Consider the following 55,024-nt stretch of genomic DNA (forward strand, 5'->3'; position numbering starts at 1 on the left):
GTACAATACTGGGAATATTAGAAACCCTAACTTTTATGTGTATTATTAAAAAAAAAAAAAAAGTACTAAGATGTCACTACGGAAGAGCAGTAGAGAAGGGCAAGTGATTATCTTGGTATAGTTGTTAAAGGTTAAAAGGTTAAGAACTTGGTGTTTTACAGCAGAGATTTTTAAGAATCTGATATTCCAGATCTTTATCCAGCATCAATTGCAGCAGAAACGCTCTCTGAATAATTTGCATAGCAACTGTTGCTAAGAAAAAAAAAAAAGAGAACTAAAACCAACAAACTGCAGCATAAACCAAAATTCTGATAAATTCAAATCCTATCAGCATTTCCAGCAGCTGGAGAATACTAAATATACATAGTTCAAATGGCTGGCTTCCTCCAGCAATGATATTTTTAGATGTTTGAAAGAAAAATAATGATTCAGAACATACAAATATTCTTGCTATATATAAGCTTGGGGGGAGGGGGAATGGCCATATGAAGGCAACAGAGCATCTAGGTTTCAGATGTGTTATCTGACTGTGGGCATAATTCATGTCTGAAGTTGGATACACCTGCTCAAGCAAAGTAACTGATGCTCAGAGGAAGTTTTTGCATCCCTCAGGCTCAAGCACCCTTCAAAGTGGTGAAATGAGGGTTTTGACAAAGGCCTCTGAATCAAAACATAAACTATCCCACATATATGAAGCTTGCCTTGTTGACAATTGATCCCAAGTCACAATGGAAGGCAATGGAGAATGTGTTTGCTCCTCACACACCGCTCCTAGTTGAATTTTGTTCACAAGTCCTTGAAGCAGTAGTGTATCTCTGCTAAAAATTTCCTCTGGTGGAATGTTTTTGGGAAAATGCATCTCCACATCATCTGGAATAAAATAATGAATGATTTAAGAGAAATTACAGAGACTTTCCTTTAGGAAAAGGGAGGAGAAAAAAAAAAACCAAACCAAAAACATAAATGAACATCATGTGCCATGCGTTGATAAAACTACATGTGTTGACTCAAAAGACTAGAGTGCTGTAATCTGCCAACAACTCTACTGAATGAGTCCAAACTGAAAAAATCTGAAATTATGACCTGTTTCAGCAAAGACTTTAAGTGTATGGCCCTTTGGTGGGACAAACATGTCATAAGCAAGGTCCAAGATTAGCCTGTAGGCTAGACTAGATAAGTTGATGACTGGATTGCCCAGCAGAAGGAACTAAATATCTGCACAGTAAGAATAAGGATATTCATATTTCATTCTCTAAAACAAACTCTTGTCAAGTAAACTCCTTCATCTGCTGCTGAAGGAAAAACACATTCTTTTTGTCAGTATCAGGCACAACTATGCTGTTTGCAGAAAATAGACAAAGCAGTAAGAAATGGCTAATAGGTCTTTTTCCTAGACAGAAAATAGTAATATCTTCTAAATGCATTAAATGATATTTTTGTGTAAATATAAGTCTACATATGTGTATGTATGTGTGACTGAACTCAAAGTGCTTTGCCAGTACACTATAGACTTATGTGGCTGAAAATTTTCTAATTATTTCTGTAGTTCTTTGAAAATTACGGCTTCAGCGTTATTTTTTAATTAAAAAAAAAAAAGGCCATTGTATTTATAAAGTTCCTGGGATCTGCCTGGAACATTACTAAAGCAGGCATGCTATAGCCATACCTGTTAACCAAACTCAAACTGCCTCAGGGCACATCTGCCCTGATGGCCCACTTTGTCCCATTTTCATGTGAAGTGGGTATAATGCTTTAAGAGGCACTAAAAGAAGCAGCAGCTGTGACTCCATTTTCAGATCACTTATAAAAGGGTATAACATTGCACTCTGCTCAAGATATCTTTTCAAAATGGATTCAGCCAGAGTATGTTTTTCTCTTAAAGTAGCTGGGACGATAATCTACAAGCTCAGAGGCTTTATGAAGTATCCAAATTTTGGAAACTTACTCAGTGAACTCTGTGTAGTGTATCTGCAAGTTTTCTAGTTCATCTTTGAATTGCCATTTGGCTAAATTTTCTCTAGTTGCTCCTTTTCAGGTTTAACTGTCTTCCTCCATCAAAAATAACCAAAAAAAACCCCAACAAACTTACTGACTCTTACCCTTCAGACGTTGCTGCAGAAGTCAGAAGGACATGTGTGTTACTAGTCCCCTCTTCAGTAACACTTTAAATACTGCAGCAGTTGAATAACATTTGCTTGGATGGGTCCAGTAGACTCTGCCTGAGCTGCAGGACACAACACTACTGTTTAGCTGGGCATAGGTGTCTCCAGATCATGGCAAAAATTGACATGTGAGTCCCTCCTAGCCAACCGTCCAGTCCTTTGTGCTGCAAGGCAGCAGGCTACACAAGAATGGAGATGAAGGTTGGAGTTCTCCTGAGATGATGGGGGAAGGCCAGTACTGTTAGCTGTGCTGCAAATCTCACCTCCTCTTCTGTTCAGATACAGCCAGGAGTCTCCAGCATTTGCTTACCCCTGCTATGCACCCAGCAGTCCTCAAAGGTGGTGTCTGTATGCTGTGAAGCGGTGTGTTTTGGATTTATCGCCCATTTTACATAAACTCAGACCTGCTGGCACAAGCTGACAGCCAGTGCAAAAAACTGCAAAAATTTTGGAACTTGTGTCTGTGCACATAAAGAACAGAAAGGATTTTTTTTTTTTCCTTTGAATGAAAATTTTATGATGTCCTACATGTCACTCGTGATTCTGTAGCATTGGCTATGTCTTATGAAAATGAAGTCACTTAATATTTTTTGACATTTTACAGTTGATTAGTGCATGATAGCCTTTCTAAGGTAAGGATCAGAGGAAGCAGCCTAGGCTCTCTACTTCCTCAGGGAAGAGGAGCTATCACAAATAGGTATGACAGCTGGCAGTTTGGACAAGGTGAAAACAGTCTAGAGAACAGCAAAGGCAACAAGCACAGAGAAAGAACAACATAGCAGGAATGAAAAGGGAAAATAGCTACAACAGAAAGTACAGACGCTGATGTGTATCTGTACTCCTCTGCAGATCTGCCACCAGCATGACTGCAGGTCGGACCCCATCCTCCCATCCCATCATCAGACATGCACTGCTTTCTGAGAATGGCTTTAGGTTTCTCCGATTTCTGTCCTCTGCCTTTCTGGATGAAAGGCCCATCCACTTCCCTGAAGACAGCTAATACTTGTTTTACAGATGAAACAATTGCATAGCCAGAGAATCTTGCGGGATATAAGTTGGATACTTACTTAAGTTTGATGCCAGAGATTGCTGACTCTTCAGTGTGCCGCATGTCCGAGTGATGTGTGCATCCCATTTAAAAGGAGTAGGACTAAGCCTGCCCCTGGGACTGGGCTGTGTGCATTCGTGGGCCTGTGGGGATTTTGCATTCCCCTCTAATTCAAGGGCTGCGAATGACCCAGCTGATTTTTGGCTGCATTTGTCTCTTCTCTCACAGATGTACTTCTGGGAATATTTTCATTAAGAGCAGCATAGTAATATATTAGAAAGAATACAAGCAAAAGAATAAGTAGAAAAATAAGAACATTATGACCAGCTATTGGAAGATTCTGCATCTCTAAGTTCTTGAAGAGATTGGACTGTGATTTAACAAGTACCATTTCCCAGCAAACAAGAGTTGTTCTTGGGTGCTTTTTGAAGGAGTAGATAACTCTGTATGAAAATAGGAGTCTTTAGCTATGGACTGCCATTAGATAATCTTTTTCCTGCCTTAAGGATTTTTTTTGTCCCCTTTTGAAGTAGAGTTTGGAGTGCTTAACCTAAGCACAAAACTATATATATATTTTTTTTTTTTTCCTTGCTGTGTTGTGAATGAATGCTTTCCAAACAGCCAGTCTAGAAGGTGGGTGTTTAGGGAAAATGTGCTGCATCCTGAACCTCAGTGAATTAGCAAATACCAGCAGTTATGTATTCATATGCAATAGCATGATTTATAGGGTTAAAGGATTTATGGTACTTTCTCAAAATATTTCTGGAGTTAAGTTTCCATTAGTAAAATGACCTTGGTGCATCAAAACAGCATTTACCCTGAACACCAAATGTTGAATGTGAGTGTGCACCCCCTGTCTCTTTCTTTGTTTTCCTGTTGGAGAAGTCAGGTTTGTCAGTATCCTATGCAGGATGAGGCACATGCTGAACTGATCCATTTGGGAATGCCGTCAGTTGCTGCTGTCATCGTTGGGAGCCGAAAGTGGCTTTGCTTTTTTTTTTTTTGGCCTTTCACTTCTGTCAAGCAAGCACCCCTGGTCCTGATTGTCTTAACTCAGCAGTTGGGAAGGGGAGGGCAGCAGGACAGCACGGGCTTTGGTTCTGACCTTTGCAAGCCAAAGCAAGTACTAACTAAGAGCTAGAGCTTTGCTCCTAGTTTATTCTTTCCTTTCAGTTGTCTTTGAGAGCAGTAAACAACATTACTTACATAAAACTTAGTGCTGAAGATCTGATGCTGTTGGATGAAAACAAGTGTATTTCTGCCTTATTATATTCATTCAATAATGAATGAATATAATAACATTAATGAATATAATAACATTCATTAATGAATATAATAACAGCAATATTCAGCTTTTTATAAAGCTGAAAATACAAGTAATAATTATATCCTGATCGATATAAATTCTTAGAGAATATGATAGCCTGTGTATTCCTCTAAAATGCAGTGCAATATTAACAAGAAGGACTGGCAGTATCTTAATACTGTTCTCTTAATACATGTTAATATTGTTCTCCTGAATCTTTTAAAAAAGAACCAACTACCCTTTCCCCCATAATAATTTATTTTCTTTTATATTACACCCATCTGGAAAAATTTGGGGAAGCTGAAATATAGCTAATAACCTCCTAAGATCTCAGCACTACATTTCCTGGGTATTCAAAATGCCAATGTTTTTGAAAAGGAATATTTTAATATTCTGCAATGCAAACAAGGTCATAATGTCATGCAAATTAACTTCCAGATTGGAGAGGTCTCCCATTCACACATTCGTTATGCTCCATTTTCATGGATGCTGATGACATCAAAGCATTTAGTTAAACCCAGTGTTTTATTGCAATAACAAGGCAGTGAAATGCTAGATGGGTAATATACCCCTATAATCGCATTGCTTACTGGCACATCAGCAAAACAGGTTTCTTAATATGTACATGACAGTTTATGCTTATTGAAATTAATGGTAAACTTGTGTTGGCTTGGTAGTCTGCAAGAAGTTTTCAACAGTGGATGTTACATTGAAATGTCTTTCTAAAATTAAACAGCACAGAATCATTGTAATACTGAGCAATAAAGTAGAAAGTGTCTTAAATTGTGAACTTTGTTAATGAAACCTTCAGGGAAAAAAAACCTTGAACATCAAACAAATTATGAGCTTTTTTTTCCCTAATACTGTATATGGCAGTGACTTTAAGAATGAGACAATAGTAGCTCTTGGTGAGGCTTCTTCAGAGGCTTTGGTTAAGTTTTGTGGTTTTTCTGAATCACCTGTTTACTAGAAGTCATAAAAATCACACTGCCACTCTGAAGAGTAAATGAAACTTCATCAATATGTGAGATGCCAGTGAGTTGTTTGAATTTGTGTAGGTCTCCTACAAATGAAGCAGAAAATCACTTAATGAACAAGCACAAAATGGTGATAATCCTCTGTAAAAATTTCTGCTCAGGGAAAGTAATTTTACAGCTTATTTTCTCACGTGCTACCTGAGCATTGTGGACTCGAGGTGTGTAGGGAGGTACTTTAGAAGATAAGTATGTTGTTTGAGAATAGGTCTTGTAATTGTTGTGTATTTATCTAGTCCCTGGTTTCTATCCTAGCTCTGCCTACTTAAAGACATTTGAATGCAGAAGCAGTACTGTTAATTGCTAAAAGAAATGTCGTTAGAGCCCTTCTCAGTCAAAGAGCCTATGATAGCTTAACTCTGGTTTAACTTGTTTGAAGAAAGTCTGTACAAATGAACAAGTCTTATAGTTTGGAGTTCTTTGTCCAGATTAATTGTATCTGCTCTGTTTCCCCAAACCCTGTAGTGACCACTTAGTTTGAAGTGGTACAAAGAAAAATTGCTTTGGAAAATAATTATTCTTATGGGAAAGCATCCCATAGTGTTCCAACATTGAATTAAAAAAAAAAAAAAAAATCAGACTTACGTACTGCACTGAAGGTGCTGTGTAATTATTTCTTGAAAGGGTATTTTTAAACTAATCGAATGCTTCTAGTATCAGGATACAATTCTTAAATTTTAGTAACAAATGCAAATATTAAACAACTACATATGTACATTTACTGCTTACTGTGTTTGGAAAATCAAATTGTTTTCACTCAGAGCTGCTGGAAGTGCTTGTATAGAACTGGGCATCAATTCTGCTGATTTAATTAGAGAAAAGGTTTCAAAGTTGTGGTTTTTTTCCTCCAAGTCTTAGCACTTGTTTTGAAATTCTGAGTAGGACTAGACAATATCAGCTTTGGGGAAAAAACAGTGTGAAGTCTATACTGTACAGAACAGAGTGTTTGCCCAATTTCACCACAAGAAGCGAGAACTGTGTTGTTCTGTTGAAAGAAATGGAACTTTTGTACAAATTATTTGTCTGCTAACTTCATCATACAATGTCATTAGACAAACCCAAATAGTTTGTATTTCTGATGGTATGAACAATCTCTCAGCTTTTTATTAATAAATCTTCATAGATATTGTAGTTGTCTAGTGTTAGACAAATGCTTTATTCCCTCTATACTAGATGCAGGATGGCAAAAAAAAGTCTAAAGGAGCGTGCTCTAGAAAAGTTATAATGAATGTTTTTGACATCAAGGGAATCTTTGATGATTCCACCACTAACCCAGTAGTGGGATATGAATGTTTTTAAGCTCAAATTATAAAAGTCTTAAATTTGGAGGTTAGCAGAAATTACTTCCTCCTTTGTATAAAATGAAGCTATTAAAGCAGAAGATCTTGTAGCATCAAAAGAGAGAGAATGCCAAGAATGCATAGAATTTACCTGGAGTTATAAGTTTGAAAATAAGCTTGAATAAGAAAAAATTTATGCCATTGAACCTCTCTGGTTTTAACATGGAATTATTGCAAGACTTCTTTGCCTGTCTCTTTCAAGTTGTTTTCTTGACACAGACTTTTAAAGGGACAGTTAGGGCATACATTCATCTGTTCTGATCGAAACAGAAGTTGTGTTAGGACAGTTCCCCCCTTTGAGTGCTCCAAAGCCTGGTGGAAAAGAGCTTATAAATTGTCTGTTGATCAAGCTTTGGAGTAGAAAAAACTATTTTTGAATACAGATGAAATATATTTAGAAAATAGATTAGAGTTTTGAAACAGATTACACTGTTGATGAAGTTTTGATCATGGAAGTTCTGCCTGTTCTGTGGCAGTAGGGCCTTTCCACTCATGGGTGATGCAGCTGGGGCGGTGGAGGGTGTGAGGCCAGGGATGCTCACAGCATCTCTAGCACAGACCCTTGCAGATGGCTTTGTTGGAGGGCAGCCTCCCTGGGGAAGCACCAGGTACACCCCTCTTCTCAATGGAGGAGCTGACTCTGAGGTAGCACCTCTTCAGAAGTGCCAAACTGAATTAACTCAGAGGAGAAGGCTCCAGCACCTTCCCTTAGGCACTTCATCTGGTCTGTGAATTAAATGCTTGATGGCAGGCTCTTAAGAGTGAAACCTGTTTGTTCTGGTAGATGGCAGAGATGAGAAGCTGCTCAGCAGTACATGCTCCACTCCTACGTTTTGCACTCCTGCAGGTCACCAAAACCCCTTCAGGTTTTTACAAATTTTAATTTCTAGGCACTTGTCCTGCAGAAGCTGAGTGATGGCTTAGGCTTACTGCTGCAGTCAGCCATAGGCTATGAGAGAAGGAAAGTTTCAAACTCCTTCAGTGTGACAAATGGAGCATGTTGTACTCTTTACAGCAAGTATGATGAGGTTTTGCCTCCCAAAAGTTTCTCTGCCAGCCTTAGTTTGCTCTCTTATTCCAAATCCTGTCCCCTTCTGATAGCCTTGTTCCCTCCAAAACTTAATTCAGGATCTAAACAAGGCAAGTGACTAATTTTATACTGACAAGGCAAGAAATTCTTGACATTGAGCCTATAACGTGTGCTGTGAATAGAACCCCAGCATGTATGCAGTTGCATGGGAATTGTATTTAGTCAGCAGTTTTCAGGGAAGGTTTCTACAATAGTAAGCACCAAGAAAACAATCAGTAGACCCTGGAACCTGCTGATGGGGCATTATTTCAGAATGAGCAGGGCTAGGTGTGAGATGATAAGGTTAAAAGAAGGTGGAGAGGCCAGGGAAGTTGAGCTGCAACCTAGTGTTCAGACTGGAGTATTAATGAGAGCCAGCATGGAAGGATGTTCAGAATATTATGAATAATGTGTTGTCTTTGGGTCTTACTTTTTGTCCTTCTGGATAATGCGACTTAATTCTCCTTCCCCCAAGTCTTTTTCACTATCTGAATTGAATCCTAAGTGTTACATTCAGAGGCTCTTTGCTTTTACTTACAATTCCTGAGAGGGAAGCATCTCTTGCCAGACAAGTTTCAATTCCTGCTAGAGTAGGCTGAGTTGTTTATCTGGTTTTTACTTTTCAAATGGTTAATGATAATGAACTGTAATTGAGAATTGCTTTGGGCTCATTAATATGCATGTTGTTATCCATTTATCTCCCTGTTTCCTTTGAAATCACCTTCTCAAGGCATTAGAATGATATTTGGTATTCATTTTTTTCCCTTCCTGCCTTCCTGTTAATATTTGCACGTTTTTATTTTATTCTTTTTTTAGAACTGCATTCTTCTAATACATTTTCTGAGTAAGTTTCTGATTCTCTCTTAAAATTTTCTGTTTCTGGAGGCATTGTGATTTCTAATCACTCTATTCTAGATTTTAAAAAGTATTTCCAGTGTATGAATAGGAGTAGAAAAACTTCTTAACCTAAAACTTTGTTATAGCTTGCTTAGGCTGTTGTTATTAATACATCTATTTTTGCTGGCTTAAGAGACTACTGAAAACAAGATGTCATACTTCTAACTTTTGTCTTGACCGAAGTCTTATTATGAAATAATAAATGATCTGCCTGACTGTTTGGGGTTTTTGTTTTGTTTTTGAGAGAGAGGGTTATTGCCGTGTACAGGTGAACCCCTGTAAATTTTTTTTCTTAGCCATTCTCTCTGCTTCTCAGCCTGTTGAAAGAGGTGGGTTCCCAGCTGAATTACTTAGGTGTAGCATGAACTTGTATTGCTCATCACCTCCCTGGTTCTGTATAAATTAAGGAGTGCTGTACACCTTTGAAAAACTAATCATTAGGTACTGCTGGAATGTTGCTGGGTGCAGGTAGCTCAGACTCCTTCCTCCATCATCCCACCCCAGCCTCCTTGCTTTACAAGGCGGCGGTGCATCCTGGGGATCATCCCTTGGACCTGCCCTGGATTCATTTCTAAAGCTTATTCCTCTTCTCTGCTTCCACTAATAGCAAATCTGCTTTCTGAAGCAATGCTCAAAGAAAGTGGGAAATGGGAGCTCAGCTCTGAAAGCCTCATTAGTGTGTTTCAATCTGAGTGATCCCACATGAAAGAGTAAGAGGACTGTATCATTAGTAAGAGAAACAAATTTTGGTCATGAGCATTCACAGTTAAATGGAGAGCTGAAAATAATAACAGATGAAAACTAATATGAAATTGTGTTTATTCTAGTTCTATTCATTCTAATTTTAGTCAGCCTTGTGAGGACATTTTTCAAACACTGGTTTTGGAAGATATTCCCATCTTTAAGAAAGCCAACAAAATAAACATAAAAGAACAACAAAACAATCCTGAATATCTGTAACTATTTTTATATGTTACATTGCTTGTTGTTTCCTGAAATAAAAGTTTAGTATTATGGTTTTAATAACTACTTCATTGTCAGCTGTCCTCCCTTGGAAATACAGCTCCAAACATCAACACTGAAAGCCTGAAAATCTGCTTCCAAGAGCTTTTGACAAGCTCAGCTCCAAAGACAAATTTGACTGTGGATAACCCTTGATCCAAAGGAGGGGTCATTCAGAAATATTAAGTCCTTATCTAATGATTTCCACCTCACTTTTTTTTTAACACGGATCCTTCCATTTTCTGTACATGTGCACATTGTTCAAGCTTTTGACCTACTGGCTATGAGCAGGACACTGGCAGAAAGAGCTAAGTGCCTTCCTTCTGTATTTTATTTGCCCAAGTTTGTCTCAAAAGTTTTCCTTTCCTTGAAAAAATACAACTTCTTTAGAACCTGTTTTTTTTAGATACTAGTAGGATGAATGGAGTAACTTATTACTGCATGACTGTTCTTAATAACACACAATTCTTGTGAATTTTATGAAGGCTTTTAGGAATGAACAACTGAGAGTTTTAGGATGCTATTCAGTGAGTCTGAATGCAGTTTTACAATTTATAAGGTTTGCTGAAGTGGCTCAGTCTCTGTCGCACCTTTCTATTTTATATTTCTTATAGAGAAGTATTTCAAGGTTCAAAACTGCAATAAGGGTTTCTCAGTGCCCTGTATTTTGGTGGAGAATACCCATGCTCCAAAGGCCAAAACCAGCTGTTACATGTTCTGCTTTGAGTACCCATTTGTGTACCCAGCCAGTGCCGTTATGCAGAAGCCAAGCTGTCAGGATTTAAGAGTACAACTGTGCAGAGCACCATGAAGCTTCTGTCCAGCTTTGTGGCCAATGAAGGCCACAAATGGGTGTATGTCCTGGGGCTGCTCTAGCATACCTCCAACAAGTAAATAAATAAAACTACCATTGGTTTACTGATTTATGAAATATACCTCTTCTGTGAAGTGTCTTAAAGAAAAATCGTGTAACTTCTGACTGCTGTGACTTGCAAAAGGTAAAATCTTTACGGATCATGGAATCTAGCCTTTGGCTTTAAATATTTCCTCATATAATTTCTTCTCTGTTACAGCACTATTAAGTTTCTTTGCATCAAATTATTAGACATCATAAGGCTTGTCATGATAGCAAGTAGAGGTTGATAATTATTTTGACTATTGTTTCTGTCCTGTAACGCAGACTCCAGTTTTAACCATGTGTGAGTTAATAAAGCAAAACTTCTAGTTGTGCCAGTTGGCTCTGTTTTCCCAAATGGAAAATAGGCAGGAGAGTGCAATTACATAATTAGAAAATAGACGTTTGTATCTCCCCCCACTGCTCTGAAAGCAGCTCACCACCATGACTCATGCAGGTGGACGAACAGATGTTTCGCAGTTGACATCCATCCTGTCCCTCAGCCAGCTGGCAGGAGAGGTCCGTCATTGCCTCCCACTTGAGTTCGCAGATGTCCCTTCTGAAAAGTGTCTTTACACAGAGGGTGGTCAAACTGTGCCAAACTTGGCACTGCCATTCAATACAACGGGGGAGTTATGTGTCTGTGAGCTTGTGTTGATGTGTTGATAAAAAAAAAAAAGAGAACTGTGTCTGGGGAGTCACATATAATGTGACAGAGACTCAAAGAAGCAGTTATATCAGTTGTGATTTATGGTGTAATTCCCATGGGGGACTGTTTTTTATTCACAAAACACAGAGAAGATAGTGCCAATGCAAACTCTTATGTTGCTGCAGGAGTGCTCCTCCTCAGCTCCTAACAGCCTTGTGCAGGCCAATATCCCATAGGGATCAGCTCCCTCCTATCTCAGCTGCCTTGGTTAAGGCCCCTGTTCAGCTTTGGAGGTGGAGTGGAAAGGAAGAGCAAAAGGTTTTTGAGAAATTTCAGGGGTAAAGACAATTTGTAATTACTTGCAATTCAAGGAGGCTATGCATCTTTCTCTGTTTATTTTTTTTCAGAAAGACACAGTGTTCAAAAGGGGAACAGATACAACAAATTCCTGAGAACAGCTTTTTTTTTCTATCCCTCTGTGTAAGCTGTAGATCAACAGTGTATTTGAAATGACAATGATTTCATTTTTCCAAGCATGAACACTTCTAATGCTGCTTTTCCTAGATGCCCTATGTAATGGTAGAATCATAGAATGGTTAGGATTGGAAAGGACCTTTACAGGCCATTCAGTCCAACCCCCCTGCAGTGAGCAGGGGCATCTCCAACCAGATCAAGTTGCTCAGAGCCCTGTCCAACCTGGCCTTGAATGTCTCCAGGGGTGGGGCATCCACCACATCTCTGGGCAACCTGAGCCAGTGTTCCACCACCCTCATAATGCCCAGTTTTATACAATTACCTAGTGTTCTGCTTTTTCTAGAATCACACTGAATGGTATTTGTAAACTGATAATACATCAGCATTCTGTGAAATACTTGTAAGCTAAGGAAATTTTCCATGGAAAATGTTCTATATGCTTACCTTGCCTACAGGCATACAGGCTAGAAAATGCCAGAAAACATTTATCTTCTGCAGTCTTCAACTGCAAAGCAGTGTGAAATCAAGCTAATTTATCAAGAATTATCATCAAGTATTATGTCATTGATTGCCAGAAATACTGGAAGTATTTTAAGAATAGAACTTAAGAAGAAAAGAATTCCTTTTAATAATAGAAGTTTTAGATATCTTATATTTTTATATCTCTTGCACTGTTTACTCCAACTGAAAAAAACAAGCAATGCAATTCAGGGTAGATGTTGCTTACCAAAGGCACTCTCCTGACTGGGACTATACTGTAACCCCTCTGTATCTGCCAGGAAAGCCTGTACCCAAATTCCTCAGTCCTCATCTTTCTGTGTTGTCTTGCTTTTTCTTCTTGTTGCACAGATGAAGAAAACCTTTCTTTTGACAGCAAATGTTAATTTCATATAGCACAAAGGGATTAGTCTAAAATAACTGCAAGTCATTTTTAAAACTAGCTGGGGAAAATTGGGAAGCTGTTGCATTTTATTTTTTTTCAGATTGTCAAAAGGGTTGCTGTTCTGGCCTCTTGTCTTACATGTACTCCAATAGTGAATTACAAAGCCTACCACGTCAGGGCAGAAAGCGGGCTGGCTTGGCATGGTTTTCCTTCATGGGACTTTAAAGGTAATCCCAGAGCGCCATTAAAGGCAATCAGCCACCAAGTGTTTGGAGGAGATGTGGGTCAATCAAAGATTATACCATCAAATCAAGAGGATCAATAATCATACTTTCTTTTTTAAGATGAAAGGATATTTCTTCTAGTTTTTTTCATAATTTTTTTAAATACTAAGGTAAAGAAAAGTATCTGCCATCTGGTTGAATGATGGTCAGTTGAACAATTGAAATAAGACTGAGGAAGGAGGCCAGGCTTGGAAAGATTTCTTCCAGTACAGGGAATAAAACTTAAGACAGCAAGCTAATTATGTCACTTTTATGTGAATTCATGTCTAAAGTAGCCATGTCATCTACACAAAAACTTACTTTTGATAACTAGTTCCTATTTTCAGCAGTGTCACTGTAAGGAGGTTCTTCAGTTGAGGCAGCAAGGTGAGCAAGAGTAAGAGTGAGGTTTTGCTTTGGCTGAGGAGCTATTACATCTCCTGCAACAGTACCAAATATTGCACTGTTTCAAGGTGGCACTGTTCTGTAGTTTCTCATGCCTCTTCTGAAATGAAGTCTGCGTTCATGTGGCTGGGAACAGAAAGGATTAAAAAACAAAATCCTTTTCACTAGCTATGACAGGGTGGAGGAATCCCAAAGCAACCCATTCTCCTTTCTTTTATCCCCTCCTGAGCTACTAAGCACTGCAATGATGTTTATCTAATAACTCCATTCTCCTTGAGGCATATTTTCTATTAATAGTAATTATCTATGACTTATAATTTGTCTTGAATTCTCCTTACTAGTGCAGCACTTGAACTGATTACGTACTCCCACTATTAGAATAAAAAATGATGTGACTGCATTCTTAATAACAGCTGCATGTAAGTGTGTGCATAAAAATATCGTATCTTCTGAAAGTGAGAGGTGTTTCTACCCGCAATGAGGTGGATGAATGCTCACCAATTGCAGAACAAGTGGCATGAAGAGGCTCCTGACATTCTCTTTAATGAGATAGAATGTCTCCTGTCATTGACTTGCATGATTTGGAAGACTCAAATTATTCTTAGTGTATTTATATAATGTGGAAACTCGGAGGATAATGATGGGTTTGGTACTTAATCGGGGATTTTTGCTGTAATAAGAGTGTAATAAGGCAGACCCTGATTTTGAAGAGTTTGCAATATATATAGAAAAGAGAGAAATCATTATTGTGTGGAGTTCCCAGTTTTAAATCCAGAGAGATCATGAACTTCTCGAGGTCGTATGTGAGATGCTTAACAGCATCAGGAAACAAATATTAAATACCCTCAATCCTGGTTTAGTGCATGTACTATAATGCCCTATATCTTACTAGTTTCCTTTTGGTAACTGACAATTGAGTCTAGATTTTTATACCTCTATCTGGATTGTGGTTGGAAACTACGTTAGCTCTTCACCACTTTGAAGGTTTGAGCAAATCCTACTATCAGGTAAGTAAGTGCTATCCTTTGCCTCTTCAAAACAGGAATTCAGATTTTGCTGAATATACAAAAGTAGGTTGGAAAATTCCAGCCAAAAGAAGAGCACATGGACTTTGTCTCTGCAAAATGTATTATTTTGCAATTGTACAGCACTTAACGATAAACATACAAGGAACTCCAGTCTATTGGTAATTACAAAACATGCTACAGAGGAGGAAACATGAATTCTCATTTTTGTTCTATCATGACTCATCTCACCTTGGAAAGTTGCATTGATATGTTTAAAAGCAGTCTGTAATTTTCAATGTCTTATGGCAGCTGAGTTGTATGTATAACCTTAAAATAAATCAATGAGAGTTAGAATCTTCCAGTGCAATCTGGTGCTGAAAGTCATACTGAGCTGGTGACTCTGCCATCTTAGTTTTCTCATCAGTTCAAAACAAAACAAAACCAAAAAACCCCAACACATCTGAATTTATCTTGAAAAACATTCTGAAAAATCTATTACTAAAAATAATTACTGTTGTAAAAAGGACAAAAATGAAAATGTTAATGTTTTAAAGTGATTGCTCTAAATTTAAGCATTCTTTAATGATACATACATGGAAAAAAGTGTCAGGCACATCAGAGCTATATCTTTCAAGTTTTATGTTTGTAAAGCCCCTTGTTTCCAAAATGAATACTAATTTACATTCCTATATCTGATTTATAGGCATAATCAGTGCCACTTTTACAAAGGACATTTCTTATTCTCATTCACTGCAGCTACAGGTGTGGTAGTGCCTGAAGAAAACTCTCAATATTTGGATATGCTGAATGGGATGAGGGGTGAAGAATGCAAGCTTATTTGAATATCAATAGGTACTGTATTCCCATGAGGAGAGAATTCAGTGATATTGAGCCCACCCAGCAAATTAAACAAGAAACATGCATTTGCATAAAACTGTCTTGAACAGATGTTCATCAACAGAATGCAGGCATAGCTTTTTCTTTTCTTAATCAAGTATTATAGTACAAACATTACTTTATTGGCTTTGGTGGGAGGCGAGTGGGGCGGGGTATGTAACTTCATACAAACACTACACCCACTAAAAAGGTAGAGTCAAAAAAATCAGAGAACACTTTACTTTCTTTTGAAGCAAACAACCAGTAGAATCTGGACTGCAAAACAAAATATTACATTTTATTTTTTTAAAGTAAATAGATAATTCATAACTGAAAATGAACTGGTAATACTGCCTGTAACTGCACCATCTGGTGCTACCTGTCATTACAATATGTACAAGTTACTTTTATATTAAATGTGTATAATCTTGCATAGAACATTGTATTCTCATTTATAGTCTCATCTTAGAAAAGGTTTAACAGAAGTGCAAGTTTTCAGAACTTCATAACAAGAACTATGTCAGGTGGAGAGAGAAACTGAAAGACTAGAGCTGATTACAAGAGAGAACAATTACTTAAAAGTAATTCAACAGCATGCAGAATTTAGGTTTGAAAAGTTTCACAATTTTCTCTTGTGCCATTGGAAACAAGATGGCGAACTATACGGCCAGCTTCCTCCAACTCAATATAATGTTCTCTTGCTCTACAGAAATGAGTGAATGGGACTTGACATTGCAGAAGCCTGTGGAAAATCCCCTATTTTAAGGATGTAGTGGAAGTGCCCTATGTTATATTAGAATTTATTGATGAATATACGAAATAAATTTGCTGTTTCTAACCCTTGAAAAATATAGCAGTTTAATCTCCAAACTGCCGACTGGAGGATGTAGTAGATGCTAACCCACCCCTCATTCTTTTAACCTCTTTACTAGTAATAGTAGTATCTAACACTGTTTCAATAGGGTCACAAACTGAATTTATCTGAAAGGTATGTTTACATATGTGTTGCCACAATAGTCTTCTCATGTTAACAGGCACCTCTGACAATTTTTTCTATTTAGCAAAATGAACGAAGCCCCCCGAGCTCTGTGAAAATTATTTTCTGTTAAAGTAGAACTTCTGTACCAGCTATTAGCTTCTAATAGGAAACTGCATATTTTGCTACGACCAACAAGCCTAAAGCAGGAACACTATTCTCTTCACAGAACTCAGTGTAAAGTTTAGTAACCTGAATTGCTTAAAATGCTTGGGAATTGCTTGAGAATTGTTTTCTAAAATAGTATTTGCTTGGCTTGGAAATATCGAATACAGGCTGATTCTCTTAGAAATACTGGATTTTGTGCTCTCTTTCTTTGTCTCATTCCAAATGGCAGAGCAGTTTCTGAACAATACTGCGAGAGGGTCTCCACAGTTAGTTTAGGATTATTATGCAGCTCATTGCCTGTTCCATTCCTACAATTGTGGGGAAAGTCACCATTCAGAAGCATTATGTGAGATGGTAAATAAGAAGTTATTCTGTGATGCTATAGATTCCCAGATCAGACTTTTATCACTTTGGTCTATTTGGTTTTGGCAGTTCAGGTTGGTTATGTTGTTGTTGTTTATTTGTTTGTTTGTTTCTTGGTGGGTTTTATTTTTGCCTTGTGGGTTTGGTTTTGTTTGTTTGTTTTAATATTTTGTGTATGATGATGCTCACATTCTCCATTTTCTGCCCCCTGCCATACTCCCGTTACCTACTCAAGTAAGACTTCAGGAATTAATGTGAAAACACTCTGTTTTCACTGCCCTTATGTCCCCAGACTGAGAGTGAAATGGCCCATGTTTAACTTCTTTGTTTCAAGATGTAGAAGCAGAGGATGGTGGCTGCAGAAAAATAATTTTCTGCCAGTTTGTTGGCACTATGGAGACATTTTAGGTGTACCTAAACAGAAGCAGGAAAAATGTGTGACCAGTAAGTTTTCAAATTTAAGTGAATTGACTATGAACATGCTTATATTTAGAAAGTATCACCACACAGGCTACAGCAATTTAACTTAAGTTTAGAAAGGAAAAGAAACACCTGATATTTTTATTAAATTAGACAGATTTACTTGCTAGAACTGGTTTTTGTTAGTCATGAACTGCAGGTTTAAGCTGTCATGGTGCTACTAATACAACTGGGATAGTAAGTTTGATTTTATAAGTGCAGATAACCTATAGGTGCAAAAACACTTACTCTAGAATGACAACTGCACGTGAAGTATCAAGCAGTTGGGTTAAGAAATGTGCAAAATGGATGCCAAGTAGAACAAAATAAGATACACTTGGACATTCCTCAAAGTGATGTTTGCAGCCAGTAAGTAAAGCAAGGCTCTTTCTGAATTAAGCCACTTTGCTCTCAGCAATAGAAAATGACAATTCCATTTTGAATATTCTCTAAATATTTCCAGTGAGAAAATACTGGTCATAAAGAGATCAAGTAAAGTTAATGGGTGTTTTATTTAGACCCGATTTATCTCTAATTTGATGGCCGACTGGGAGCTCAAGGCTGAAAATCAGTTGATATCATAGTGATGAACCTCTGACCCATCAATGCTTCATGACACACTTGAATACACTTCAACATTCTCCATTATATAACATACAATCACAGTAGTAGACCTAGGTAGCCTTGGCATATTTAAAATTTACAAATATATTTTTGATAAATTTGTAACCAATCAGTTATTTTTTACAGTAAAATATTATACATCCAAATTTTTGATCCTGTTGAAAAGTACCCTTTTTTTTTTCTTCCAGCTTTCTTCTCAACCTGTTCACCACAGATTAGTTCACACTTTTTATGTATACAATATTTAGATAAACAGTATTGGAGAGTTTAATTACAATTGTTAATCCAGCTGTAGCATGATGAGATGTTTTAGAGGCTTCTCAGCATACTTGCCTGTGCAACTGTTCTGACTGGAAACATCTCCTTTGCACACTACATTTTCTGCATAATTACTTTGTCATGAGGTTAATTAATGTGTGTATTCACCTGACATATGCAGTATGGAAAACAACTCTAGCATCATTTTATTACTTAAGTGCACCAGCTCTCTTATTGACCTGAAAGACTGCTTGGGTTCCAGCAGACAACTGGCATTTTAGTCAATGAGCCATGCATTATGGGTGCTTAATTGTGTGCACTGAAACAACAGATGAATACAAGTGTGTCTGTAAGGTAAATACAAGTTCCATAAATTACAGGGATATCATCAGTATTTTAATCAAAATATTTTCAAGTGAAAAGATAGAAATGAACTTTTGAAGAAACTGTTGTGAAGAAGTAACTTAGTGCCATTTCTACTGTGTTATAAGAGAAAGTGACAACATCCGCTTGATTGGAGACATGTACAAGGTTATGTGATAGTGAATTAATATTGATTTACTACAAATGTCTGCGTTTGGATCTGATCACTAAGTGAATTTCACAGACTTCTTTTCTGTTAAGAGATATGCATTGGATTGGCGCTTCTTTAGAATCCCGGGATTTATAAGTGGCTTCTTCCTATACTATGGGAACTTGAAATGTCTTTACCCCTTGCCCTTTTTTAAATTGCCCATCTTCTATGTAAACTTGCTATGAGATAGAGTAAAGTTAAGGACTGTAACAATATGAAAACTGAGGCTATCTGCCACTAATGGAGAAAAGTTCATTGGCAGTATCATAGGTACTGTTTGATACAGTTTCTAGTAGCAGATAACACATGTTTTAACAGTTAAGAAAGTAGCAGAGGTTAAATCATGCTTGCCTTTTTTTTTTTCTTTTTTTTTTTTTTTTTTTCCTCCTCTCTCTCTATAGTGCACGTGCCATAGAAAGTTAAGGACTCAGCTCACTCTCCCCAAGGAAAATAGTACTATATTTAAATAATACCGAAGAGCTAAATTGTCTTTTTCTAAGCTGCACATTCTAAGGTGTACATAGGTGAACATAAAACACTGTTTATGTGGTGAATATGTACTCTCAAAACCATGTTAATAGGCTTGGATGCAAATTGATATTAAATTTGTAGTAAGATAATAAAAGGCTTGTTTAAGATGTTAAAGGAATTATTGTTAACTTGGCTTACCCTGGTATTATCTCCCATTGTGTTTTTGCAAGAACATGTGTCCATAGCACTTAGAGTAAAATAATGGTTTGAGTGAATTGTGTGACCAGAAAGGACCGTGCGATTTAAGCACAGGATGATCACTTGCCTGCCTTTAGCTGCATGGATGGCAACATGCTTTGGAACACTTTGTTTCTACCTTTAGAACAGCCATCAGGAGATAAGCTGGTCTTCCAGCCTCCTCACAGGACTGCATTTATGAAAGTGATTTGTAGCAAGAGTACACTGCCCCTGAAAGGGACACAGCATATTGGATTTTAAAAGTAATACGCTCCCAAATAATTTTGTTTTATAAAAATAAAAGGCACAATGAAACTTAGTGCACCTTGTTTCGCTATTTCTAGAGCTGATGCAGCAGTAATAGATATGCATTCATGAATAATGTATTCTGCAGTTGACAAAAATGTCATAAAGTAGTGATTTGCATTATTCAGCCATGTGTGGAAAGACTTTATAATGCCAAAAAAAGAAATGAAGTAATTGTATAGAGCAAGTTTGGAGTTTTGGCATTATGAAAGAAAATAGCCTTCTTATTTTGGAAGAAAACTGAGTGCTGTTTGAAATAATGGGAATGGCACTCTGGGAACCATACTTTATAGAAATGAGAAAGAAATGCTGAAATGACTGCTATGGGCTTGAGATGGATAATAGCAGGTGATGGTACAGTCTTGTCATAAAAGCCACAGCAATATGTACCCAAAAAACTCAATGGGTTAAGCAAAGTTGCTATTCTTTTAAACATTTTTATTTGAATAAATAAAAAAAAAAAACAAAAATCAATTGCTGTGATCTTGAGCAACCAAAGAATCTGTGAACCAGTCAGTTGCACAGGACTCAAGCATTCCAGGACAGCTTCTAAAACAAGAAGAAACTTTTAGGTAGACTCGGCAAGATAATTTGGTGACTGAAATAGTCGAGGCTGCCTTCTTTCATAGTTGTGAGAGAGTTGCAGATGCATGCACCTCTTGTCCTAGCTAGCAGCAGCTCATCACCAGTAATGAGCATTCACTCCCTTCTGGGGAGTGTCTGGAACAGAAGACTTTTGACTGTGTAAGTCAGGCTATAACCATTCTCTGAAATTAGGTCATAATTCCTTACTGTTGTGCATGAATGTCTGCACTGCCTCCTTCTATCCTTAGATCAACCAGATTACATTGCTGGCACTTTCACGGTCCTTTGTTCACTCAGTTTGTGCCCTTCCTGAAAGTCTCTTGACAATCTTGGTTGGTTTTTTTTATTCTGTATTTTGGGCAGTATCTGGGATGGCTGCCATGGTCCTCTAACTGTGCACTCTCCTTTTGGAGGCCACATGCATTTTTGCACTGCAGTTTGTACACTAAGTCCAGTACACAAGGGCTGTATTGAATGTTGCGAGTGCTCCCAGTTTTCTTTTTTTCATCTTCAAATTTACAGGAGGAACTGTTGCACTCTCACAAGCAAGAGAGAAAACATCTCCTGTCAAAGGAATGGAGTTCCTACCCTCTGAAGTTCTTAATAAAAGCATTATTTTTCTGTCCACATCTACATTTAAGCTTTATAGTGCAAGAATCGCTTTGCTATGAGTCCAATCTACAGTTTTGTTTGTTTGTTTGTTGGGTTTTTGTTTGTTTGTTTGTTTTGTTTTTTCTTTTTCCCCCTGCTGGAGAAACCATCCAGCAGCCTTTGTGCAGTCCCTTCATACAGATGTAAACTGAGCCTTGGCATGGGACACACTACGCTTCACAGAAATGAAAACCTTACAGAAGAACCTGGTTTCGCTCTATGGAAAGCATTTGTATTAATAGTAGTTTAAGTGGGGATGACGTATCAGTGGTGTCACTACTGGTGGCCATATATTGACCTAAACTATGTATTCTACACATCTAGAAATGAATGCAGAATAATATGAGAACTGACAGAGGAAAACTGTTCCCTGACAATTTCTGAAGAACTTTTTACTGTCTCTAGAATGAAACTTTATTTTCCCTGAAAACAATGTAAGGTGGAATTGTGCTGATTTGAATGCTGTCTGCTTACCAATTTTGATGCTAATTTTCATGTGACATTTTGACTTTCATGAACTGTGACATGTCAGCTAAAGTGCATTTAGCAGCAAGTGTTCGACTTATGCTCAAGCTTGAGTGTTATACAATTTTTGCTGTTTCACTGATGTGAAGAAACTAGAAGGTCCGCTGTCCTTCAAAGCCATTAAAAAAAAAAAAATTGCTCTTTGATTCATATTTTCTCTGTAGTCATGCTGACACCTTTACCATCTCTTCAGCCTTTAAGGCAATGTAAGCAGTGTAGCCAATAAGGAATACGGCTCAGATGGTGAACATGTGTCTTAATTTGTCTGTTATTGTCAGCATGCCTTCTTGAAGACCATTACAAGTGACATCTCTGTTAATAATCTTAATGGCCAAACTGTCCCTTGCAGAAATATCTAAGTAACAAAATCCAGTTTTGCCTTCTCCTTTTAGTACTAAAATCAGAATTTGCAATTACATTTTTCAATTTAGTGTCTCCAAGAATTACTTTTTTTTTTTCTTGTGAGAGTGTCATGGGAGATGTTTTGAGACTGCTGCACCTGTAAATGGAACTTGTAGAGAGAAAAAGAGTAAGTTTGCACATTACTGACCTGAATATTTTCCTGGTGATATCAGAACATTAAGGTGCTCACTTACAAAAGTCATGACTGTCTGATCACGTCTCAGTGGAAAGATACCTTGTGCATGAATAAATTACTCTCCAATCTTAAAATAACAGTAGGGTGTTGGAGTCACATGGATCTTCTAGTACAGCTAGAATTAGAGTTTTAAACTCACTTAGCTTTGTTTGCTGCTTATTGGTCCTGAACAGAGCACATTCACCCGGTGGTTTTAATTTATTTCAGGCACACAATAATACTCCTGTGACAGCTCTGTAAAGAGCTGTTAATGAACAGATCTCAAACATGGAAAGTGATTTTCTGATACAGATTTTTTTGTGTGCCTGCAGAATAGAAGTACGAACAGGTACACTATGTATAAAGCTTGTTATAAAGACATTTGAGGTCTTTCTGGTTTAAGTTCCTGCACCCCTGAGGGTTTTCTCCTTTGTTCACTGTTATAATTTCCTCATGCTGCCTTCATAGGACAAATAAAGCATGATTTGGTTTTCATTTTCATTCTTTAAAATAAGAACTATAATAGGCATTCCTAAGTATAACTTTCAAGGTTATATTTGCCTTAATCAATGTAATTACTGAAAGTTGTAGACACTCTACTTTTCTTTAGCTGATCTTTTAAAGGCATCTCAATCTATCGTAAATGGGTTGTTTATATAATATTTTATAACAGGTTGTTCCATATTAAATTTAGGTAATATAGTACTACCACATAGGCTTAAAACCTGATATTTAAAACAGCTTCTTAAATATGGCACCAATTAGCCTCAGTTATTTCCTTTTGCCTGGGTCTTGTTGAGTCTGCTACAGCAGACTTGTTCCACTTTTATGGTGTTGGAAGTAACATCACAGCAGAGCCCTTAAAGCAGTAAGGGGAAATCTTATGGCTTCATCATACTGATTTAAAAATCTACCTGAAAAAAAAAAATGAAAAACTTTAGTTACTATTAAGAGCACGAAGTCTGACTCCAGTTGTCAGACATGTACACTGACTTGTGTCACAAAGGCTCTGTCCACCTTATCAGGAAAGGATTTGTTTGGAGATAGACAGATTTGGTATAATCTGTAGATATCCTATACTTGAAGTGTAAATGTCCAAATGATTTTTTTCAATCCAAGACTAGACAGGTTATGTGCTTCGTTTTTTTTTAAATTGGGAAGTAATCATTTGAAAACAGGAACTCTATGGTTGCTACACAGTGAAATGTTTTGCACTATTTTACAGAGACTGTATTCAGTGTTATTAATGTCTTACTCCATCTGTGAGTGATTCAGCAGTTTACTACTTTAAACAAAACCTACCTAGAAATGTAACTAAATGAAGTAAGATTGATAAAAATCCAAAGCTAACATTAAATGTACTGATAGGTCTGCATTTCACAGATATGAAGATACGGTAATTTCTTCCCCTTAGTCCATGTTTTGAGCCCCGGCTGCCATTAGTGGACTCTCTTTCATGGAAGACACCATATACCAATCACATACTGCTCTGCTCCCAAGCTTTTGCTCATGTTGAGAGATAAAACACTTTATTACAACAGTAAAGGGGAAAAAAAAATATTTTTTTTCCTGTTTTGAATTAAATTACTTAACAAAAGAGAAATCCTGCTCTTGGCAGTATGTAGTACAGGAATCTATTCAATAGATCAGTAGGTAATTCAGGGGCTGAACTCTGGGTTTAGAACCATAGAATCATGGAATCATAGAATCATAGAATGGTTTGGGTTGGAAGGGATCTTGAAAGTCCACCCAGCCCAAACCCCCTGCAAGGAGCAGGGACATCTCCAACCGGATCAGGTTACTCAGAGCCCTGCCCAACGTGGCCTTGAATGTTTCCAGGGATTGGGCATCCACCATCTCTCTGGGCAACCATATATGTATTTCTCACGTATGTATTAATCACACTAAAACTTGATTTAGTAGATTCGTTTAGTTCACAAAAATCTGTAGGAAAACAAGTGAGAAGGCTAAAGAGCATTTCAAAATAAGGTGTACTTGTGTAAAATTTAAAACTGATCAAGCTTAAAAAGAAAACTTACTTTTACTTTTGAATATGTTTGAGTTGCAAGCAGAGATCTCGTACAAAGCAATTAATCTTTCTAGTGAAGACTGGATTAGAACGGAAAGAGAAGTTTTTACTCATCTAAAATGGGTAGGGGGAAGTATACCAAGTTTTAGTCCATAACAAATGTACAAATTAGTGGAACTTGAAAATGCACATTAGTTACATTTATTGGCCAAAGCCTGTCTTTTTATTCATACAAAGATCTTTCTACCTTTTAAACTAAGTTCAATGCAGTGAAATTCAACTCTTTGGATAAAGAATAGTCTATTTCTTATCATTTCTAGTCTGTCTCACCATCACAATCCAGTATTTCCCACAGACTCATCTGTGGAACTAGCAATTCTTTAGCATAATTTCCTGATGAGATTGGAAACGCTATGCATTGCTTAAGTAATAGTTGAGTCAGATCACTTGGTACACATAGAGGATGAAAGCAGACTATAAAGGGCATAATTTGAATGTTAGCATTTGTCTTTACTATGAAAACAGTACTATAAAAAAAGCAAGTGTGAGGTGGGGAGAAAAACCTTTGCAGTAGTGCTTGAATAATAAGCCTAAAGAAGGCTTACTTGCTCCTTAAGGCATGTAAAAAATTTGGTCCCTTAAAAAATATTAGAGATTACTCTCATTTAGGGAGTAAAAAAATAGTTTAGTCATAATTGAAGTCAGATCATGGTTTCATGAACTAATGACCTCTTTGATAACAACCCAAATGTGTTGCAAAGTGTATTTAGCAATGATGCATGTTACATGGTTTATGAAGTTCTGCAATGACTTGTTTTGTCTTACTTTTATACAACCACATTAAACACATGAGTTAAGGTTTTTCCCTCATCTGTTTTTGAAAGATCACATATTTTGGTTTCAGATAGGATTTAGAATGGTGGGGCTTTGGGGTTGTTTTTTGTTTTTGTTTTGTTTTTAAAGGACTCTCAAGATATATGGAATTCTATTCCCTAATTTACAACTGTATGGATGCTTTTGATTCCTTTGGATTTCTTTGTTTCTCTTGGTCAAACTTTCTGTTTTCAGACTTGGATCTCAGAAAGCATGGCTGAGTCTCATTCATGCTTTGTCACTAACTTTGATTTCTACTATACTTTGCTGATGCTCAATTGCTATCACTTGCGTCAAACTGCTGTTTGGAAATGAACTCTGGATCTTTATTCTTTGTACGCAAGCACCACTCTGGCCATAGCTGAGTGATTATTTTGTTGAAGTGGTGATGCAGAACAGAATACTTTACTCCCCAAGTCTCTACCCATTCTGCCTGTGGATGAGGACTTTTTTCCTCACAGGTTTCTCCTTAAAGCCAGGTGATGCACAGCATTTATGCAGAGAGTTGAAAGGCTTTGATCGCTTACTGATTTAGAGGAAAATCCTGCAAGAACGACTTCTATAAAGAAGGTGGATGAGGAATGCTCCTCTTGTCATGAACTAGAAAAGAAACAAGAATGTAATGAACTAAGTAATGACAGTCACCTCTGAATTTTGTTTGCATATGTCTAAGAGAAAAGCATTGAGTTAGTAATGTGACAGGATGCATCAAAATATCAAAACACTGGACAGTATACTATATCAAACGAGTGTTGAAGACTTGTTTTCACATTTCTGGGGTTTATCCAATTCTTTCTTTAGCTTGTGGTGAGGACTATCCTTTGAACACAGTGGCTGATGATCTCAGGACGGATCTAGTATGCTGTTGCATAGTTTCTATATCTTAAAACTGCTGGATTTTTATTTCGTTTAGAAATTACAAAGAAATAATGTAAGGGGGGAAGAAAAACCCAGATCAACAATAATAAAGACCAATATGTACTGAGGTTTCTACTGTACTATGATATAATCCTGTAATTGTGTTCTTAGTTCTTCTATTTCTTGTACTTCTGATCAAGCAGAACATGCTAAAGATGAATTTCAGCTACACTTTGTCCCTTTGACAGGTTTGTGGGCTAAAACCAGAGCATTCTTTCTGTTGGGATACATAGAAAGTTAGGTCAATGTTGAATAATGTATTACCAGAGCGCGATAGCTCAAGGTAACTCCCTGTCTTCACCTCCGCGGTGTCCTCTTTTGCATGTCCAAATTCCCATCATACAGCAATCTTAGCTTCTGCTCTTCCTACTGCAATAGTCAAAAATACTCAAAGAAACCCGTATCTCCTAATTTCCTTTAAATTTCTTAAATACAGAAATACATATTATTTATATTTTCTACAGAAATACATCTGTATATATGCACACATAAATATATACACATATATATATATATTTAACTCTTCTCTATTTATCTGCTCTTTTTACTGTATAGTTTTTTTTTGTTAGTGTTAGACCATAACCAGGATTGTTAAGAACTGACATTAGTTGCAAGCAATTACATTTATTCTAAGATATAATTTATCATTATTATTGATTCCATCTCTGTCTCTACAAAGCATTTAATAGGAAAAATATATATTTCCTTCTCAGCATTCAAAGAGATGTGGAGAAACAACCTTTCTCTATCTTTTCCACATGAAAAGGTCCTTTGAAAAAAGATAAGCAGTCTTTGTGGTCATGTTGAAATATGCTGTTAAATACCAAAAGCTGCTAGTATATTTTTTAAGATGCTGATACAGCTTCCTAATCAGAAAGTTAGCACTGTTTTATACATAGAAATACTACACTGCAAGGAAATCGTGACTATTTAGTAACTCTCTGCATCTGTATCCAATTCATATTTGGTTTTCTTTTAAACAAGGTCAGATACAAAATTTAGCTTCCTCAGTGTCCCTTGGTTTTCCATAGCTTTTGAACATTTTCATTTTGTACACAAAACAATTTTAAATTACTCTGAAATCTCTTATAGATATTAATGTACTCAAAATATAAAATTAGTCAGTGAAGCAACGAGTATCGTTATACTGAAAAATAACCTATGGGTCCCTACAGTACAACTTGCTTCCTGCAAAATAGATGTATTTACAAATTACAAAATACTCGTCCAGTGCCATATTTTAATTTTTTTAAAAAAATAATATATAAAGGATGAAAATGGGAAAAATTATCAGAATTATAGTTTCAAAGCAAAAGAAAGAAAATTCAGTGCATTTACAAATACATCCAAGTGTGCCAGCCTGCAGCCAGTCAGGAGAAGTAAATTGCAAACATGATGTCTCTGTGCAAACAATAGTTGTTGTTGACTTGAGTCTACTTAAATTGTCCCCATATAAGCTCTTCGGAGTTGAAGGACAGGGACTACAAGAAGTGATCTCATGTGTTCAGTCCAGCCACGAAGACGATCAGGGGGCTGGAGCACCTGTCCTACGAGGACAGGCTGAGAGAGTTGGGGCTGTTCAGCCTGAAGGATAGGAAGCTCCAGGGAGACCTTATTGCAGCCTTCCAGTACCTAAAGGGGGTCTAAAGGAAAGATGGGGTGTGGGGGGAACTCTTTAGCAGGGCCTGTTGTGATAGGATAAGAGGAAACGGTTTTAAAATAGAGGGAAACAGATTTAGATTAGACATAAGGAAAACTTTTTTTTTTTCTCTACACTGAGGGTGGTGGAACACTGGCACAGGTTGCCCAGAGAAGTGGTGGATGCCCCATCCCTGGAAACATTCAAGGCCAGGTTGGATGGGGTTCTGAGCAACCTGATCTGGTTGGAGATGCCCCTGCTCCTTGCAGGGGGGTTGGACTGGATGGCCTTTGAAGGTCCCTTTGGACCCAAACCATTCTGTGATTCTACCAAGCTAGTAAAAGCTATGTACTCCTCTTGAAATAGGAGAAGGGAAACACCTGGAGCTAGGTAATCAGATAGTTTAAATTGTTGTAGTTCTAATAAAGCAGTTGCGAATTTATGGGAGTCAATTATTTAGCCCCTAAATATTTCCTCACAGTGACCAAGATGTTTGTTTCAACAAAGCAAAAGACTCTGAATTTCCTGAATCAGTGCAGTATTTCTTCTAAAATTAATTTAATTTTAATGCACCAAAATTAATTTCAAGATAGGAGTCCTTAATTTTTATTTGGCTGCATATAAAATTTCATGTGCTTTTGACTCTCACCAGTGTCCATTACACCTGCAACAAAGTTGGCTTGGCTTGGGTTTGATTTGATTAGGCATATCTTTCCGAAATACATTCTTAAGAAGGATTATGGAGATGAAGGGTGAATAGACAATAAAAGAATAGATTACTATGAAATTTGTGAAAAAAATCCTGTGACTGGTTTGAGAGTGACAAATAAATTAAAATACTATTACCTTTAAACTCTGAATATGTTGACAGTACTTTGCCTCTGGAAAGTAAGTTCTATGGAGTTTGCTACAGGCAGTTTGGTGAATTAACTGATAAAATGCAGCTTGTTTCCTAACTAGCTATCAAGACTTGCTTCCAGGAAGTTCCCTGGAGCTGGAGGCTTGCCTTTAGCTTGATGGGTAGCTGCATCTTTCTGTCTATTCAGCTCTAGACCTTGAAAACTCCTTGAAATCTCAGTCTTGCATTTCTAGATCTTGCCCAGAGACTGTTTGTTATCAGTCTGGTTGTACTTCCATGGTCACTCTCAACAAAAAAAAAAAGTTACAGTATTGTAACTAACCAGCTAAAGTACATAAATAATACTTTCTATTTCCTTTATTTCTTATAGCTTGGTCTTTATAAATATTATCTCAAATTAAAGGAGATGAAAATGAAATTCAAGAAAATCAGAATTCATCATTCGTGTTTTCTATGAAAGAGTTCTGAAAATGTGATGGGATTGCAGTTCCCTTTCATGGGATTTCTTAACGTTATTTTGGGTCAATTTCAGGTGCTGAAAATCAGTGCAGCTCCTAAACTTTCAGTGAAACCATGCCAAGTTATACTAGTTCAGAATAGGGCTTAATTTAGCAATTCTTTCTGTATTTTTTTTTAATAGTCCTGTTATTGATGTTTTATATTAATGTAAACACTCAATTGTTTATACCAGAATTAGAACAAATGCACATTTTTTTCTTTGACAATTGAACTAAATAATTTAACAAGAACTTTTATAGTAGAATTCATGTAAGAAACATTAAGAAAGTATTGTTAGAACCCTCTGCAGTTTCTATCATTTTTTATTTGTCCAGAGTTTTTTCCAGGTGATGTCCAATATAAATGTTCCCTGTTTGAAAATTGAGAGCACCTGTGGACAGACAAACCCTTTGAAGTCCCTTCAACCCTACACAATCTTCAGGGATTTCTTTGAAACTTTGAGCTGTTCTTCAGTTGGTCTGATGATCATTTCGAAGATGCATTGCAGTAGGTTCAAAAAACTGGAAGAAAAGTTTAGAGAGAAGTTAAAGCTATGGGTTGTTAACCAAATTAACTAACAAAACCACCTGATTGCTACCTGTCTCAGCAGACTTAGAACTACATTACAAGGGAGAATCCTCCTAGAATTTGATGTTCACTACCTGGATCATCAAAGCTCAATTGTAAGTATGTATGGCAACACCTGGTTTATCCTGAACTTTATTTTCCCAGTGTTTCAACTGAAAAATGATGTAATAATAGACACTGCAGGCTTTATGACTATTAACATAGTGAAGTTAAATACTTTTCCAGTTCTTCTTTCTTTCTCTGGTCTTGTTTCTTCCCATTTTGACCCAGGCATCATTAGCATCTCATCTTCTCCTTTAACTTGTTATGTAACTCTTTCTGCCATCATACTATTCTCTGCATCCAAATAGTATCCAGGGCTCAGCACACTTAGCACATTCAGTGACTTTGTACTTTCCTCTGCTCCCAAACATAAAAGCTGGCCTCTGCTTGTTTTTCTGCAGTTTATTATCAAAACTTTAACATCATATCCTTCTTTAGTTTGATTCAATCCATCATTTCATCTTTAATTACATTAAAAACTGTTTATATATAACACTATATATAAAAATGGACAGGTTACTTTAGAAATAATGTGTAAGAAGGTGTGAGAACAGCACATGCATTGTGAATGGCATGGCAAAGCTAGACTAAGTACTTTTATTCTTCTCATTAAAAGGGCACTTTTTGCATTCTAAATCAAGCAAATTTTAAAATAAGCTAAGCATGCAATTCACCTACCAAGGTAATGATGATTAGTATTCAGCTCAAGGACTTAAAAAGATTTAAAACCAAAAACAAAGCCAAAAAATGCTGTGTGACTTTTTCTCGTTTGTCAGATAGATTTGTTCTACTTTCAAGAATTTCTCTATCTGGCTAATCTAGACAAATGTGTATTGTTCATTACTGTATAGAGCTGTTTGTGGATGGTACATATACTGTACTCCACAGAACACGCACCATAGGAACATGCCTGTTATGTTTTGCATGTACAAATCATGGGGATGTCACATCTTCAGACCTCCCATCTAAACTGATTACAAGCTGAACTGACCTTACGTAGTGAGGGAGTAAGTCCTCTTACAGTAATTTTAATGCTTTTTTTTTTTTCATATTATAAATGGCACAGTGATATTGCTATAGGTAAACATTACAGTTATAAAAACTTCTGAGAGAAATACTTAACATACAAGTACCAGCTTTTTCTGTGGTTTAAAAACTGGCATGTGTTATTTCAACTGGGGATTCTTTCAAACACTTATTTTCAAGTACCTCCTTTTTCCTACGTTTATGTTGTCCTTTAGTTATATTAGGTTCTAACAACATGCTGTCTAGCAAAACGCAGGCAGAGAACTGTATTAATAGTTCTCTTCATTTCCATACTTAGCTTCCTTTCGAGACTTTTACCGATATAACTGTTGTCCTGCAAAGCTATTGCTACTCCACAATGCAAACCGGTTTGCATTGAAATATCTTCTATTCATCAAGCTGCATGGTAGATGACTGCTACTGAGTAAGACTGCTTTCCCACTTGTTCCAATAAAGAACAGAACCATTCTTAATTTCAACTTGGAATTTTTTTTTCTTTTTTTTTTTTCATTCAGAGAATGCTGCTGTTTTGTTTAAAAATGTAGCAAAAGATTAATTTTACTAGGAAAGCTTGCCACTAAACTTCCTGGTTTACTAAGCTGGGCTTAATTCAGTATATATGGAAGTACAAATACAGAGTTCAGTCTAAGATACTCTCGTTATCTGCCCAATCCTGGCTGCTCTGAAAAGTAATATTCAGATGTTTAAAGACATACAGGTTATTAGAGACACCTTCTTCATTATACAAACTTCCAAATCCTAAAATTCTGTGCAATTAACATAATCTAAGTTTACATGTATAGTAAGAGAAAGGGTGATTGACCTGAAGCCTTCCAAAAAAAAAATTACTAAATGGAGAGGGAATAAAAAGGTACTCCAAGGAACATTTTGAAAAGCACTCAAGCCCAAGGTTCTTACAAATATTATCAAATACGATACATAAGAATGACTTCTTTGTTTCTGTAGCATATGGCCCATTACTTAAGCCATACAAAAACTGCTTAGTAGTGCACAGAAATACTACCAAACAGCTTAGGAGAGAGCTCCTCACTTCACACAACTCTGTGTCATTGCATTAAGAAGGCTGCTTGATTTAGCTGATGCTCTGAATACAGAAAATGAAATAAAAAATGATTATTGCCCTTCCTGTTAAGTCAGAGTATGCCCAGAAAATAATGATGAGTTGAAAATTACCTTTGATCCTAGTGCTGATAGCCTACTTTTACAAACAGATTCATGAAATGCTTCTTGATTTATTCTGTATGCACTGTCCAAAGACTATACGTAGCTGTTCGGTTTAGGAATCTCCACAATAACAGACTCGGGTGAATGATCTTCTGCACTCCAAACTACACTAATCAAAATCCCAGAAAGGTGTGCTACAAGAACTTGTGCACAGGAAATTTGGTTATTTCAATGAACTGATCAGATTTAAAAAAAAAAATCTTGTTTTTTAAACAAAAGCCAAATTAACTCACATTAGCTTTTCTTTTTTGAGTTACTTATCTATCTGGAACAGTGCAAAAAAAAATGCACTTTCTAAATTAAATTAAATTTCTTAACTGAGTAATACTGTACTAATATTTAATCTTTTGGGCACGAGCCCGTGATTGACTTGAATCGGCCTTGAAGCATGCCATGATTTGCTCACCTAACTTTTGCATCTCCTCTGCTTCAATGGAAAGGCTTACATATTTTTCATGTCTTTTTAAAGCAAAATCAATCTGGTTTCCTTGAAGGTAACAACTGATAAAGTGATACAATATATTGAATTAGAAACCTAGCAATGTATATCACAATCATTATCAGTTACAACCGAGTAAACAGGAAAATGAAATTGATGAAGAGGAGCTTGATCAACATTTTACATAATTGTTTACATTCTTCATAGTTTGGAACACCCCAGCTGTCAATGTTGTTCTGTTTTCTAAATCTGGCTGGTGAAATTCTGTCTTTCTATAAGGCCACTACAGAACATAATTTCTGAGTTTGTGAGCGGGTTTGTGAGCTTGTAAAAGTGGCATTTAAAAAATATTTATAGTCAGCACCACGTCCTAGACTTTACAAGTACTTTAAGAGCCTAGTTCTAATGTAACTATTAATATACAAGGTTCACTGTAAATATTTCATCACTACCAAGGGAAATAGCAACCATGTTCCAAATAATTCTAGATCCAAAATGTGAATGGTTGAGTGAAATCACTGGAGTTATGGCAAACTACACAAACTGAGGAACTGGTCTGTGAACAGAAACTGTAATGATTATAAATGAGCTTTTTTGAGACTTCCCTCCTCTGAGATAAATAATTTGCACACATAGTCAATATTTTAATAGCAGGATCAGTAACTCTGGCACAAATGCTAAATTTAGCACTGGGCAGATTTTAAGTGGCCAGGAGTTAGCAGCTGTGACCTCTTGAGAGAGACATCTGCAGAAACATTTGTAAGAGATAGTGCCTCCTATCTTCCTGTCCTCCTGATTTCATAGAAGCTGCTTGGCAGCACACTCCACCTTTGAGAGACGGCATTTTCCAGATCATACTAGTAGCAAAAATTAGCAAAATTAGAGGCTAGTAGTCTCTGCTTCAAGCAGAGGCAAGATGCCACCAATCAGCTGATCAGCACCATCTTTGTTATCTTGAACTGCAACCTCTCTTGGATGTCCATGAGATTTCCCTTGGCTGCTTTACCTCTAATCTAGGAAATAAAGGTATAATCTGCTCACCACTCATACCGGATTGCCAGCCTCTGTTTTTATTGATGTAGGGACTTTGTGCATTCAGTACTATCTAAATACCATCATTATCTCTCTAGCTGACCTAAATAAAACTAAATGTACCAATTACATTGACTGCAATGTACAGTGAGGCAAAAACTTTATGGTAATGAGGCAAATGAATATATTTTACCAAGGAAACAGGACACTATCAGCACTATTTAGGCAAAAGGGAAAAATAGAAAATTAAAGCATTAAAGACTTTAATGAGTGCTTGAAAATTATAAGCTAATCACTGACAGGCTATTCTAGACATGCTCAATTTGCAGGGCACACATCTCTTCTGGACCTCATGGATATCTAAAGACATGATCACTCTCTGCCTGATTCAAGCTAACTTAAGCAAAGAATTTAGTATCTTTATCTGCATAAAACAGTCCAGCTATGTGAAGAAACAGGAAAAATCAGTGTTAAAATCTAGAAAAACAAGAACTCTTGGTTCACAAACTACGTACTGTAGTTGACCATTCTTCACATTATGGATAAATGTTTAGAATTAATAACAAGCTTTTTTTGGGAGACTGTTATCTTATTACCTCACTGCACAAACCTTAGGAGATATTAACATTCTTATCTTCTTCACTACATTGCTTCAACAGATAATTCTTCCATTCCTTACTGCAGATAGGAAGATTAAGAAATGGAAGATTTAAGATTAGTTTGTTTGCTGAGAATGGCGTCATACGTTGTCTTACACAACGTGTTCTGCTCAGTGCAACACAGCAGAAGAGATAAGTGTTTACATTTCTCATCTTCAAATAGCCTTTCTGCATTGTACTGAGCGCCACTACTACCGCTACTACTGGAAACCACAGCTGATTACTTTTTTCTTTTTTTTTTTTTTTTTTTTTTTTTTTAGACAGTGCTATTATCAGTAACTTTCCTCAGAAAGGACTGATTAACTGGAGCTGTAAGAGTAAGTGAATAATTAAAACAATATCGGTCAAGTAAACGTGTTACATATTATAAGCAAGTATTCAGAAACTCTACTACTCACCTCCATAGTGTCTTTTGAAAGATAAACAACCCAGTATACCAGGTTGAATCCTGCAAATGCCACTGGAAAGAGGATCCTGGAATACTGATCTATTTTACTTGTGCCTCCAACAAGCTGTGGTGGTGGGGCTGGTGGAGGAACAGACACAGGCTGGCACTGGGATGCACTGTTTGATACCACGCTGGCTTCAGGAGACTGATCTGCATGGGACGTTACAGAGTTTACTCGCTTCTTCAGGTTACAGTTGGAGTCAGAATGCTGTGGAAGAAAAATAAAAGGGGGGTGTGATTTTTTGGATACAGAGTCTTTGGTTTTGTGATCATTAGGCTTCTCTCTACTTTTCTACTCAATTTTCTGATTTTATTGCTGCTTCTCTGCTTGCTATAGAGCAACCTAAGGAAACCACAAAAATAATACAAATATACAGAGGGACATTTGTGGCTTAGACCTTTGCTGTAAAACCGTGAATGATTATGTGCTCTCCATGTTTTTAACATGGTAAAAAATGGAAGATGCAGAAGAGAAAGAAAAAGAAAAGATGGAGCTAAAAGGGAAAAAAAAAGAAGGCAATGCTGTATCTAAATTGCAATATATTGGTACAACGGAGTTTATATATCTATATTCCTATTTTACAATAGATATACATGCTGTTGTATTTTAAGTTATTTACATCGCCTAAGACTTCCCTCATCAGCTTCAATCATTCTGCTTACCAAAAAAAGCTGCTTATTAAAACCCAAGTGGAATAGTAACATCTGAATGGTTTTACGATAGCAAAATTCTGTTAGATATGCAATTTCTAAGTCATTCCTTGGGAGTGATTTAGTGACAATCATTCACTTAAGTGTAGCCCACTGTCAGCATTTTTGGGATTTGTCTTGCAGGATTTCTATGCATGAAAACAGAATTCAGTCGATCAGATATATCAGTGGGTCGTTAAAAGGAAGCATTTTCTAAAATACCTTGCCTATACTTGGGCCACAGTTTCTAGATAAAAGACCAGCCTAACACACTGGCTATCTCATAAGCTACCTCACTTAAAATGGAGTTTTAACAAGAATCATCCTTTTAGTGTTCAGCATCACTGCCGGAGTATCAGAACAAGTGACATTGCTACAACATGATGGCAAATTTTGCTCATGGATGAGTGGACAGGTATCCAATTGAAATTAGAAAGAGATGGAGTCCTCACAGCTGGTTTTAGTCTAAGTAAAAGGTGGAGAGGACATAATCTTACTTGGAAAAAAAAAAAAAAGTGCTTTTTATGTAGATATCTCTTTTAGTTATAAATTTTTTCTTCCCCCATATGCCATCAACACTTCTAACTTGCTATGTCCTTCCTTCTTCCACTTTGCCATCTACACATTAACTGATTTGTATCATGTTTTACATGGAAGTTAAATAGCATTCATTTTCTAGGGCTGTGCCTATCTGGAAGGCAGATGTTTGTATTTTCTAGTAACACTGCAAGTAACAGACAAATTTAAATGGAGGATGATCTACAGATGTGCCTCAAACAGAAAGAGGGTTATCTATGTCCACTTGCACTAATCATCATAATAATCCCGCTCTATAAGCAGACTGACTGACAGAGCCTGGGCTACCGCTTTCATTCAAGTTGTTATTCTGTTTTGCTTGTATGCCCTGCTTTGAATTGCATTGTGGAAGTTGTCAAGTAGCTTGTTTTTCATTTTCCTGCAAGATAGCTTGAGAATGAGTGGTTCGTAAAAATGTAAGTGCTAAGGTAAATCTTAGCCCTTTTTATCTGCAATATTCTCATATAAAGTGGGTCAAATTCTGCTCTGGATTATTCAAGCATGAACTGGGAGTTATTGTACTGAGGTGACGGAGTTAATAGTAGACAGAACAGATGTAGCATATGGTCTGTGGATGATATTCAGTACTGAGCATATTTAGAATGTAGAGGTAGTAAAATAATTGTAATCCCGGTCGTTATCTTATTTATAATATTTATTAAATCTTCTTCCTATGGAAGGAGGATTGCTATAGAAGGAGGACTATCTCAATTTGATTTCACCTGAAGTTGGTGACAGGAAGATCTGGAGTCTGTGTGCATCCTCAGAACTTGGGGAGTGCACTAATTAACTTGACTATGCTTCCACTTTGGGGCCAGTTTAGGTCCATTTCTATCAATTGAGTGATATTAATAGTTTCTCATTACTTAAAATAGCCTATTTCAATATTCAGGAAGGACCAGCGCATTTTACTGTCTCAGTAAATCTACAGTTTTTGTCATGCTCTTCACCTGCTGAGGAGATGGTTTAGAGTTGATATAAATCATTAAGAAAGTCCCGAGTAGTTCTTCACACTGTTTTTAACACCTTCGTGTGCCCATCCAGCACGTCAAGGTGAAGACTTATTTTCTTGTACACCACTACCCAGGATATGGAATTTTAAGTCCAGATTTATCTCAGATGTGCAATGAAGATGTTTCTCAGTGTGGTAGCTGACTGTAGACCAGATTTGCTGCCTCAGAAGCACAACTCTCATTTTTCATTGGCATTCACTGCTAAACCAAGAGGAGCAGGCAGTGAGAGGAAACCATCTACACTTTAGTTCTGAACAGCAGCTACAGTAATTTGTTTACTATATTTAGATTTAACTTTTCCTTTTGACAAAGATTACCTACATACACTGACATAGCGATACTTTAGCAAAAGACAGAGAAAACAGGAATGAATAGCCTATTTTGGATAGTTCACACAGGCACTCACTCACATAGTAAGGACTGTTTCACATGTAGCAAGAGCAACAAGAAGCCTGAGGTATGGCTTACTGTGTCATAATGAAATAATTAATTTTGTTAAGTTACTGAATCCTGATTCAGAGGAGTATTCTTGCACTCACATGGAATTTTAGTCCCATCAGGCAATTAAACTTGTCACTGTGTGTGACTGCCTAGTGACACAGAACAGATTGTAAGATCACTCCTTAGTGTAAAACAATGTAATACTGGACTAAACAAAGACTGGTATGTATATAGGCTAGTAAGATATAGACTGGTTTATATTAAGCTATTGCAGCTTAGCTATCTGATCTCCTAGAAAGCTCAAAAAGCAGCCTTGTCTGTAAAGGTGCTGCTCTCTCACAGCTCTCATCAATACCACTAGAATTTGCTTATGCTCAGAATATCTCGGAAGGCTCTCAGAAAATTGCTTGGCTTCTAGATTTAAAAAAAAATCCAGCACGTATAACCTTGGAGTAAACAGAATTCTTTGTCTGCTTTTTCTAATGTTTATATGGATGCTAACTCTGATTTATGAATGTGCTTTGTTCTTACATTTCTTTTCCTCAAGAGATTTCTGTAATTCATATTTGTAAGATTCTCAACTGTTCTGTTTCTTTGTACTGCAAATACACATTCTCACTGTCAGTTTAGTTTATGACCTAGCAGTAACATGAGTATCTTATGTATGCACTCAGATACCAGCTAACTTTAAACAAATGAGTATCTGTATGTCCTTACTTATCTCTCTTTTACTCACTTATGTCTCTCTTTCCTGCAGGCAATGCAGTAAAAAGAGGTTCGTGAGAATAAATTCTAAAAATTTAGATTAAAAATGTGTTATTCTTCCTTTTCTTTGTAATTTACTGGATTAAGCATACTGAACTTTGCTAATGTCACAAAAGATACAAAAACGCCTAGAAACAACAACAACAAAAAAAAAAAACCTGAGACCAAAACTCAATGTCTATACAAGACAGAATACTAAATTAAATATATAACATTTCTTCCCTGCCCATCTCACTAGTACATACAGTTTGAGTAATTTCAACCCTTCATATTACACACATAAAATCACATGCCAGTGACTTAGCATCCTAAGAAGGAGTTAAGTGTAGTTTAGCCCCTACGTTGAGGAGCAGTCTGATCTGTAAAAACTTTGCTTAGCTACTGAATAATCAACATGCAGCACCTTGCAGCAGGAAACTTCACAGCGTGATTGTCAGGTCTCCTTTTGGGCATGCACCTCAATCTTTACTGTCCTGTGCAGTTTAAGTATTCCTCTCATGCCAGAGATTCATTATAACCTATAACTTAGACATTTCTTTGCTTATCTCGTTTGCAGGTTCTGATTCAAAAATGTGTATTGCAAGCATTTATAAACAGTGTTCTGCATAATAAAAAGCTGAATATAGTTTAGAAGTCACTAATAGTCCTAGCTCTTCAGGAATTCTAAGTTTCCTTTCCTAGAAATATAATGAAGAATAACATGGAAACTTGGGGGTTTTTTTTGTCCTTTACCCTAGTAAAAGAGTTAAATCACTTAGGGTAAAGTACTTACTTGGAGCATGGGAAAGCCATGTTCAAAATCTTTCTTAACCTTCAGGGGTTGGAGTGCACCTCTCTCAAAATACAGCCTAACCATCAGGTGAAGGTGGTTAGGGGGAGAGGCTGTTACCTTATTATTTCAAAGCTGGTTTACTTTCATGGAAAATCTAAAGATCCATTAGAGGCAGAAAGCATAACTTTGAAAAATATACCGTGCTCAGTGTATTAAAATTGCTGTCATATAAACCAGGTAAGTACCAAGGAAAGCTGACACTGGAACCTTAGTCATTCTCTTTTCAATGTGATTGAACTGTGGTGGAGTCTTTTCCCAACATTTATATGTAGCATATCAGAAAAATCATACTATTGGCACAGAGCCTCTGTCAAAATATGTGTTTATGTTAAACAGATTCAAATGTTCAAAGTCATGTTCAGCTCTTAAACTTATCAGTGTCAGCCCAGAACACTTTTTTAGCGGGTTTTTTTTTTTTTTTTCTATAATTTAACTTCATTTTGTTCTCACTGTCCCCCTGCAGAAAAGGTACTGGGATTAGACTTCAATGTTGAACAAAAAAAGTGTCTAAATCCAATTCACCTTGAATTTTTCTATTTTATGTGTGATATCAGCTGCTTCTAAACCTTCTTTACTGCCCTGCTTTGCCAATCAGACAAATATTTAACTCAGGCAGAACCAAATAATCAATATCTCCTTTCCTTTCTGGGATGACAAAAAGTCAATATAACTGAGAGTTTTTTGTTTTTAATAGCCTACTTGATAAACTGCAATTGTGGAGGAGCAGGATGGTCTCCCTAATTCGATTGAAAGTGCCATGTTCTCAGTCAGTACTTGAATGCATATAGCTGTTTCTAGGATGATCTCATAAAGGGTTGTTGATAATCCAAATAGAGGTGCTCTCCTTTCAGTTACACTAGGATACTAATTAAAAACACTCAATATATTCTGACATAATTATAGACAACTAAATCCTGAATACCAGTGACATACGGCTGCTCTGCAGTTGGGCAGGGTTGTTAAAGAAAATAAGAACCCTTTTCTGCCCAAGCTGTGTTATTCTGAAACACAGGGACGAGGCTGTTTTTTTTTGTAGGGAGAGGGAAGCTCTCCCAGCAGTATTTCACGGCTCTGTGCTGTTTTCTGTTAAAACAACAGGGTTTTTAGAACAGAACTGTAACTGAGCTACCACCCTGTAACAACCTCTTGCCTTTTACATGTCATCTCTCACACAGAAAGGACATTCATGGTGTGTACTCCCTGACTATCTCACAGAGCACTACTTCAAATGGTGCACTCCAGACCCTTCCAGTATTGGAATGTTTCTCTATAAAGGAAGCTATAATGATGAAAAAAAATATTACTGATATAGAAAATACACATTTGAAATGGATTTAAAAGCTAAGTGCCATAATGGTTTTTTTTTGTGTATTTGTATATATATCACATTTGGTTTCAACATGCTAGAACAAGCTTGGTCACCATATGAATAAAACCAGGTTTCTGTCAGGGTCCAGATGACTGCTCAGCTTGTTGCCATCGTATTTTGGAGTGGAACACCCCCAGTTTTGTATTTCAGACAAGGATTGCCTGCAGCTGACAAAGAAGGCAAGCCAAGTTCTGCTCTCAGTGAACTGAGGTGAATGCCATGGCTTTCCTGGAGGCAGAACGGGCGTGCTGGACTGTCAGCGGTTAACTGAGCATAGAGTCAGAACATCGTCTCTCTTACTGGAATTGGTGTAGGCCAATGACTTGAGTAGAGTTTCTCCTACTTTCATTAGTACAGTAGAGCAGAACGTGGTTTTCTGCTATCTTTCTTTTCTTAGTGCACAGGTTTTTTTGGCTACAATATAAAAACTTGTGAGAAAACTGGCTGTTTTACAATGCCTTTGAACTTTCATTTACATCAAAACTGTCTTCTTGAGCTAGTTTAGACAGCCTAAGGTTATTCCCACAGCACTGTTCTTTAGCCACTCTTCAGGCAATTTAAGAAAATAGATTATTAAAAACATATAGTCTATATTGTTAGTTGCTACTGGTAGCAGAGTTCCACTGGCAGTTGTATAGCCATGAAAATTTTCAAGTAAGTACATCTCAGGTTTTCGCTTTTATTTTTACAAATGGACTCCCCAAAACTAAGTAAACCTTTACAATCTTCAGAGACTTTCTCAAAGTAAAAATAACATCTTCTATAAATGCAGAAGACAGTAAGCATTTTTTACACACTGCTCACTACTCTTCATCCTATACCTGCCCTTTCATATAGCTAGAATTCTGACAGCTTTCATGCACTTAAAAATCACAAATAAAAATACTAGCATTGCAAGTGGATGAAAAACTTTACTGTTCTATCTAAAAGTGCAAAAAGAGAGAGAGAAAAAAAATCATAGCTCAGAAAAGACAAGGTACTAAAATCCAGGGTATGAGAGAAGGGAAAGATTTTAATTTTTTTCTTTTTATCAGATAAAGTAAACAGTTAAAAAAAACATTCTCATGTATAAGACATGGATTCTAATATTTTTTTTTCCTAGTGAATTAGAAAACATTTTAAGAAGAGAGGCAGAGTAAACGGAGAGAAAAGGCAAAAAGAAGAGCAGGAGAGGTAAGACAAATTATGCAAGGGGTGAAGAATAAGAATTGGGCATTGTAGCAAACAAAAAAGGAAAAATTTGAAAGGAAAAGTGATATTTAGAGGCAAACAAATGGAACAAAGGGAAATCAAGACCTCAGAAAAGAGCTCGTAGATCTACAATAAGAAAGAAACTGAGTATTATACTGTGTGCCTTATTTAAACATAACTGTCTTAAGAGCAGTAATGTACCTATAGATGTACAAAGCTCAGTAGAGGATAATAATCTTGAGGAATTGGTCATATACTCATTCAATCAGCCTGCAGTTACTACACTTTAAGCATTCAAATTAGCTAGTTCAGGTCTGTTTCAGCTGAAATCGTACCACTGACTGCAGTAAATCCGTCTAAGTGACAACACAAAAAAAAGTTCTTTCCTGCTTACCTTCAGCACACAAAAAAAAAAAAAGAAAGAAAGGAAAAAAAAAAAAGTTTCTTAAAATCTGTTATCGTGTAATTACTTCTTTTTCCCAGCATGCATTTCTGGAATGGGACCTTTTAAATCCAACAAGTAACTTGTCTAGAAGTCCTTTTGGCTATATCGTCTTTCCTTCGTAAGTACCCTTCCTTTTTGTGATCTCAGTTATTTTGGTTTTTCTATTGCTGCTGAGGTGGGTTCTCATAGACAACTGATCTTGGGAGGAAAAAAAAAAAAGGGGAAGACTTACAGGGCTTGAAAATTACTATCTTGGATAATACGAGCTTTGAGCAAGATTAGGATTACACAATTTTGTGGACACTGGGCTGTTTTAGAGATTAAGTTTACCTTGGGACTTTGATGTTATGGGGTTTACCTACTCTTCTAAATCTGTATGTTGTTAGCTAGCTCTAAACAGTTTTCTTGAGGAAATGGTTGCAGTGTGCTACCTAGATGTTTATTTTGTTCATAAATGCTTATTTTTTGCTTGGTTTTACTCGGAAAAGTTAACAAGTAAATATTTACAAAATAAGAAAAGTGTGTCTTCAGTTTGGCTCTGCACTTGCCTGTGGCTGAAGCCCTTGATAAGAAACTTAAGGTATTTTAATTTATTTTTCTTTTATTAATTTGTTCAGCAATTTTGTAGTTTCTTCTTACTTTGGTCTGCAGTGATACAGAGACCATGTAAATACCACCCGCAAGTACTGAAGGAGCCACAATAACCAGGAGTATGATGTTCTACACCCTGGCACATTGCCACAGGTGTCTTACAGAGAAGGGGGGTGAAGTGGGGAGAGGGTGATGGCGGCAGCTTTGCAGCATCTGCTGTGAATTCACCAGCAGTAGCACGTGCAGAGCAGGCCCAACTGTTTCCATATCACTCGGCAGAGACTTCAAAGAAAAAAAAAGTAGCTTTTTTTAATTTTTCTTTCTTGGAGACCCACTGTGATTAACTTGAACTTGAATAAGGAAGTGTGTAGGAAAGATCAGAGCTGTTCCTCTTCGTTACATATCAGCTATCGATATTTCCCATGCTACATAAAGCCAAGTGACCTCTTTAGCTTTTTTTTCTAATAGCTTGCCCTCAAAAAAGAGTCAACAAAAAAATAAAAATGAAGCTTTAGTACATTTTGAGGTCCCTTCTGTTCTAACAGTTCTTTCAATATTTTACACTATTTTACTGTCATAATGTTTTGCTCATCCAGTCCAGAGTAATTATCATTCAAATATGATATCAGGGAAGGAGGAAGCATGTCCTAAATATTGTCAAATACATTCTCTCTTTTCCTCTCATTGTTTTTTGTAAGGTTTAAATAGAATTATAAAAGTTTACTAGTTAAAATAAGTGTAGATTTGAACATTGCAAATACTGCCAAAGCTAAAAAAACCTTTCTGCTGTCACTTTAAAATCAGTGCAAGATTCTGTGAACACTTGCTTCCAAGCTCCTTTTATATTTTTCAGACTTTCTTTTGTATTTGCTTTATATAACTGTGGTTTGAAAAACAAAGAAAAAAGCTGTGGTTCTGAGTTAAGATGTATAAAGATTTGCTTCTTTTTGCATTTATATATTTAGTGAAAACAATACATTTCATTTAATTGTATCTTACAATGTATTCAATTTTTTTCAATATTGAAAAATTGGAAGCAAAATACAATATGGCTTACAAGTACAGTGCTTCTTGGTTGAAGTGAAGACCATTTGTTGATTAGCTCTAATGAGGACCAGTAGCAAGACATTGTGGAGCTTTGGTTTCACTGTTTTATGGTATTTATCAACTATAACTTTAACAGCTTGAACGTACCTAAATGTTATAACTTTAACTGCTATTTACAAGCAAATGTGGCAAAATGACTACATGGCGGGGAAGGTGTTGCCCTGATATTCAACAGCTCTTAGATTGACTTCCTTATTCAACTACAGACTCAAGGGTTTTGCAGAAGGCCACTCAAATTCTGTTATTCCTCTCAAAATGGGAAATGTGGTGGTAAGTAAAACTGATTTTGAAAACAGGAGGGCTACAGTGATAAATATATTAACATATGTTGTGAGACAGCATTCATTGCTGAACCCAAGATGTAGGGAATAATATTTACAAGCAATTCTGAGATCTTTTTTTTTTTTTTTTTGATGCTGGAAAGCCTTCTTGTCTTTCGCATATAGTAAAATCTATCCTTAATCTTTACATTTATGTTTTTTTCCCCAAGCTTCTACCAACACACATTTTTATGAAAGTAACAGATGCCAAGTTTATGTAAAGGCTAATTCCTCTTCTTTCAGATGACCCACTTATGGTATGTGCCAATGTACTACAGTGTCCCCATGATCATCTGGCCAACACACACGATCGTCCCATTGTCCGGTGTCCTACAAATTCTGCAGACTTACTGAGAGAACCATAGTTGCCTGGCCACACTGCCTACAGCATTGCTCAAGAGAAGTATTACGGGTAACAGCCTAATGGCTTTCTTTAAATATCCTGTCAAATAAACATCTCTCTAGTAAATTGTATCTCAAATTCAAATAAACAGTATGAATAAATTAAGTCTCCTCATTTTCTGAAATAAGAACAATGTCTTTCATAGAAAGACATGATCCAGTTACATAATCTGTTTCAGGTTAATATTGTTTTGCATTCACTACTTCAGCTGCCTCTTCCTATATGATGCTTATTATCAGAAAAACAAGCAATTACCGAGACAATCTCGTCCTCTGCCGGTACAGTTGCTGCTGATAGTGCTGCTGCCAGTGCTGCTGCCCTGGCTGCCTTCCTCATCGCTCTCTGAGTCTGAAGATTGGTAAAGTAGTTGACAGCTGCAAACTCAATAAGCGCAGAGAAGACAAAGGCAAAGCACACAGCTATGAACCAATCCATGGCGGTAGCATAGGACACCTTGGGCAAAGAATGGCGTGCGCTGATGCTTAAAGTGGTCATTGTGAGAACTGTAGTGATTCCTTGGAAACAAGAGAAGGAAAATGGGGGTGTTAGAATTTTGCTTCAATCCTGCTACTCTTGAATTCATATATATGAAAAGAACCCCAACTCCTCATTGGTTTTAGCTGTCATCTTACTAACAAGACTTCTAAGTATTTTGTGTTCCTAAGTAATTCCTGTAACTGGTTTCAGCATCTAAAACAAACTTCCTTAATACTTTGAGCAGATTGAAAGTTGAGATAACTACATACGACATGGGGCAGCTTCTTAGAATTGTGGTAAACATGGGTGTAACAAAATTCAGGCTCAAGCTATGAAAGACACTTTACTGTGGAATATTTGGCAAAAATCTAAATTAACATACTGTTGTTTCCCAACAGTGATCCTCTCTTCCTCCTGTTGCACAAGACAAATCACAGCTTACAGAACTCTCCCTGAATCAATCAAATTGTGCACAAAGACCAGTGGTAGTGTATGATCCACACATTTCTAGCAATGAGAGTTTGGTCTTTAATCACTGGATACATTCTTTATGATTCACTAACAGTATCTTCATTTGAAACCGCCCATAGTTATGAATGTGGAGGAATAGAGAAGCCGCTTCTCTAGAGCTGCTTATCTCTTTCACACAACAAATCTGGTCATGTAGCTCATGGGCCCCACAGTGTTCTTCACATGAACTCATGAATTTATTCTTTCTGTTTTGGAGCATACAGCATTGATAACGTAGGAAATACACTTACTTCCTGCTGCTGCCTGATACAAGCAAAAAGTGCAAGAGCAAATTCATTCATTAACATACAAGCCTCTATGACTCATGTTTACTTATAATTATGCCTGCTAGAATGTGAAAACTGCAGGTGTTTAAATACAGTAAGGTGGAAAATACCCTCTTCTGCTCTTTTCTGCAGGTGGGAAAGGGTACATGGGAAAGTAAAAGATGTTATAATGTCATGTTGTGATGGTGAATCAATATGCTGTGAATGAAGCTCGGTGGAAAGGATGCAGTGTCATTGCACACTGCAGCATCAAGACAGGGTGACTCGATTATTTTCAGGTTTTTTTGCAACTCTCTCACATGATGTAGCTTGCCAGCTGTCTGAGGTTAGCTACATCCCAATGTCATTACTTAATGTGTTTTAATTAAATGCAAATAGGAGATGGTATAAAAATACGTAGAATTCACTACTTCTCTCAAATCTGCCAGACTCATTTTATAATATGAATACAAGTATGCCGAGATATATTTCAATTTCAAAGGTCCAGAATGAACTTTTCAATATGATGTGTGATTAGATTAGAATCTGTCCATGTGCTAGTTAGTAATAAAAATGATATATTCTGTGTCTGAATAAAAACTTGCTGCAGCAGGAATTTAAACTTAGGAATAGGACTCCTATTCTATTACAGATATAGATAAGACTTCCCTCAATGTAGAGTGAATATTGATGAAATGCTCTGCACTGTGGAAAACTACTTTATCAAACTGAATGCGAAATTACAGTTGGCAAACTGTGTAACTGATGATTGTTTACCCTTGTCTTTCCACTTTGAACACTTCTTGGTAAGTTTTTAAGAATCTTTTGCATAATGCACAAACTGAAATATGTTATCTTTTCCTATTAAAAATGAAACAATAAAAAAAAAACCAAACACTTTTCCCTATCTGAGACTTTATTATAAAAAAAAAAATGGTAATGACTAGATAGTAATTTTAAATTCCCAGGATGACCTGCTATGAAAGTAGAAGCTAACTATTCTCTTTCTGCAAAACCGCATATGAACTTTTTGCCAGGAATAAAAAAAAGATTACATAAAGGCACATGAAAATATGGAATAATAGCCATTGCTATACGGACTCGGAGCACACTCAAAATTAGGCCTCCAATAACCATGTTTCTTATTCCAATTTCAGATAATGCCATGCTTTATAAAACTTCACATATATACATATATATATATATGTAGATGCATAGCTACATGCATAGCTCTACATAAAATAATGAATTTTGTACTAGCCATCTGCTAACTTTATCTATCTGAAGCCCTTGCTAGTTATTTAGATACCTTCATGGAGAAGGGGAAGAATGAGTGCTAGATGAGGTATCTGATGTCAGATGAAATTAATTCCATCCCATGTGGGGTTTTTTTTTAAGCTTTAACTCAGATTGGTTTCACAAGATAATAAATCAATAGAAAAAAATTAATCTTAAAAAACTGAGAGGTTGACATTTACCCTGAAATTATCACTTCCTGCATAAGAAAAAATATTGAGGGGAAGAAAAACATCACAAACAAGTCTGGTTATTTAAATATTCTGAGTAAAGTATTTTGACCCTTGTGGGCAGACTCATTTTATTTAATTTTAGTATTTACTTTTGTTCACTGAAACCTCCTAGCTGTCTTTTCCAACCCCCACTGGATTACAGTAGCTGTTTCACACAGTGGCTTCAATACAGTGAATGAAGGAAATGATAAAAGAACAAAATATGAATACCAGCCACAGTTCTTGCTGGAACAGATTCTTTGTTGATCCAAAACACAACTTGAGACAGGACTACAGTCATGATGCATGGAATGTATGTCTGAATGAGATAGTAGCCTATTTTCCTTTGAAGATGGAAATAGAGCAGCTGAAGTGAATATTCGCCTAAAACAAACAAGCAATGAAAGGAATGAATGAATGGTATATGTGATGCCGAACTGGTCAAAGACCTTGGTGCAGCATACCAAAAACTGTTCTGGCTGGAACAGACTCCTTGTTAATCCAGAAAGACACCTGAGAAAGAATGACTGTCATAATGCAGGGAGTATATATCTGTATCATGAAGTAGCCCATCTTCCTTTGCAAGTGGAAATAAACTGTCATGATTACGTATTCACCTGTAAGAAACAAGTATGTCAGCTTTATTTTGGCAACATATGAGTGCACATTATTGGCTTAAACCCAACATACTATGTCCTGAGGAAAGCCCTTACAGGCCTCCTGGTGCATAATAAAAATAAGCTGATTTAAAAAGATAAAGTGACCTTATGGAAACAGAGGAGAATAATATTCATTTTTACATATCTTTATTACTGGGGTGGGGAGGCAGGGGGAATTCTTGAGAACTGCATGCAAAAAAATGTATGCTTAAAGTGACCATATTGGAAAGCTGTCTTTTGAGAGATAATGGTTAGATTCTTCCCAAGGATTTTAGTTTTGAAGAAAGCAAAAGAGAATTCAAATAATTTTATTCTATATGGAAAAAAAAAAGAAGCTGTAATTTATTTTCAAGATATATTTTGTAATGTCAATAGTTTCCACATGGCTACATCTTACCTGTGTTAGATTTAATTGTTTCACTAGATACAGTTTGTCCTATGAGGTCGTACTGGAGGAGACTGGAAGACTCTTGTGGAACTTCTACTGAATGCAGGGGTCCTTTCTTCCACGTATAAATTATTTCACTTTTTGGATAAGCATCTGAGTTAAAGAGGGAAAAATTACTATTCTTATTTATGTAATTTATAAGCAATTGAAAAAAAATAAGTAGCACGATCTCTTTTGTGGCTCAAATACCCGTAGAAACATGCATCCTGCTCCAGCAAGTTCCTAACCTTAGTAACCACAAAACACACACAAAAAATCAACAATAAGGGAATGGTTGTGGTGGTAACTGATAGGCACTAGCTTTTGTTTCTTAATTTGCTATAAAACACATACATTGATTACTACAGATTGAATAAATATTTTCATTTTACAAAACCAGGAGTATTATGATAAATGTACCACAGATTTTAAGACTTGTTGAAGGACCCATTTTGACTACTAGATGTGTAAGAATAAACAACAACAAAATATGCTTCAACAGTCACCCTTCGGTGAATAAATCCATATGCTTATGAATGGTCTGATTCTCAGAGGAGAAAGTAAGATTCCAGTATAAAAAAGCTAATAAAAAATTTCAGCTATGTCATTAAGTAGTGTCCTAGGATCTCATTTCTGATCTTCTCACATACATGTAGACCAAATGCATTACTATAAAAAAAACTGAAAGATACAGAGAAACTTACAGCTTCCAAACTTCAATGGACAAGCATGTCCATCCATAGGGAAGTTCACCAACCGCATAGGACAATCAGCATTAATGGTTAGTCTAGAATACATTATAGTACATGACAATGAAAAAAAAATGGTATGCAGGAACATTGTTGAAAGAATCAAAAGAAATGTCAACCAAAACCATAGGAATAAGCTCTCACCTCATTGTGTAAAGAATAGTTCCATTCTGCATAATTCTGAAAAGTTTGTTAGGAGTTGTCATATTATGAGCAATTGATTTTTTTCCATTTCTAAAAAATGTGTCTGGTGTCCAAATTTTACTGACCATTAAATTGTTCAATCTCAAAATTTCTGTTGGCCCACTAAACTTCAACCTCTCATCAGTCCACGTCTGTCGAAAGAAGACATCCATTGTGTATTCCTATGGAAAATAAATAGGTGGGTGACTTATGTGTGGGGGCCAGCAGTCCCAAGTTGCTGTGTATACAGTAAGTCCATGAAAGAACCTAACACACATGCCAATGGCATTTAATTTACTGCTTAAACACTTAATCCTATTACCATTAAATAGTTACTAAAAAAAACCCCACCCCACTACAAAAAAAAAAAAAAATCCTATTTTCTTATTATTTAAAGAATAGTTACAAATTAATCAGTGAACAGACAATTTTATATAAGTAAGGAAAAAAAAACCTCATTGTCCTCTCACAGATAATAATTTAATTCAAAGTGACTGAGGTCTAAGGAAATACAAATGTCTAATTTAGAACACTTTCAGAGTGCAAAACCAAACTATCAACATTTAATTGCCAGCAACAAAAAGACATGCTCAGTGTCTTTCTGTAGCTTTCTTTGAATATTCACAGGAAAGGACTGATTTGAGTGAGTCACATCACTGTAGGATTACGGTGTCAAGTTAATACTAATCCAAGTTTTTTTTTTCTTAAGGATTCTTAGTAATATTCTCACAAGCCTTCAGGAAGGAGTTCTCTACAGAAGTTTCTCAGCAAATGGAGCTAAACCTTGGCTGGAGGCAAATGTGTAAGAAGACAAGGTTAGACCTTCTCTTAGATTGACAGATGAAGAGAGGATAAAAACTTTTTTCGTGGCGTCTTGGGGCCCACAGCTCCTTGCCTGCAAACCAGCCTGCAGGCTCAGGTGAGCAGATACTGGAGGAAGTGTATGAGAACAAAAACAGTGAATAAACTCAATTTCCAGAACGAGAACAGCAATGCCATCTTCATTCTGACGGCTTAATATTTTCCTGGGGCGGCTGCTGTAACTGACACAGTTCACCCAAGTCCGCAGGTACCTGAATTGGGGGGCACCCAGCATGACAAGGGGTAGCTGTCTCAGAAATGGCACTGTTCCCCTCAGCTGCTCATCAGGTTGTTGCCTACCATGCAGCCTTCCTGCAAACCTATGTGTCGGGCCACAGATGCTCACAATCTTCTTAACGTGGTTAAGGAGGCACCTTTAACCTCCCAGCCGTGCCCTCGGCAGAGGCTGGCATTGTCCTCCATGCCCAGCCTGGGCCGCGGGCCGCCCTGGGTGACTGTGCTGGGGAAATAGCTGTATGTGGCTCCAGCCAAACTGCTCTGCCGGGCCCTGCAGATTGTCAAGAAGATTAAGCCTCGTAATCTGCTTTAATGACGGTCAACTCAGATGCCACCGTAATGAATCCCGGGAAAGGAGAGCAGGGGCGGCGAGAGGGGCCCTTACCATCTCCACGTCGGACACCGGCCCGAAGCTGGTCACGTAGATGTCCGTTTTGACTTCTGTCACGACGCCTGCGGAACAGGGAGCGGGGTCGGAGCTGGCGGGGCGGGGGGCCACCCCGCCGTAGCCGAGGGGCTGGGGGCTGGTGGGGCACGGGAAACTCCTCCCCGGCCGCCCGCCTCCGGGGTGTCACCGCATCCCTCCCTCCGGGTCCGGGTCGGGGCCCGCTCCTCCCCGCGCCCGCTCGGGCGACCCCCGCCCCGGGAGCCGGAGAGCTCCTGCTTGCCCCCCGCACTGAGCCGGTGCGTTCTCCGGCTCCCCGAGGGGACGGGAGTTTCCCTCTACCTCCAAATCCCGGTCGGAGCCTGTTGTCGTAGCCGTCCAACAGCTTGTCGAGGATCCGAGTGATGTTTTCCGAGTAGGGGTCCCCCTCGTCGCCCTGGCCCCCCAGCGCCTTCTCCATGCTGCGAGGAGAGGCGAGTCCCGCCGTCAGCCCCCTCGCCTCAGCCCTCCCGCCCAACGCGCGCCCGTCGAGGAACCGGTGTAGGGGAGATCAGAGGAGGGTAGAGGGCCCGGACCAGCTCGCCTTCTCCTCCGGGCTGCGGCAGGGCTTGAGGGAGCCTTTGGGGGTCGGTGGGGCTGGGAAGGGGGGCTCACTCACCTCACCGCGACGCACACCCAGGCGATGAGCAGAGCCATGCCTCGGGTGGGTGCCAGGACGCCCAGGTGCCCTCAGAGCCGCCAACTGGAGCGACCGTCGCTGCTCATCCTTCCCTCCCCTCTCGTCCAGGGGCTCCGCTGGGCGAGGCGACCGGACAGCCCGGCAGGCTCAGCCCCTTCCCCGCGGTCTCCGGCCGCCCTCAGCCCGGCGTGGGGAGGTGGGGGGTGGGGTGCCCGTGGCCGCGCGTGTCCTTCGGGTCCGCCACCGCCGTTCAGGCTCGTCTGGCTGCTCAGGGGGGAATTAGGGTTTGAAGGGACGGCGTGCGGTCGGAGAGCAGTGACAATAATCGAATAAGGCATTAGGGGAGATTAAAAGGAAGAAATCCACTGCTAGTTTTGGCATGGAATTAGCAGGGACCCGTTAGGAAATCTGGAAAAGCGCTGGCATCTTGCTGATAGAGATTATGTTAGAAATGGCCTCAGCTTTTATTATGTTTATGGTTCACAGGGAGATTATTATGCAGCTTCTGCATCATTAGAACTTTGAAAATAAACCCCACCACCTTACAGTTTTCAATTTACGGGGGTTTTTGACCTTTCTCAACAGATTTCCTCATGATCAATCCTTTAGAACTGTACGGAGGGTTTGAATAGCTAAACATATTAATATATGAATATTGAACAGAAAAAGTTTGTTCTGTTCAGGTTTTTGAATTATTTTTTTTAATATTAAGCTCTTTTGAACGGTTAGATGCACAGATTTCACTCAGACTCTAAAGCAGCGCATTACTAGGACTTTTGTTAGAATTGGAGCTCCTTACTTTTAAACCACTGGGATTGCATATCATTACTGATTTTGTCCTGATAAGTACTGACTGAATCTTTACTGTCCCTTCCCTCAGTAAGTGTATTAATCTAGTTAACCCTAAAGGAAGATAAGTTCAGGCTGCTTCAGCTTTTTCTGTGACCTTATTACTTCTCATAAAGCCAATGAATGATGTAGCACCTATGTCATTTAGTTGCACTGTAAACTCAGGAATTGGGTCAATTTTCTTTCCTCATAGAAATATAGAGGAACTAACAACCAGACCAAAGCAAGTTAATTGTTTTCATAAACCTTTGTTGCATAACCTATATTTACATTACCAGCTTCTAAGCAAATACATTTATCAAGCAATGGAAAGTAAGTATTTGCATGAAACTAGGAAAACTGTGTATTTATTCCACAGTAAGACTGGATGAAGTCCAACATTGATGTTCTGTGCTCAAGTTTTGTTTTTAAGAGAAACTTTGACACTACAACACCAAGAGAATGTAAGAATGCGATTAAAAATACAGGTTATCCTCTGTCACCAAATCCGTTTCCCTGCTGTCGTGGGCAGTAGCATCATGTCATGGATGTAGGTGGGCTGGCTGCACACAGCCAGAGCTCTGACTCTTCCTTTAAACAGCTATGAATACACCAAAGATGTGATCTCTGTGAATTCATAAGCTAGTATAGCTCAGTGTTTTTGTTGATACTTGGAACCATTTATCTGCACAAATTTATTTCCAGACAATAGCGCTGCATCTTTGAAAAATCAAAGGCTTGTATGAACTACTGGGTAGAAAAGGGAAAAGCACAAAAGGGAAATCAGCAAATCAGATCCTTCCGGGGATTATGTTCTTCTATCTGGTCTGATTTAAAACCTACCAGCTTGAAACGTTACCTGATTTTTTCAAATATGTTTGATCTTACAAACTTGTTTGAGGCTTTTGTTTGCATTGCTCAGAACAATAAAACTGCATGTAGCATACAAACACCACTAATACTCATTTTTGTAGATATGCTTCCATTAGTATTATTAGTATTAAATATATAAACGCATTTTAAAGTCTTTATTTTTATTTTTCTGGCTCCATTGGATCACTTTGTTCACTAGTAAGAGATCTATCTTCTGCAGCTTACCTTATGTCACCTCTTGGAATAATGTCCTTTTCCTTTTCAAATGAAAGGAAGAAGTCTTGGCAAAATATTAGCAAGAGTATTCTAATTTGATTCACAAAATGTGCAAGAGGAGCAAACTTTTTAAAATTAAGCTTAGTTGCACACATCCAATTTGTGTTATTTTAGAAGGTTTCTTTTAGCAGCATCTCCTGGACATTAAAAGCCCAGTGGAACACTGGGCCACCAACCACTCCTTATTTCCTTTACTTCACTTCACTTTGTTGTGAATTAGACTTAGAACACATTTTCTGTTAATCATATAATTTACAACTGCCTTTTGTTCAATAGCTCCCTGTTCCAAATTAGACTGCTATTGTGTAAAAAGACAAAGAGTCTGTCTCTTTCACTAAGAGTAGACTAGGATGTGATTCAGAGAAATTTAATATTTGGGTTTTTTTTCTCCTGGAAACTGGGGGAGATGAATACATTTACTTTTTGGACCAGGTCAGACTCACAGTGCAACAGCTGTTGTGGGACATCTGTGATGGTCTTACAGATAAAGCTTCTATGTAAGTGCAGGGTTTAAGAAATTTGGGTTTAGATATATGTCCATCCATGGAAGCTTACTTTCTAACTTATTTAAACTGAAAAAATAGATGCTTTGTGGAGAAAATAAAGAAAGAAAACAGAGAACAGAAACACCATATGAATTTAAATGTTCTAGTTCACTGTGCTCTGCTTATCCTTTTCACTTAAGGCAAGCAAAAGGCATTATTTGGACAGCTAAATAACTCAGTATTTGCAATCAAAATAAAAATACAGATCATGACACTTGTCCTCAAATGGGACAGTTGTGTTGAATCCCAGCCAACAGTTCAGCGAGGTCTAGCAGTGGTATGTTCAGCTATCCAAGCTCAGGATTGCTACTGTAAGGAGCGCAGCACGCACCTCTCGATGCCAGCTTGTCCTGATGGAAAGGGTAATTTAGAGGAGTCACAGAGTAAATCAGCGTGGGATTCTGTGCTACACAGCTCTTCCCTTCTCAGTTCCTGAGCCAGCTTTCACACTGCTACAGAGGACTGGGCTTTGCTCTGGTGAAATGAATGAATGAATGCTATAAATAAAGGAGTGAAAGCCGCAGGTTGGGAGCTGAATGTGAGTCTAGGTGCAGTGAATCAATGAGAGTTCAGTGCAAACCCAGCTTGGTGTAATATGTGTACTGAAGAAGCCAGAGGACTTGCACACCAGCTTGGATGCTCTCTGCCCTCCCTCAGTTGCCTGTTGTCACCTCACCTCTCAGTACAGCCTAGCAATTCCACAGCAGCATGGATCGCTGATGGCAAGGGAGGTAACTTGGGCAAGTGGACCGCAGTGTTTGAATGAGTCATATCATTTCAGTCTGGGATTTCCCTGCAGGAAAATGATATGATAATATTCTTCGTAAGGAATTTGCAGAGAAGAATCAGAGACAGGCAAAAAAAATCTCAAAGCCATTCAAAATATTCCAGCCTGCTTTCTCAAATGAGAAAAACAGCTTTTCCACGATAAAGGCAGTAGAAGAGACTTTAGTATCTCTCACAGATGATGGTTTGAGGATGGTTTGATCAGCTGAAATATGTTTTGGATAGATTTTAAAATTAAACTTATCTTGAACTTTCAGTTAGTGTTTTCCTCTTGTTGATTTGGAATTTTCAGGAGTGAAACAGATAATAGTTCCTTTGTCAGCAGTTTTGAAATTCTTTGAACCAAGAAGTTGTGTACTCTTGTATTTGTTTTCTAATTATGAAGAGAAATGCTCACACTACTGAATGCACAAATTCCTTTATCAGAGAAGATCAAACCCCATCTAAGTTTAATGAGACTGTGTTTATCAAGCCAGTTTGAGAATAAACATAGCTGAGAAAATTATTTGGAAATCATAATTTTGTAAGTAATTTGAGCAAGCTTTGTAAAGGAATAGTAATCACAGAGACAAGAGAAATTTCTTGGGAGCTAGAGCTCTTTTGAGAATAGTGAAAATATTTGTTTAATAAAAGGCTTGTCAGCAACATATGCT

The 55,024-nt window shown here is 37.5% G+C and overlaps 1 protein-coding gene across 2 annotated transcripts; it reads right to left on the reverse strand.

Moving 5' to 3' along the window:
* Positions 1-29,370: 29,370 nt before the first annotated feature.
* On the reverse strand, positions 29,371-51,080 carry GABRA6 (gamma-aminobutyric acid type A receptor subunit alpha6). Of its 2 annotated transcripts, none has more exons than XM_086758575.1 (10): positions 51,043-51,080; positions 50,727-50,845; positions 50,385-50,452; positions 48,863-49,083; positions 48,674-48,756; positions 47,940-48,083; positions 47,115-47,267; positions 44,378-44,637; positions 34,330-34,587; positions 29,371-29,421 (listed from the first exon to the last, which is right to left on the reverse strand). In XM_086758575.1, exons 1-10 carry the CDS (start codon positions 51,078-51,080, stop codon positions 29,371-29,373), a joined length of 1,395 nt encoding a protein of 464 aa, XP_086614701.1. The 2 variants fall into 2 exon arrangements, with proteins under 2 accessions (XP_086614701.1, XP_086614700.1); XM_086758574.1 differs by lacking the exon at positions 47,115-47,267 and adding an exon at positions 47,348-47,500.
* Positions 51,081-55,024: the final 3,944 nt, after the last annotated feature.

Source organism: Chlamydotis macqueenii, chromosome 14, assembly GCF_036417535.1.
Source record: "Chlamydotis macqueenii isolate bChlMac1 chromosome 14, bChlMac1.mat, whole genome shotgun sequence".
In the NCBI taxonomy this organism is placed as follows: domain Eukaryota; kingdom Metazoa; phylum Chordata; class Aves; order Otidiformes; family Otididae; genus Chlamydotis; species Chlamydotis macqueenii.

Bases quoted from the DNA above. Each gene is read 5' to 3' on its own strand.
- GABRA6 (XM_086758575.1), bottom strand. From the start codon at position 51,080: ATGGCTCTGCTCATCGCCTGGGTGTGCGTCGCGGTGAG. The intron at 50,846-51,042 runs GTGAGTGAGCCC...CTCTCCTCGCAG, and splicing joins TGGGTGTGCGTCGCGGTGAG to CATGGAGAAGGCGCTGGGGG. The intron at 50,453-50,726 runs GTAGAGGGAAAC...CCTGTTCCGCAG, and splicing joins GCTCCGACCGGGATTTGGAG to GCGTCGTGACAGAAGTCAAA.